Source organism: Callorhinchus milii, unplaced genomic scaffold, assembly GCF_018977255.1.
Source record: "Callorhinchus milii isolate IMCB2004 unplaced genomic scaffold, IMCB_Cmil_1.0 Scaffold4, whole genome shotgun sequence".
Classification (NCBI taxonomy): domain Eukaryota; kingdom Metazoa; phylum Chordata; class Chondrichthyes; order Chimaeriformes; family Callorhinchidae; genus Callorhinchus; species Callorhinchus milii.
Window position 1 is genome coordinate 9,825,678 of NW_024704745.1, and position 71,207 is coordinate 9,896,884.

Here is a 71,207-nt window from a genome sequence, read left to right on the forward strand (position 1 = left end):
TTTTGGGTTTTTGGAGGGATTATTATTAGGCATGTGGAGTAAGGAAACTTGCCCAAGGTTTCTCCCTGCCTGGAATTGAACTCAGGTCTCTCACTTAGATTATAAAGTTATTAAAAGATTACTAATTTTAGGTTCCGGCATTTGTTTTTGGTTAACCAGGTGTCTGACACGTGTGGAAGCCCATCACCATACTTGTGAGTATGCAGATCTGACTGAGAGCTCCATGAATTATCCACGACTGTTTGTGGGACACAAATTGACTGTCGCATTTCGATCACAAAATAACCAGTCAATTTACCTTACAGTATATTCTGTGAAGCGCTTTGAGATGTCTCAAAGACGTGATAAGATGCTATATCCAATGCAAGGATTATTATTATGCCAGCTGCACATGGAAATTTCTCTATGAATGGAATGTGCATTCTCTCTCTGGAGAGACACACTATGGGTAATCCAACCAGTGGCCAGTCCGCCTGCTCCCTATCTCCCCAGCGAACCATCCTCTCATGGCAGCATCAGGAGCTGGGGTATTGAAAGACGCGGTTGGTCACAAAACCAACTTGCTTTCACTGAGGGACTTCCTGACAAACTGCAGCGCATTGAGCTGCGGGGAATGGAAATGATAATATTAATCCTTGCATTTGATGCAGCGCCTTATCACGTCTTCGAGACATCTCAAAGTGCTTTACAGAGTATGCTATAAAGTGAATTGACTGTATATTTTGTGGGCGAAACATGGCAGCCAATTGGACACAGTAGTGTTCCACAAACAGCCATGGATTGAAGTGACCAACTTATTATTATTATTTTTTGAAGGAATTATTACCTCCAGAAAAATGATCCACCAATCGACTAACAACTGGGTTCCTAGTTCTTGCCAGGTAAGCAGAGGTGTGTGGAGTAAGGAAACTTGGTCAACAGCTCTCCCTGACGGGAACCAAACCCAGGTCTCTCGTTTACGAGGCAAGTGGTCTAATCAGTGAGCTTCAGGACTACACATTTGATAGATTATGGATTTCATCTGATAATCGAGTGGTGTTGCAATGTTTTCCATGATTCATGGTCACATGGCAATCAAACAGAGCTGTGATGATTAAGGAAATTTACCCAATTTTCCAATTTGCAATAGGTTCCTCCCTCTGTTATTCCAATTTGCAATAGGTTCCTCCCTCTGTTATTCCAATTTGCAATAGGTTCCTCCCTCTGATTTCACTCCCTCCATGATCCAACTAACAATCAACTAACAACTGGGTTCCTCCTTACTGCTGGCTAAACAGCGGCAGGTAGAGCATTAAAGCTTGCCCAACATGAATATATGACACAATGTAAGTTGTAAAATTGTTCAACTGGGAATTGGATTCCACCAGTTCATGGGCAAATAATTGAAATGCAATTGGCAATCTGTGGCTGGGAAACACCTGTGAAATATAGGACTAAACTGAACACAGCAAAGTGACTCAAGGTACAGAACATAGAAGAGAATCCAGGAGGAAAGTCAGGTATGCTAATGTTTTTTTAAATCGCTAAACCTGTCTTTAATCAGTGTGGGACAGAGTGTATTCGTGTTTCTTTTGATGTGGGAACTCACCATATTTGTATTCTGGCAGAGGAGTGCAATTATTGTGTGCGAATAAGTAACCTGTGTTGTTACCTACGCTCTGGTCTCTGTCTATTATTTAAAATTTCACTTATTTTGATTTTTCTCTCACTCAAAAATACAAATGGCTTTATACCTTTTAAATGAGTTTTCATTCTTAATCATTCAGAAGTAAAGAAGGTAATAATAATAATTATAATACTTTTGATAAAGTACATATCAAAATGTCTCAAAGTACTTCAGAGTTTTATGTAAAATGCAGTGACTGCATATTTTGCAGGCAAACGCAGGAGCTAATTTGCAGACAGCACCAGATTTAGCCAATCTTTTGTTTGATTAATCTGGAATAGAGTTTAATAAATGTAATTGGTTTGGTTTAGGCATTTGTACCTAACATAAGGACAGGGCGAAAGCTTAGGCAAGTTTTCGTACTCCACACGCCTCTGTTTCAACTAGCATTAAGCAGGAACCTGGTTGTTAATGAATTGATGGATTGCTCTATGGGCGTAAGCCCTCCATGGTCTTGCTCCCCCCGACTTCTGCGACCTCCTAACACCCTACCAATCCGCTTGTTCCCTCCGCTCAGCGGACTCCGGCCTGCTTCACATCCCTCGCCTCGCCTGCCCCACCATTGGTGGGCGGGCCTTCAGCCACTCTGCCCCCACCCCTTGGAACTCCATCCCGCAGTCCCTCCGCCTCGCCCCCTCCCTTACCTCCTTCAAGACCCATCTCAAGGCCCTCCTCTTTGACCGTGCCTTTGATCACACTTCTTCTCCCCCTGCTCTCCACCTTCCCCAATCCGGACTCCCAGCTCGGGTTCGAAACATTGATGGTCCAGCGCCTTGGGACGTCCTCCCAACGTGAAAGTTGCTATGCAAATGTAATTTTGTTGTTGTAATAATCCCTCCAAAAATTTTTTTAAAAAATAATAATTTAGTCACGCAATCAATGAATGTTTGTGGGACACTGCTGTGTTCAATTGGCTGCCATGTGTCGCCCACAAAATACACAATCAATTAACTTTTACTGCATATTCTGTAAAGTGCATGGGGAAGGAATAATAATAATAATAATAATATTATTATTAAAGTGCATGGGGAAGGAATATGATTAAAGGCATGGTAACTTTATAGAACTCGATGTTCTGAATCATAACAATCAATATTCTTAATTTTTTATTATTATTATTATAGTGCATGACAGCCTGGCTCAATTGGTACCACTTTCACTTTTGAATCATATATTGAATAATAAAATTGAATCATAATGCAACAATTATTACTGTGTTTTCTTATCAAAAAGGAAAGACCCTTTATTCTGCAAATATTTTCACAACTTTTGTGCTTGCGCTTGTGTGTAAGTTGCGAGTTCCAGATTTGGAGGATGTCCCAAACCACTGAACAATCCTGGCTTGGTATCCGAGCTGGGGGTGGGAGCTGAGGGAGTGGGGAGCAGAGAGATGACTGAAAGGATGTTGAAAGCGGTAATAAGTCTTGAGATGGACCTTCAATGGGGTGAGGAAGGGAGCAATTCAGAGGAACTCCAGGATGGAGTTCGAGAGAATGGATGAAGTAGGCTGAAAGCCCAATTGCCAATGGTGGGGCTGGGAGGCCAGTGCCTACTGCGTGAAGGGAGTAGCGAGCTCGGAACGATTTGAGAAAGTCACAAAGCTAGACCACAGGTGAGAATAAGGATCTTGAATTCGATCCGCCGTGGGATGAGAAGCTATTGGAACCAGATGAGGATGGGAGTGGTTAGCTCCCAGAGCTTGGTTTGGGAAAGAATACTAACTGCAGAGTACTAAATAGTCTGCATCTTGTGTAAGTGCCTCAGGGTTGTAACTCTATTACTTTTAGTGTGAAGGTTACTTGAAAGACAATATTCAGGTTAATATGTTTCTTTATCAAGCTAGAATGGCATAGTATACAACAACAACTTGCACTTATATACCGCCTTTCATGTGGGGAAGCATCCTGGAGCACTTGATAGCGGTGGAGTCTGACCCTGAGCCAGAGGGAGAGGGAGGGGTGAGGTGACCGTAAGCACGATCAAAAAGAAAGGTCTCTAGGTGGAATTTGAAAGTGGGGAGGGAGAGGGCAAGGCAGAGGGATTGAAGGAGACAGTTGCAGTGTTTTGGGGTGTAATGGCTGAAGGCATAGCCGCCAATGGTGGAGCAGAGGGGACGAGGGACGAACAGGAGGCCCGAGCTAGCTGAGCAGAGGCAGCAGGTGGGGGAGTGGGGGTTAGGCAAATTGGATAGGTAAGTAGATGTGAGGCCATGAAGGGATAAAGGCATTGAAAACGAGTGAGAGGATATTGAAATCGATTTGTTCAGTAATTGTGAGCCATTGGAGCCTGGCAAGGACTGGTGTGATGAGGGTATGGAGTTTAACAGTTACAATATGCTTACGACTCTTGTGTGCAGTTCCATATTATCAGATGATCAAGTCTGCATTTGGGAAGAGTCGAAGTGTTGGCTTGCTTGCAGTAATCCTTTAACTGACAGGTCTGCTTGCTTGTAGTCCACTCTTCTCTCTTCTTGACAGAAACTCAATGAAATGTCGGAATCGAACCAGCCTTCTTTGGCAGGTCCGCAGTATTCCAAGGCTGATCCATCAGGATCTTTGATGTACCTGTACCTCACACTGAAAATTGAAAGTTACCATTGTAGTTGTTCAGTTTCAATTAACTTGTGATCTCTCGTCTTGACCACAAACTCATTATATGTTCCAAAACAGTAGACAAACATGTTGTCAATAGAAGAGATCATTAATTTGGGGCAAAAAATTCCACTCGTAATATTGATCACATACCGTATTTTCACTCCATGTTGTGACAAGTACTGAAAACTGCTGAGTGAAGATGATTAGAAAAAATATAAACTTGTCTCAAAATGCACTCCTGCTGCCTAAACAATTAACTTGAAACTCAACACAGATCAGAGGAAAGTTAAGCAAATGTGCCATCTGGTTTTGATAAGGTAGACAAATACTCAATTGTAAACTGTGAACAATGATAAGAGACTTTTAATTGTATGGTTTCTTTGTTTACCAGTGAAGTTATTAATTGCTTTTTTATCTTTTAACAATAGATTTGAGAAGCCGAATGTCCTGAACAGACTGCTTATGGTTTATGATATGGGTGCCCCTTCACCAACCGGTATGGGTGAACGGTTGACAAAAATGTCTTATTCCTTCGCCAAATATCGGATTCTTTTTACACTAGTGGTGACGATAGCAATATTGATCCTGATTATGAACATTCATCATATGCAGGTAGGTGGACTAGAATAATCTGTGCGTACTCTGCAATTCCATCACCTCAACCCTTGTCAGTCTTCAGTGGCTCCCAGTGGATCAGTTTCAAGGTCTTGTCCTCACCTGTACATCTATCCACTCCTTGGCACATCCTTATCGCTTTTATCTTCTCTCGCCTCCTTGGCTCTGGCTTGTTGCGTGCCATCTGATCTATCAGCACCACCAACAGTGGCCAAGACCTCAGCTTCCACACAATAAACAAGGCAACAACAACAACAAATTACATTTGTATAGGACCTTTCACTTTGAGAGGACGTCCCAGGGCGCTGAACAGTTAGCGATTTGGACCTGAGCAGGGGGTGGGATCAGGCGGGTGGAGGGCAGGGAGAGTAGGGGTAGAAGGGTGGCCAAATGCGCCTGTCAAAGAGGAAGGGCTCGAGATGTGCTTTGATGGAGGCAAGAGAGGGAGAAAACAAAGGGACCAAAGACAAAACAGATTCCGGGCTACATTCCTAAATCAGTTGAGTTCAGATCCCCAGATGTTATTCTTAGGCTGTACGGTGCTCTGTTCAAGCCACACCTTGATTATAATGAGCAATGATTGAACAAGTTAAGCCTATTCCGTCTTGAGAGAAGGTGATGCAGAGGAGACGTCATAGTGAGGTATAACATTTTGAATGGTATTGAAAAAGTAAACCCAGAACAATAGGTTTGGAATGTAAAAAAAAAGCCAATTTCAGGACAAATACCAAGAAGTTTTTACACAGAGGATAATCAATGACTGGTTACCAATAAATGGTAGACACATTTAAAAAATACCTTGATGCAGCGATGGGGGAATGGTGGAGTAGGTGTTCTGGAGGGATGAAATTGGGTGGACCAATCTTGTGATCTTGATCTTGTGATATTCCCAGTTCAGATTTAATATTTTATTGATTAATTAATTCATTTGTACTAACAGATCTGACTTTTTTTTCCTGCTTTCGATTCCAAGCACTGCTCTTTTAAGGGACTGTTTGTCAGGAGGCAAGCACCAACTTTATTATCAGGAAAAACCTCTTTCAAAGGGCAGTAAAGCAGTTGACAGGGTTTAATCCTTCATTGACCAATATGAAATGAAGTACTTTGACAACATATAATAGGACGCCTTTCTAGGACGCCTCACTGAGCTTGATCAGCCAAAGGAAAGAAATCTATCAGCAATCCCACACAAGAATATAATAATTTGCTAAGTGAAAGAAGATCAAGGTCCATCCAATTCGTCTTCCACCATCCTGGCAGTCGCATGACATGCCGTGTCCCAAACTGTACACTGTATCCCGAAATATTATTTCCAAACAGAAATTTATCTAATTTGTTCTTGAAAGAAACAACATTTTCTACTTCCATCATCTCCCTAGGGAACCTGTTTCATACGTTTACTACTCGCTCATTGAAGTAGTGTTTCCATAGATTTTTTCCCGAATTTGCCCCCCTTCAATCGTAGCCCATTTCTTCTGGTTCTACTGTTCAGTACAAGTTAGAGCAGCTTATCATGGTCTACATTATCTAGTCCTTTTAGCATCTTAAAGATCGTAATCATATTGCCCCTCAACCTTCACTTCCCAGCATGAAAATGTCCAGTTTACCTAATTGCTCCTCATGATCCAATCCCTCCAACCCCTCAATAAGTTTGGTTGACAAGATCCTTGGTCAGCGTAACCTGAATTGAATGACAATAGACAATTTGCACCAGCATAAAGAGTGTACATAGGGTATAAAGGAACGAAGCCAGATGCAGCTGAGATTTTTAGTAACTGAGAAAGCAGACTGAGCTGCCATTTGATGAAACCAGATAGCTGTAAATTTGTGACAAGATGAATCCCCCCAACTCAGTTTCTTTGTCATGTTGATTGTGTCGCCATGTGGCATAAAGAAGCATAAAGTAGGAAAAATATTTATTGGAAACAAATGTACCCCTTTCCATAGGATACTCATTCTACAACTTTGAAAACAGCACCTTATTCAAAGGATTTCGCATTTCCAAGATCCTATCAATCATTGAAGCAGAAGATACAAATGAAGAAGGTTGTTGCAACTGTCAAACCGATGATCTGTCACTACCAGAATCAGAGCTCTGTACCTGAAGAAAGATCTGAGGAGATGTTCTTATTGAAAATGATTGAATGGCCAATGCCACCTCAAGCTCGCACACCCTTTATGAACAGCACTGACCCAAAACACTCTCACTTTCTTATTTTAAACTCTCAGAATACTTTCCACGTTGGGGATCAGTTACAGGTGATGGTCCACATGTATGATTTTTCAGGAAACCCGAAGCAATACGGAGGTGACTATCTCCAGGCCCGGATCCACACCCCAGAGCTCAAAGCGGGTTCAGTGGGAACAGTTGTCGATTATCTAAATGGATCGTACAAGATCAATTTTACTTTATTCTGGCCGGGGAAAGTTGAGGTGTCCGTTACCTTGGTTCATCCCAGTGAAGGAATTCAAGTCCTTCAAAGGCTGCGTGATGAACGGCCAGATAAGGTGTACTTTAAGAGCTTATTTAGATCAGGGTCTGTCCAAGAGACGACTATGTGCAGTGTTTGCTTGCCTGAGACTGCACCACTCTGTAATTTTACTGATCTCAAGACTGGTGAACGGTGGTTTTGTTACAAACCAAAGAAGCTCCCCTGCACTACTCGTCTCAACCATGCTAAAGGAGGATATAAGAAAGGCCTCTTAAAAGGAGCAGAAGGTCGTTTTCTCACAAGGTAGCTTCTCAACATTCTAGTTCGAACTCTTGTTCACCGCTTGTTTGAGCTGTAAATGTGCGTCACAGAAGCAGATCTGCCATTAATAGAAAGTTAGTTTCAAAACTTACAGCTCAGTATACAAATGTTGTGTGTTGTTGTTGATGCACCCATACAATTCATGGAAGTCCAAGTTTCACTCCACCTTTTGGTCATTTCTGAACTAGCGAAAAGCTAGAAAAGTGTAAAAAGTGATTTTTTTTGATAATCTGCAAGATTGTTAATTAATGCATGGAACGAAAACAATTCACTGACATAGCAGTCTGACTTAATTCCATATCTGGGCCCTTACGTGGATAAGGATTTCTGCAGTTTTCTGGTGTACAGATGGCAGCACCTATTCCAAACCAGAGGGCATATCACTTATTTAGGGATTTATGATGGTTTGCATAAACTGGTTTAATTTAACTAAGGGCCATAGTGATCTCCAAACGTTCAACCTTGACAGAAGTAATTCCACCCTTCAACTTGTAATCTTGTACCATATTGGTTAGAGCACTCGCCTCGTAAGCGAGTGGACCCCTGTTTGAATCCCGGGCAAGGCAAAACCTTAGGCAAGTTTTGTTACTCCACGCACCTCTGTTTACCTAGCAGTAAGTTGGAACCCGGTTGTTAGTTGATTGGCGGATCATTCTAAAAAAANTGTTGTCATTCAATTCATGCCTTTTTTGAGGACACTGCTACGAGCAATTGGCTGCCACTTTTCACCCACAAAATATACAGTCAATTCACTTTACAGTATATTCAGTATATGAAACGTTATTGAGATGTCGCAATGACATGATAAGGCGCTATATCAAATGCCAAGAATTATTGTCGAGAGCTAATTTTCTAGTTGAACTTCAACAAGATCCAGCCTCTCCTGATTGGCTCCCATCAGCGCCTCCACACCTCAGGCAGCATCACCATCTGTGGATGCACACTTCACCTCACCAGTCAGGAACCTAGGCATCTTGTTTGACCTTCAATTGTCCTTTCTCCCCCACATCCATGCCATGACCCACTCTGCCTTATCCCACCTCTGCAACATCACCCAACTCCACTACTGCCTCACCCCTCAGACCGCCAAAACCTTCATTGACGTGTTCATCACATATAGGCTTGACTACACCAACTCCCTGCTTGTCAGCCTTCCCAACTCTTCCCTCCACAAGCTGCAGATCATCCAAACTCTACAGCTTGTGTCCTCTCCTGCACCAAGCTCCCTGACCCCATCACCCTCGCCTGTCTCCAGTGGCTCCACATCTCTCAGAGGATAGAGTTCAAAATCCTCGTCATCACTTTCAAAACCCTCCCCGGCCTTACCTCGTCCTACCGTTGTGCCCTTCTAACCCCATATCAACCTGTCTGCTCCCTCCACTCAGCATGTTCCTGCCTGCTCCACGTCTCACCCCCCCCGGCCCGCCCCGCCTCACCATTGGTGGTCGGACCTCCAGACTCTCTGCCTCCACCCTTTGGTACTCTATCCCACTTCCCTTCGCCTCACTCCCTCCCTTCAAGGCACGTCTCAAGACCCTCCACTTCGACCGTGCCTTCGGCCATCCTGTCCTCCACCCTCCCTTATCCCAACCTAGCCCACCCTCGGTTCAGTTCCAAATCCCTGACTGTCCATGCCTTGAGATGTCCACCTGATGTGAAAGGTGATATACAAATGTTATTTTGTATTGCATTGGTGTGCAGTGATACATTTTAATGTACTTGTCTGTGTTCACAAGCTCAGAGCTCTGCATTAAAACAAAGCCCTCCTCCACTTTGATGACATGGGGATGTGTCATAGAGGGTAAACTTAGAACCTGGTATGAAGGTGCAAATGCTTTAAAATGCTTAGTAGGAATTACTGTAAAATGTAATCACTGTGCATTTTGTAAACAAATGTAGCAGTCAATTTGTGTACAGCAATGTCACAGAAACAGCTTTAGAACACATTCTCTCAATCTCTTCGCCTTGCCCCCCACTCTCCTTTTTTTTCAAGTCCTGGCTGAAAACCTTCCTCTTTGACTGTTCTTATGGCCACCAGCACTGCTGGCAAGGTCCTCCTGATTGGCTCCCATCAGCACCTCTACACCTCAGGCGCGGACAGGATCACCATCCAAGGTTGCACACTCTACCTAACTGAGCCAGTCCGTAACATCTGTGCCATGACCCGCTCTGCCTTCCCCCACCTCCGCAACATTGCCTGACTCCACCACCGTCTCACACTGCAGGCCCCCGAGATCCTCATACACGCATTCATAATAGCCAGGCTAGACTATGCAAACTCCCTGCTTGTCGGCTTCCCCAATTCCTCCCTCCATAGACTGCAGATTATCCAGAATTCTGCAGCCTGTATCTTCTCCTGCACCATGCTCCATGACTCTATCACCCCCATCCTCACCCGACTCCACTGGCTTCCCATCACCCAGAGGATACAGTTCAAGATCCTATCCTCCCTTCAAAGCACTTCATGGCCTTGCTTCCCCCTACCCCTGTGACCTCCTAACACCTTATCAACCTGCCCACTCCCTCCGCTCTGACCTGCTTCATGTTCCCACCTCGCCCATCCCACCATTGGCGGGTGGGCCTTCAGCCATTCTGCCCCCACCCTCTGGAACTCCATCCCACAAAGTCCCTCCGGCTCGCCCCCTCCCTTTCCTCCTTCAAAATCCTTCTCAAGATCCTCCTCTTCGACCATGGCTTTGATCATCCTCCTTCACCCCCTGCCCTCCACCCTCCCTGATCCCAACTCTCAGCTCAGGTCCAAAACATTGATTGTCCAGAACCTTGGGATATCCTTCCGATATGAAAGGGGCTATACAAATGTAATTTTGTTGTTGTTTTCAGTATCATATTGGCTTTCAAACTCAACCACATTGAAAGTCCTCGAGGAGTGGAAATAGTGAGAGTGTAAGTTGTAAACATTTCTACATGAGATGTTCAGAATTGAAATATCCAGTGACATAAATGGCAATAAACAATAGGTAGGAGGAGAGATTGATGAAATTGGCTCTTGTTATTCCAATGTTTCATTGGAGCAGAAAAGATTGGGGGGAACCTGTTAGAGGTTTACAAAATGATAAGGGATTTTGACAGAGAAACTATTTCCACTGGTAGGGAAGTCAGTGACACAGGGGACACATTTTAAGATAGTGACGAGAACAAAAAGAGAGTGTTTTTCTTTCAGAGAGTTGTTGGGATGTGGAATGCCCTGCCAAGAAAAGTAGTAGAGGCAGAGTCCATTGTGGGTTTCAAGAGGCAAGTAGATGGGTATATGAAAGATAGAGGCTTGAAGCGGTATTGGGATAAGGCAAGGCAGTGGCATTGAATGAACACCTTGCTCTGAGAGACTTTATGTGCTAAATGGCCTTCCTCTGTGCTGCAAATTTCTCTGATTCTATGATTCCATAATCTGTGCCATATTTTCAGCAAAGTCAACCTCCAACAACCTGTATTACCCAGTGGACCAGGTTTTGTAAATGTGAAGGCTTCAACTCATGCAGGTACGAAACATAAATATTGTGGGAATATCAAGCAAATCAAATGCATCTCAAATGGATATGAGTAGGGTTATTTGAGTAATCCTTTCATACTGCAGATGCTTGTGTCATCCTTATGTGGATTGCTATGTGACGATGAATCCTGGCAATAGCAACACCATTCGATGATCAGACGAAATCCATAATCCATCACATAGGGAGTCCTATAGCTTAGTGGTTAGAGAACTCGCCTCATAAGCGAGTGACCTGGGTTTGGTTCCCAGCAGGGAGAAATGTTGATCAAGTTTCTTTACTCCACACACCTGTTTACCTAGAAGTAGAAAACTGGTTGTTAGTCGATTGGCGGATCGCTTTTCCGGGGGTAATAATTCCTTCAAAAAATAAATTATAACTTGGTCCATTCAATACATGACTGTTTGTGGGACACTGCTGTGTGCAATTGGCTCCATGTTTCGCCCACAAAATATACAGTCAATTCACTTTACAGTATATTCTGTGAAACACTTTAAAATGCCTAGAAAACGTGATAAGACTCTATATCTAATGCAAAGATTATTAATATTATAACAAATCCATAGCGGTTGATGAAAATACAGATGCTAGTGATGTCAATCACCTATTTTTTGTGCATTATATGTATATGTAAACATATGTGTATCGATATGTGCAGCATATTTTTGTGTGGACCTGTGTAAAAAACTCAATTTCAATATTACTGTGCATTTCAAATTTCATATTTAACCTTTTTTTGATGTTTGTTGAATTAAAAAGCCTTTGGCTCAAATTTTTTGAAGGACTGACACCCCCTCCCCACCTCCCCCCATAACGGGGGCTGTACTCCACTTCATCTCCACAGTTTCCCCTCCCCCGCACCATCTTGTGCGGTGTTCCTCAGGGCTCTGACCTTGGTCCCCTCCTCTTCAATATCTACGTGCTTCCTCTTGGTGACATCATCCGCAGACATGTATGCGGATGACAATGAATTCTATCTCTCTGCCTCCACCCTTGACTCCAGGACCACTGCTGTCCTGACAGAATGTCTGTCAGACATCAAGTCCTGGATGAGAGCTAATTTTCTTCAATTGAACGTCAACAAGACCGAGGCTCTCCTGATTGGTACCCATCAGTGCCTCCACACCTCAGACGCTGACAGCATCACCATCCATGCATGCATACTTTACCTTACTAAGCCAGTCCAGAACCTTGACATCTTGTTTGACCCTCAACTATCCTTTCTACCTCACTCTGCCTTCCCCCACCTCCGCAACATCACCTGGCTCTGCAACTGTCTCACACTGTAGGTTGCTGAAACCATCATACACACATTCATAACAACGAGGCTTGACTATGTAAACTCCTTGCTTGTCGGTCTCCCCAACTCTTCCCTCCATAGGCTGCAGATCATCCAGAACTCTGCAGCCTGTGTACTCTCCCACACCAGGCTCCGTGACTGGCAACCAATTGTGCACAGCAGTGTTCCACAAACATTCGTGGATCGAAGTGATCACTTTATTTTTTTGAAGGAATTATTACCCCTGGAAAAGCGATTCGCCAATCGACTAACAACCGGGTTCCTACTTCTGGGTAAATAGAGGCGTGTGGAGTAAGGAAACTTGTCCAACATTTTGCTCTATTGGGAATCGAACCCAGGTCTCTCACTTACGAGGCGAATTCTCCAACCACTGAACTACAGGATTCCACAATATAAAGGACTTTTGTATGCTATAAAAGTAAATAGTTTGAATGAAATTTTTATTCCACCGAAATCTGTTCTTGGAATTTAGCATTGATATAAAATAGCCTTATGTTCAATATCATAATCTTTATTTTAGAAATATTGAAATACAGTATGAATAATATATGGTTCAGCTTCAGAAACCGGAATAATACCTGTTTTCTGCTATTTTAACCTCTTTTGTATAAACTTTTAGAGATTAAATTTGTTTAGAGTTGAAAATTGTATGAACAGCAATACATTATCAAATTCCACAAATTCCATCCTTATTAAATATTACAAAGTACCGTTAGGGAAATTAATGAATGTTTTTGAGAAAAAAANTTCAGGCCTTTCCTGATACAATATGCTTCTCAGGACCTTAAAAGCAGATTCCAAGCAACATTAACATTGATGCACTATATCCTAAGCATCCTAAAAATATCTTTTTATGTACACTTGATCAATGTCAAAAGAATAGGAGTCTGAGTTTTTCTGTGTAAACTACTCCTCCATTTACTGTACATTTGTTTACAGCCCTGGTTTTCTCTTTATATTCAGGTGCAAATCTCAGACGGTGTGTCCGTGGTAAATCTCTGGCTTCACCGTCAGGTTTCTATTATCAGGATCAATGGATGTCAGCAACCTGTAATATTCACCGCTTCAACACTCCAAACATTACAGCCTGCCTTCGTAAGAAAATAGTGCACCTCTTTGGAGATTCCACTATACGACAGTGGTTTGAATATTTAACTAAATTTCAACCAGGTTAGCTCCAGATATTTATTTTATAGTCAACATTATGGTATTATTGTCCATTCTACTTAATGTGTAAATAATATCCCAATCCAGAATCAGACCCCTACATTCTCTATGAAATGGGTGCATGTGGAGTCCTGTAGCATATTAGTTAGAGCACTTGCCTTGCAAGCGAGAGGACCTGGGTTTGATTCCTGGGCAGGCTAGATATAATGAAAGCCCGAATGAGGGTCTCGGCAGCCCAGGGGGAGATGTTATGGTAGAGGTGGGTAATGTGCAGAGGTATGAGGGAAAGTTGAGTGAGACCCTAGGTGGAGAGCTTGGAAGACAGATGGGGGTCGAACAAGATCAGCTTCTTGAGGTAGAGTGAACGGATCAATGCTGTCAGCGCCTCCTTGCGACTGCCAGGAAAGTGGAAGGCAAACTAGATGGACCTTGGTCTTTTTTGGTCTAGCATTTCTTATGTTATTGGGTGAGAAACCACTTACACCAGGTCCATGCTACGCATCTTCCGGTGTGGGCTTTATCCATTGACTTAGAAGCTGTGGTGGTTGAACAACTGCACCAGCTCTTGTGTTCCTGGCATAAATGGGATGATGTGTGTATACTGCAAAACTATACTCTTCATACCAGTGAGATCAAGTTTGGAAGTGTCACTTTTGAACTCTGTTATTACCTTGGTAAACTGGCACATTTTGGGGGCTCAGATCAGATAATATCACTGCTCAGCGATATCGTACAATATCTCTTTTGTTAACTCTAATTAGAAAATTACTTATACTGATTAATAATGTAACCTCTTTTGTTTTAGGGCTTAAGAGGTTTCCTCTTGGCAATAATGAAAATACCGGTCCACACCTTGCTATCGATATGAAAAACCAGATCATGGTGAAATATCATTGCCACGCTCCTCCAATCCGATTCTACATTGAAACTCCAAACATGCTCTACATTGCAAACGCACTGGATGGTATTAAAGCTGGAAAGAATACAATTATAGCAATCACCTTATGGTCCCACTTTGGCACTTTTCCAGTAGAAATTTACATCCGAAGGATACAGAATATTCGGAGATCTATTCTCCTATTGCTAAACCGAAATCCAGATACACAAATTGTAATGAAGACAGCTAATGTCCAGGCTCTGACACCTGAAGGCAGTCTGTACAACAATAACTGGGACTCATTTCAGCTCGACGTAGTGTTGAGAAAAATGTTCAAGGGTATCAATGTGTCATTTGTGGATGCGTGGGAGATGACTGTAGCACATTACTTGCCACATGAATTACATCCACAGCAAATCATTATAAAAAATGAGATAGATACATTTCTTTCACATGTGTGTCCTTTCACAAAATAATGAAATTTTATTCCAATCAATGTTTTGGCATCTGAAGATTCTGACTGAGAATACTAAAAATGTCAAAACTGCAAGATCTGTTTTAAGTGTTTACTATTTTTAATCTAAACACCGAGTATCGCTAAGGTATTTTTTTTAGTCAAATAAGATACGTTTTGAACAGTTCTCAACTGTTAGGATGTTCATTGGGATGAATCAAGTGCAGTTTTTTTGTGTTGTAAATTAGATCAATCATTTATGACTTCCGTCGTGAAAGGTGCTATATGAAGGCAAGTTGTTCTTGTTGTTGGATTACATCCCAATTCATTCTCAACATGTCTCCCAACATGCCACAGTTCTGAAGAAACGGTCGTGGATCCGAAACGTTGACTCACTTTCCTTTCCCCATAGACGCTGCCTGATCTGCTGAGTGTTCCCAGTCACTTCTGTTGTTTCCAGTTCATTCTATTGTGTGTCAGCCTGGCTCCGCTGGTAGTACTCTCGCCTCTGGGACCACGAACCAATCACCCCCATTCTTTCCTGGCTTCACTGGCTCCCCATCCCTCAGAGAATCAAGTACAAAACCCTGGTTCTCAGGTCTTGCTCTCCCCTACCTCTCCAACTTCCTAACTCCGTATCAACCTGTCCGCTCCCTCTGCTCGGCGGACAGCAACCTGCTTCAGGTTACCTGTACTTCCCGCCCCACCACTGGCAGTCAGGCATTCAGCATCTCTGCCCCCACACTCTGGAACTCTATCCTGCAATCTCTCCGCCTCACCCCCCCCCCCCCCCCCCCCTCTTGTCTCTTTCATGTCCCATCTAAAGGCCTTCTTCTTAGACCATACTTTCAGCCACACTCCCAACCCCCAGTACCCCTGCCCTCCACCCTTCCTGACCCCAACTCCGGGGGGGAGGGGGGGGGTCAAAAAAACCCTGACTGTCCAGCGCACTGGGACGTTTTTTTAGATGTGAAGGGCACTGTACAAGAGTAATTTGTTGTTGGGTCAGAAGGTTGTGAGTTCAAGCCCCACATCAGGCTTTAGGACGTTAGAACTATGTTGACACTCCAATGGGGTGTTGGGGGGACCACCACCCCCACAGGCAGTAAGGATGTTACAAATCTCTTTTGCATGGTGCTTCAGTCTCAGCTATTTCCACCTGTTTGCAAACTGACTCAGTTATTTCCATTTGTAAGAATGTTGCTCTCTTGTCTGTATGGAGTCTCACTGCCAGTTTTAATTATTCCTGTGCTTTTTGTGAGTGGCAGAGCACCAAAGGTATATAAATACTGAGTGTTTGGGGCAGGTAGGCACAGCTTATACCAAGGAGGGACTTCTAATAAGAAGTTAGTCACCAACTGGCTCAAACCATAAGTGCCTTTAATGTATTATATCTCTGAGTTAATTTATGTCTTCAGGGTGTTGTCAATTCCATGCTTGTGACAAATAAATATTTTTAATTTATTCTGATCAGTGCATATTGTATTCATCAATATAAATGGGATACTGGTTTTTAATGTACACTCCACCTCACTGAGCCAGTCCGGAATCTTGGCGACTTGTTGACCCTCAAATATCCTTTCTACTCCACATCCGTGGCATGACACGTTCTGCCTTCGCCCACCTCCGAAACATCGCCCGGCTCGGCCACTGTATCACACTACAGGCCATTGAGCCCCTCATATACGCATTAATTACATCCGGGGTTGACAATGCAAACTCTCTGCTTGTCGGTCTCCCCCACTCCTGCCTCCATAGGCTGTAGATCATCCAGAACTCTGTAGCCCGTGTCCTCTCCTACACCAGGCTCCGCGACCCTATCACCCCCATCCTCGCCCGGCTCCACTGGCTTCCTGTTACAGAGGATACAGTTCAAGATCCTCACCTTCAAAGACCTCACTGGCCCTCTCCTCCGCCCCCCCCCCCTTAGCTCTGCGACCTCCTAACCCTCTACCATCCTGCTCCCTCCCTCCGCTTGGCGGGCTCCGGCCTGCTTTACGTCTCCCGCCTCACCTGCCCACCATTGGTGGACGAGCCTTCCGCCGTTCTGCCCCCCCACCCTCTGGAACTCCATCCCTCAGTCCCACTGCATCGCCCCCTTCCTTGCCTCCTACAAGACCTGTTTCAAGACCTGCCTCTTCGACTGGGCTTGCTCAAAGGCTTAGTAGAGGAAGGGCAGGAGGAGGCTCATGTGGAGCATAAACAACGGCACAGACCAGTTGGCCTAATGACCTGTTTCTGATGGAGGGGCCTCGAAAAACCCAGGTCAACCTAGAGGGAGTTGCGAGCGGGGAGGGAGGAGGAGGAAGGGGAGGAGGGGGGGACGTGCATCGAAGATTTCGATCAACAAAAGGCGGGCACGGGGAGGCCGTGGTTGAGCGCCGGTGGGACAAGAAAGCTTTACAAGTCTGTGCCTGTACGACATGTGCCAGGGCCACGGGGCGGGTGAACGGCAGCCAGGAGAAGTCTCAGCTGCCTTGGGCGCATGGACGCCATTTTCAAAATGTCGTCGACGTGAGCCAACGACCGAATGCCACTGCCGGACGTCACTTCCGGGCGCCAGGTGAAGTGCGGTGCGATGTAATTTTCGTGCGTCAGTTTCAGAGGGTAAGTCAACTCAATTGTCTTTTGGCTATATCTTATCCATGACCCCTCCGTTCCCTTCCCTTCCAGTCTCTGGCACCTAAGCCATAACCACCATCCCACCTCTCCCCCTCCCTCCCAAACCACCACCGCCATCTCCCCCGCCCGTGCTGTCTCCTGTAGCCCGCAGCCGATCCAGCCACCCCGAACTGTCCCGTCGCTCACTCTCTCCGCAGCAACCGCCTCCGAAAGGCAAACACCCCTCCCTCATCCATACCCTCACCAGTACTCCCCGCTCCTCGAACTCCACGGTCATTTCTCCCCCACGACACCAAAATCTTCTCCAAACCACTCTCGTCTCCGTCTCCCCCAGTGACTCTGTCCCCCTAGTTGAAGTCTCCCCTTCTGGGCTACACGTTCTACCACACCCCCCGCCCTAACTAACATGGCCGCGGGGTGGCCCTCATCTCCCAAGCTTTCCTCGGTCTATCCCCTTATTCCTCTGGCTGCTTCTTCTCATTTGAGCACCTCACCCTCTATCATCCCTCCTCTCTCTCACTCAAAATTCTCCTGGTTTACCGAGCTACAAAACCCCCTGGCTCCTTCCTCTCCGAAATCTCCGCTCTTCTCTTCTCCCTGTCCCTCTGCTCAGAATGCATGCTCATAATGGCTTTTAATGGTGTGGGAACAATACCAGAAGATTGGGAGAGGTTTATGATGTCAGTGAGTAGAGGGGCAAGGAGGTGGCGCTTGGAGGTAAGGAGAGGGGTAGGGATGGGGTCGAGGGAGCAGGTGATCTGTAAGATCTATGTGTGAAATTCTATTAGTTTGACACAATGAGAACCAAATAAGCCTCCACTTTCAATCAGTACTGTGGAAAGAACCAATTCTGTCACAAGTGTCAGAGATCAGTCAGACATGACATGAGATCTGGCTGCCTCAATGTAAGTGGTCAGCTTAACCTGGGACTGAATAGAACTGCTATTGAAATGTTGCCCGGATCAACGGTTGAAGGCATGGGGTGGTACTGCCTTTAATTTCTCATTGTGTATCAAATAATAAATCAGCTTTTGTGTGGTTTTCAGGAGGGAAAAACTGCCCTCTTTCAACGTAGAAACAGGTTCCCCCCCATGTCTCCTCCCACCCCACCCTGACCATCCATACCACCTTCTCCATCTACCACTCCCCCCTCATTACATTCTTTTGCCCCCACTTCTCCCTCCTCCCTCTCAACCACAATGTATGGATCGGTTAATAATAGTAATAATAATCCTTTCATTTGATACAGTACTTTTCGCATCTTCCAAATGTCTCAAAACGCTTTACAGAATATACTGTAAAGTCAATTGACTGTATATTTAACTGACACGATTGGTTTACATTCTAATGGGGGCACAAGTATAAAATAGTCGCAAGTGGATCTAAATCAGAGTTTAGGAGTAACTTCTATACGCGGAGGCTGTTGATAATATTGAATTCTCAGACAGAAGCTGTGTTCGAAACCGAAAACATCAACGTATTTATAACCTGTACCCGTTGCAGCTTCGCCTGCAACCAAATGATCCAATATGAAATGTAGATGGACACACAGACAGACATACAGACAGGGTTACAAATAACCTCTTTTCCTCGGACCTCCTCTCCCTCTGGCCCTCCACGTGCAGCAATCCTGATGCAGCCATCAAGCTGCTGAATGACTATCTCTCCACAGCTTCAATTCCCTGTCTCCCCTGAAATTCAGGGCTGTTTCCAAACCCACCTGCTCACCCTGGGCTTGTCCTAGACTTCCTCACCTCAAAAATTGAAAACATCTGCTTGGCTGCATTGTCGTCCCCCCCATGTCTCCTTCCACCCCACAACTGACCATCCGTACCACCTTCTACATCTACCACTCCCCCCTCCCCTTACATTCTTTTGCCCCCACTTCTCTTTCTCAACCACAATCACCCGGATGAAGTTCACCACCTGCTGCCTTGACCCCCTCCCCATCCAGCTGCTGGTCTGAACTCCCCCTCCTCTCCTCACTGTTGACCGATACTGTCAACTAATCTCTCTCCTCAGGCTCTGTTCCATTCCCCCTGAAAACCGCTGTTATCACACCACTCCTCAAGTAACCCACCTTTGATCCCTCTAATCTCTCACACTACCGTCCCATTTCCAATCAACCCTTCCCTGCCAAAGTCCTGGAATGCATTGTTACAGGTCAAGTTTGGTCACACCTCTCCCTCCACGAGCCCCTGCAGTCTGGTTTTCATCCAACCCACAGCACAGAGACAGCACTTGTCAAAGTCACAAACAACATCCTCTCTATCTGCCTCCTTGTTCTCCTGGAACGCTCTGCGGCATTCGACACAGTCGACCACGCCATCCTCCTCCACCACGTCCCCTCCCTCATCCACCTTAGAGGCACCGCACTCGCATGGTTCAAGTCCTACTTAACCAACCGCCTCCATTTCAACTTGGCAACATCTTGGTTTCTCCTCCCACCCCCACCCAGTTACCTGCTGGGTACCCCAGGGCTCCATCCTTGGCCTTCTTCTTTTCCTTATCTATGAACTCCCTCTGGGAAATGTCATCCACAGATGGGGTAAACTTCCATACGTATGTGGATGACACACAAATCTACTTTGCCTCCTCCAGTATCAACTCCAGTATCAACGGAAACTTGATTGGAGTGCTTTGGGATATCCTCCCGACGTGAAAGGCGCTCTATAAATGTAATTTTGTTGTTGTTGTTTTTCGAGAAGGGAGAGGAAGGAGCGAAGCTGAGAAGCAGCAACTCATTCCAGGACCTTGGAGAGGAAAGGGAGGTTGGAGATTGGGTGGTAGTTTGGCAGTAGAGATGGGTCCAAGGAGGGTTTTTTAAGCATAGGAGTGATGACGGCAGTTTTTAATGGTGTGGGAACAGTACCAGAAGATTGGCAGAGGTTTATGATGTCAGTGAGTAGAGGGGCAAGGAGGTGACGCTTGGAGGTAAGGAGAGGGATAGGGATGGGGTCGAGGGAGCAGGTGATCTGTATGATCTATGCGTCAAATTGTATTAGTTCGATACAATGAGCCTCCACTTTCAATCAGTACTGTGGAAAGAACCAATTCTGTCACAAGTGTCAGAGATCAGTCAGACATGACATGAGATCTGGCTGCCTCAATGTAAGTGGTCAGATTAACCTGGGACTGAATAGAACTGCTATTGAAATGTTGCCCGGATCAACGGTTGAAGGCATGGGGTGGTACTGCCTTTAATTTCTCATTGTGTATCAAATAATAAATCAGCTTTTGTGTGGTTTTCAGGAGGGAAAAACTGCCCTCTTTCAATGTAGAGACAGGTTCCCCCCATGTCTCCTCCCACCCCACCCTGACCATCCATACCACCTTCTCCATCTACCACTCCCCCCTCGTTACATTCTTTTACCCCCACTTCTCCCTCCTCCCTCTCAACCACAATGTATGGATCGGTTAATAATAGTAATAATAATCCTTTCATTTGATACAGTACTTTTCGCATCTTCCAAATGTCTCAAAACGCTTTACAGAATATACTGTAAAGTGAATTGACTGTATATTTAACTGACACGATTGGTTTACATTCTAATGGGGGCACAAGTATAAAATAGTCGCAAGTGGATCTAAATCAGAGTTTAGGAGGAACTTCTATACGCGGAGGCTGTTGATAATATTGAATTCTCAGACAGAAGCTGTGTTCGAAACAGAAAGCATCAATGTATTTATAACCTGTACCCGTTGCAGCTTCGCCTGCAACCAAATGATCCAATATGAAATGTAGATGGACACACAGACAGACATACAGACAGGGTTACAAATAACCTCTTTTCCTCGGACCTCCTCTCCCTCTGGCCCTCCACGTGCAGCAATCCTGATGCAGCCATCAAGCTGCTGAATGACTATCTCTCCACAGCTTCAATTCCCTGTCTCCCCTGAAATTCAGGGCTGTTTCCAAACCCACCTGCTCACCCTGGGCTTGTCCTAGACTTCCTCACCTCAAAAATTGAAAACATCTGCTTGGCTGCATTGTCGTCCCCCCCATGTCTCCTTCCACCCCACAACTGACCATCCGTACCACCTTCTACATCTACCACTCCCCCCTCCCCTTACATTCTTTTGCCCCCACTTCTCTTTCTCAACCACAATCACCCGGATGAAGTTCACCACCTGCTGCCTTGACCCCCTCCCCATCCAGCTGCTGGTCTGAACTCCCCCTCCTCTCCTCACTGTTGACCGATACTGTCAACTAATCTCTCTCCTCAGGCTCTGTTCCATTCCCCCTGAAAACCGCTGTTATCACACCACTCCTCAAGTAACCCACCTTTGATCCCTCTAATCTCTCACACTACCGTCCCATTTCCAATCAACCCTTCCCTGCCAAAGTCCTGGAATGCATTGTTACAGGTCAAGTTTGGTCACACCTCTCCCTCCACGAGCCCCTGCAGTCTGGTTTTCATCCAACCCACAGCACAGAGACAGCACTTGTCAAAGTCACAAACAACATCCTCTCTATCTGCCTCCTTGTTCTCCTGGAACGCTCTGCGGCATTCGACACAGTCGACCACGCCATCCTCCTCCACCACGTCCCCTCCCTCATCCACCTTAGAGGCACCGCACTCGCATGGTTCAAGTCCTACTTAACCAACCGCCTCCATTTCAACTTGGCAACATCTTGGTTTCTCCTCCCACCCCCACCCAGTTACCTGCTGGGTACCCCAGGGCTCCATCCTTGGCCTTCTTCTTTTCCTTATCTATGAACTCCCTCTGGGAAATGTCATCCACAGATGGGGTAAACTTCCATACGTATGTGGATGACACACAAATCTACTTTGCCTCCTCCAGTATCAACTCCAGTATCAACGGAAACTTGATTGGAGTGCTTTGGGATATCCTCCCGACGTGAAAGGCGCTCTATAAATGTAATTTTGTTGTTGTTGTTTTTCGAGAAGGGAGAGGAAGGAGCGAAGCTGAGAAGCAGCAACTCATTCCAGGACCTTGGAGAGGAAAGGGAGGTTGGAGATTGGGTGGTAGTTTGGCAGTAGAGATGGGTCCAAGGAGGGTTTTTTAAGCATAGGAGTGATGACGGCAGTTTTTAATGGTGTGGGAACAGTACCAGAAGATTGGCAGAGGTTTATGATGTCAGTGAGTAGAGGGGCAAGGAGGTGACGCTTGGAGGTAAGGAGAGGGATAGGGATGGGGTCGAGGGAGCAGGTGATCTGTATGATCTATGCGTCAAATTGTATTAGTTCGATACAATGAGCCTCCACTTTCAATCAGTACTGTGGAAAGAACCAATTCTGTCACAAGTGTCAGAGATCAGTCAGACATGACATGAGATCTGGCTGCCTCAATGTAAGTGGTCAGATTAACCTGGGACTGAATAGAACTGCTATTGAAATGTTGCCCGGATCAACGGTTGAAGGCATGGGGTGGTACTGCCTTTAATTTCTCATTGTGTATCAAATAATAAATCAGCTTTTGTGTGGTTTTCAGGAGGGAAAAACTGCCCTCTTTCAATGTAGAGACAGGTTCCCCCCCATGTCTCCTCCCACCCCACCCTGACCATCCATACCACCTTCTCCATCTACCACTCCCCCCTCGTTACATTCTTTTACCCCCACTTCTCCCTCCTCCCTCTCAACCACAATGTATGGATCGGTTAATAATAGTAATAATAATCCTTTCATTTGATACAGTACTTTTCGCATCTTCCAAATGTCTCAAAACGCTTTACAGAATATACTGTAAAGTGAATTGACTGTATATTTAACTGACACGATTGGTTTACATTCTAATGGGGGCACAAGTATAAAATAGTCGCAAGTGGATCTAAATCAGAGTTTAGGAGGAACTTCTATACGCGGAGGCTGTTGATAATATTGAATTCTCAGACAGAAGCTGTGTTCGAAACAGAAAGCATCAATGTATTTATAACCTGTACCCGTTGCAGCTTCGCCTGCAACCAAATGATCCAATATGAAATGTAGATGGACACACAGACAGACATACAGACAGGGTTACAAATAACCTCTTTTCCTCGGACCTCCTCTCCCTCTGGCCCTCCACGTGCAGCAATCCTGATGCAGCCATCAAGCTGCTGAATGACTATCTCTCCACAGCTTCAATTCCCTGTCTCCCCTGAAATTCAGGGCTGTTTCCAAACCCACCTGCTCACCCTGGGCTTGTCCTAGACTTCCTCACCTCAAAAATTGAAAACATCTGCTTGGCTGCATTGTCGTCCCCCCCATGTCTCCTTCCACCCCACAACTGACCATCCGTACCACCTTCTACATCTACCACTCCCCCCTCCCCTTACATTCTTTTGCCCCCACCTCTCTCTCAACCACAATCACCCGGATGAAGTTCACCACCTGCTGCCTTGACCCCCTCCCCATCCAGCTGCTGGTCTGAACTCCCCCTCCTCTCCTCACTGTTGACCGATACTGTCAACTAATCTCTCTCCTCAGGCTCTGTTCCATTCCCCCTGAAAACCGCTGTTATCACACCACTCCTCAAGTAACCCACCTTTGATCCCTCTAATCTCTCACACTACCGTCCCATTTCCAATCAACCCTTCCCTGCCAAAGTCCTGGAATGCATTGTTACAGGTCAAGTTTGGTCACACCTCTCCCTCCACGAGCCCCTGCAGTCTGGTTTTCATCCAACCCACAGCACAGAGACAGCACTTGTCAAAGTCACAAACAACATCCTCTCTATCTGCCTCCTTGTTCTCCTGGAACGCTCTGCGGCATTCGACACAGTCGACCACGCCATCCTCCTCCACCACGTCCCCTCCCTCATCCACCTTAGTGGCACCGCACTCGCATGGTTCAAGTCCTACTTAACCAACCACCTCCATTTCATCTTGGCAACATCTTGGTTTCTCCTCCCACCCCCACCCAGTTACCTGCTGGGTACCCCAGGGCTCCATCCTTGGCCTTCTTCTTTTCCTTATCTATATACTCCCTCTGGGAAATGTCATCCACAGATGGGGTAAACTTCTATACGTATGTGGATGACCACAAATCTACTTTGCCTCCTCCAGTATCAACTCCAGTATCAACGGAAACCTGATTGGATTGCTTTGGGATATCCTCCCGACGTGAAAGGCGCTCTATAAATGTAATTTTGTTGTTGTTGTTTTTCGAGAAGGGAGAGGAAGGAGCGAAGCTGAGAAGCAGCAACTCATTCCAGGACCTTGGAGAGGAAAGGAGGTTGGAGATTGGGTGGTAGTTTGGCAGTAGAGATGGGTCCAAGGAGGGTTTTTTAAGCATAGGAGTGTTGACGTGATGACGGCAGTTTTTAACCGTGTCGGAACAGTACCAGATTATTGGGAGAGGTTTATGATGTCAGTGAGTAGAGGGGCAAGGAGGTGGCGCTTGGAGGTAAGGAGAGGGATAGGGATGGGGTCGAGGGAGCAGGTGATCTGTATGATCTATGCGTCAAATTGTATTAGTTCGATACAATGAGCCTCCACTTTCAATCAGTACTGTGGAAAGAACCAATTCTGTCACAAGTGTCAGAGATCAGTCAGACATGACATGAGATCTGGCTGCCTCAATGTAAGTGGTCAGATTAACCTGGGACTGAATAGAACTGCTATTGAAATGTTGCCCGGATCAACGGTTGAAGGCATGGGGTGGTACTGCCTTTAATTTCTCATTGTGTATCAAATAATAAATCAGCTTTTGTGTGGTTTTCAGGAGGGAAAAACTGCCCTCTTTCAATGTAGAGACAGGTTCCCCCCATGTCTCCTCCCACCCCACCCTGACCATCCATACCACCTTCTCCATCTACCACTCCCCCCTCGTTACATTCTTTTACCCCCACTTCTCCCTCCTCCCTCTCAACCACAATGTATGGATCGGTTAATAATAGTAATAATAATCCTTTCATTTGATACAGTGCTTTTTGCATCTTCCAAATGTCTCAAAACGCTTTACAGAATATACTGTAAAGTCAATTGACTGTATATTTAACTGACACGATTGGTTTACATTCTAATGGGGGCACAAGTATAAAATAGTCACAAGTGGATCTAAATCAGAGTTTAGGAGTAACTTCTATACGCGGAGGCTGTTGATAATATTGAATTCTCAGACAGAAGCTGTGTTCGAAACCGAAAACATCAACGTATTTATAACCTGTACCCGTTGCAGCTTCGCCTGCAACCAAATGATCCAATATGAAATGTAGATGGACACACAGACAGACATACAGACAGGGTTACAAATACCCTCTTTTCCTCGGACCTCCTCTCCCTCTGGCCCTCCACGTGCAGCAATCCTGATGCAGCCATCAAGCTGCTGAATGACCATCTCTCCACACCTTCAATTCCCTGGCTCCCCTGAAATTTACACGCATGCCTTTGAGGCTCTGGACAGGACACGTCAGGACATCAGGGAAAACACCCCGACAATGGGAGGGATGATACTTATTTTGTCGGGTGACTTCCGCCAGACCCTACCTGTCATATAATATGGTACCCGTGCTGACAAACTGAATGCCAGTCTTAAGGCTTCCAGGCTGTGGGCATGTGCAGAGAAGATGAACCTCAGGACAAACATGCAAGTCCATCTTCATGGCAGTTCCATAGCTGGGGCATATGGACCTCCTTCTGGAAATTGGGGATGATAAAATTCCAGCGGATCCAACAGATGGCCAAATTCAGATGCCCGTGGAACCATTGTACAAGATACAGCAGAGCTCAAAAACAAAGTTTTCCTGAACCTCAGCCATAACTACACAAATCGTAAGTGTTTGTGTCAATGAGCAATCCTTGCTCCAAGAAATGAGTCTGACAGCAAGATCAATTCCCAACTACTCAATGATGTCCCTGGCCAAGAAACTGTGTACAAGTCGATAGATACTGTTCCTGACATCGAAAATGCTGTCAACTACCCAACTGAGTATTTAAACTCTTTGGAACCATCTGGTATGCCTCCACACAAACACATAATAAAGGTCGAATGCATAATCATACTGCTGAGGAATCTAGATATACCAAAGCTATGCAATGGCACAAGGTTGGCGGTAAAGCTGTTGATGCACATGTTATTGAAGCAACTATTCTGACTGGTCAGTTGAAAGGGGAAGATGTATTCATTCCTCCCAGCATCCCACTGCCCCCAAGTGACTGCCCGTTTGAGTTCAAAGGGCTCCAATTCCCTGGTCAAATGTGCTTTGCCATGTCAGTTAACAAGGCACGGGGCAGAGCTTAAAGGTTGCTGGCATTTTCTTGAATACACTCTGCTTTTCCCATGGACAATTCTATGTTGGATGCTCATGTGTGGGTTCATCTCAAAACCTGCACATCATGGCCGAAGGAGGAAAAACTGCAGATGTCGTCTACACGGGAGCCTTGCAATAACTCGAGGACCTGCAGGATCACACAGCAAACAAGCTCATCGCGCATGTTTAGTAGTTTTGCTTCTGGTGTATGACGTGTTAAATGGTTTGTGAGTGGTATCACTGAAATCCACATTCCATATTGGATCCTTTGGTTGCAAGCGTAGCTGCACCGGGTACAGCTAGTCTGCAACAAAAACACACTTCTTTCAAAGGATTTAATGGTTTTTCTTTGGAGTTTAATTGGCAACATTATTAACCTGATTATACCTACACAGCCGTGCACTGCAGTTAGTTGGCATCTGTGAGATAAATGCACTGTGTGTGGCTGCCTGTGCTACCGCCAGCAGAACAGATGAGTCATGTGCATTATGCTTTTTTATCGCTATTAATTATTGATATTCCTTAGGCACGATGAGCGCTTTGATATTTCAGCCAATGTAGTTTTTACTTTATGCAGGACTTTGGATACATCCACATTGAACTTTATTTGCCAGTCATTAGTCTACGTACAGGAAGTAATTTATTCTTTTCTCAGAACCTTAAGAATGTATTTGCAAACTGTATGACAACATTCATTCTCAACAAATTTATTTGGTTATTTGCTTTTCTCAGGTGTAAGAAAGTAAAGCTGCAGAGCAGGCAGTGGGCTCTTGGGCACTGAGTTCAACATGGTTGAAGAAGGCACCGAAGCATCTCGTCCTTTCTCCATATCCCGGCTTATGTTCACTTTAATCTCACTGCTAGCATTGCTGATTGTGATTATAAACATTTATTGCATCGAGGTAGGTGGAGCAGCTATCTTTCCCCTTCTCCGATGTTGATAGTCACTCACACGACCTGCTTTCTCACTTACTCCCTTTCTTTTGGTATGAGCTCTCTGTTTGATCTCTCTGTTATTCTCTCTGTGCTCACTCTCTCTGTGTTTTCTCTCTCTGCCTCTTTCTCTCTGTTCGATCTCTCTGTTACTAGACATAAAAGATCCCATGGCACTATACAAAAAGTCTTGGCCAGCAATCCCCAGATACAATTTGTAATTCTTTTCCTTGCTGTTTGTGGGATATTGCAATGTCCAATTTGGCTGCTGCACGAGCCGACAAAATATACAGTCAGTATACTTCACGGCCTACAAAACATACAGTCACTGCACACTTGACAGTAAATCCTTTTGAGACATCCTCCAGATGCAAACTTTATTGTTATTATTTCATTAAAACAATTGGAGGAGGGTATCAGTGGGTGTGCAGAGGCAGGAAATAGGAAATAGCTTTTTTTTGGTAAATATGTGTTTCTTTTCACAGCACAATTATTGTTCAAACTCTGGATCAAAGAATTTCTTAGATCCAAAATTGCATCCATCAAAGAATCAGCAGATGATGATAAATAACCTTCCATGGTTGGCCAAACTGATAAACTGTGGCTACCTCGTTGGAAGTTTTACGCCTTCAGAAAGAGCTGAGGGAATGTTCCTGTTGAAAATGATTGAATGGACAAACTCACCTGGAGCTCGCACACCCTTTCTGAAAAGCACTGACCCGTCACATTCTCACTTTCTTATTTTAAACTCTCAAAACACTTTCCACATTGGGGATCAGTTACAGGTGATGGTCCACATGTATGATTTTTCAGGACACTCAAAGCAATACGGAGGTGACTATCTCCAGGCCCGGATCCACACCCCAGAGTTCAAAGCGGGTTCAGTGGGAACAGTTGTCGATTACCAAAATGGATCGTATAAGATCAATTTTACTTTATTCTGGTCGGGGAAAGTTGAGGTGTCCGTTATTTTGGTTCATCCCAGTGAAGCGATTCAATTACTTAAATGGATACGTGATGAGCACAGACATAAGGTGGCCTATCAAAGCACCTTCAGATCCGGGGATATCAGGGAGACAACTAAGTGTTATCTTTGTTTGCCTGATGGTGTCCCTGTCTGTAACTTTACTGATCTCAAGACTGGGGAACCCTGGTTCTGTTATAAACCACAGAAGCTGCCCTGCTCTGCTCGGGTCAACCATGCTAAATCAGGCTACAACACATCTTACTTAATTGGTGATGAACGTCGTTATTTCGCAAGGTAGGACACTTGCCGTTGTTACAGTTCTTTACTTTCTTCAAATCTTCGAATATATATGAGCCATAGAGTCACATTCCTTTTGGTAATGTGATTAAGGAGTCGAAGGACATCATCTCCTACTCTTCTCTCATCTCCATCATGTTCAAAATGAAACCCACAACCTGCTACCTTAATCCTATCCCGAGCCTTCTCCTTGCCTCCCAGTCCAACTCCTTGCCCCTCTATAAAAGACATCATCAACCTCTGGCACCGTTCATACCCTCTTAAAAACAGCCATCACAATCCCCATCCTCAAAAAGCCTTCTCTGGACCCATCCTTGCTCTCCAATTACCGCCTTATCTCCAATTTCCCATTTCTTTCCCAGGTCTGGAATGAGTCGTTGCTTCCAATAACTAACAATAATGCACTGTGTCACATTTTCAGCAAGGTGAATCTCCTGAAGCCAATATTACCTAAAGGTCCAGGTTATATAACTGTAATGAATTCAATTAATGCAGGTAAGAACAATATAATTAGAATAATGAGTAAATGAAAGGTTTGATAATGAGTAAATCAAAGGGATCATAAGTAAGGCTGTTGGGGTAATCCTTTCATAAGTCACTTTTTGAATAAAACGTTATTTAATGCATCTGGAACAATATATTCAACATTTTGGATCAGATTCTTATTTAGAGCAAATAAATAATAAATAAATAATCCTTGCATTTGATATCAGGTCTTATTATGTTGTTGAGGCATCTCAAAGAGCTTCACACGATATACTATAAAGTGACTTTGTATCTTGTGGACAATAAAAGTATCCAGGAATAAAAGCATGCCTTTGTGCTAATTAGCATTTACATATTTGATGCTGTATTTATACTTTGTGCACTATATTTTGATCATTTGATTAGACATCTGACATAATTAATATGCTCTATTTTTGTATGAAAAAATCCTTTATCCATCAGAGGAAACTAATTCTGCTACTGTCGTAAATTTAGTACTGTAGTAAATTCCTAATTTGTGTGGGTCCCTACCACATTTTTATATCACTGTTTGTAACATTTTCTGATTTGGTCTACAAGTAGATTCTACATCTTACAATTGGAGGTTATCATAAGCGTTAATTAACCAATTAGAAAATTGATAATCCATGGAGCATCAAGATTACCATGTATTAGCATGTGTTTCAGTTGATTTCCAGTTTTGGATCTCACTTTATTTTTACGTGTCTTTCTTGGAGGATGTATTTGTGGCAAGTCTCTGACTTGACCTTGTTCTAGTTTACTTTCAGCTCTGCTTCTCTTTCTATTTTCAGGTGCAAATGTCGGAAACTGTGTCCGTGGCAAGTCTCTGACTTCACCGTCAGGTTTTTACTATCAGGACCAGTGGATGTCAACACAATGCAATATTCGCCGCTTCAACACTCCAGCAAACATTACAAACTGTCTTCGGGGAAAAGTGGTTCATCTTTATGGAGACTCCACTATGCGACAGTGGTTTAATTATTTTGCTAGAGGTCTCCCAGGTTAGATTGAACCATTTCATATTCTATTTATATTAATATACAACAACAAAAACAACAACAAAATTACATTTGTATAGCGACTTTCATATCAGGAGGACATCCCAAGACATTGGACAATCCGTGTTTCGGATCTGAGCTTGGGACTGGGGAGAGTGGAGGGCAGGGGTGGAAGCAGGGTGAATGAAAGCATGGTCGAATAGGAGATGTCTTGAGATGGGTCTTGAAGGAGGCAAGGTAGGGGGCAAGGCAGAGGGTCTGCGGAATGGAGTTCCATAGGGTAGAGGCAGAGTGGCAGAAGGCCTGCCAATAGTAGTGCGGGCAAGGCGGGAGACATGAAGCAGGTCGGAGTCCGATGAGCGTAGGGAGGGGGCAGGATACTAGGGGGTTAGGAGGATGCAGAGGTAGGGTGGAGCAAGATCATGGAGGCCTTTGAAGTTGAGGTACTGGGATCTTGAAGTGTATCCTTTGTGTGATGGAAAGCCAGTAGAGTCGGACGAGGAAGGGGTGATACGGTCTCGGGAGAAGACGCAGGCTATAGAGTTCTGGATGATCTTCAGCCTATGGAGGGAGGAGTTAGGGAGGCCGACAAGTAGGGAGTTTGCATAGTCAAGCCTCAATGTTATGAAAACATATATGGGGGTTTCAGCGGCATGCATTGAGAGACAGTGACAGAGTCAGGCGATGTTGCGAGGTGGGAAGGCAGAACGGGTCATGGCACGGATGTGGGATAGAAAGGATAGTTGAGGGTCAAACAAGACCCCAAGGTTCCGGACTGGCTTATCAAGGTGGAGTGTGCAACTATGGATGGTGATGCTGTCAGCGCTTGAGGTGAGGAAGCGCTAACAGGAGCCAATAAGGAGAGCCTCAGTCTTGTTGACGTTCAACTGAAGAAAGTTAGCTCTCATCCAGGATTTGATGTCTGACAGACATTCTGTTAGGACAGCAGTGGTTCCGGAATCAAGGTGGAGGCAGAGAGGTACAGTTGGGTGTCATTCTCATGTATGTGGAAGTTGACCCCATGTCTGCGGATAATGTCACCAAGAGGGAGCATATAGATGTTGAAGATGAAGGGACCAAGGAAAGAGCCCTAAAGAATGCCACACGAGACGGCGTGGGGGTTAGACGAGAAACCATTTGTGGAGATGAAGTGGAGGCAGTGTGAGAGATATGATCTGAACCATTCAAGTACAGAGCCATGAAGGTTGAGGTGAGAGGAGAGGCGGTGGATGAGGATAGAGTGGTTGACGGTGTCAAAAGCAGCAGAGAGGTCAAGGAGGACGAGGAGGCAGAGGGAGTCCTGGTCACAGATGGACAGAATGTCATTTGTCACTTTGACCAGGGCTGTTTCGGTGCTGTCGGCGGCACGGAAACTCGATTGGGGGGGTTTGAAGGGAGTGGTGGGAGAGGAACGAGTGAAGCTGGGAAGCAACAACTCGTTTAGGGCCTTGGAGAGGAAAGGGAGGTTTATGTGTTAAATTAAATTTTCAGTACAATCTTCTACGCTCTATAATAATAATAATCCTTGCATTTGATTTTGACTTTGATCACATCATTGAAATGTCTCAAAGTGCTTCACTATACAGGGGCTGGATTCCCTATTTGACAAAGGTCCGTGGGTCGCATCCAGCGTGGGCCGGCTGGCGGGCCGCAGGCCACATCGGGCCCAAGACCATTTCCAACTTTCCAACTTCCACTCCCTCCCTCCCTCCCTCCCTGGTGAACGCCTTCAGGGCATCAGCAGGAGCCAGCGGTTGGGAGGACGAAGCGCGGAGAGTGGAAATAATACCGGTGATTACTGCAGTCTGTCAGGAAGGCAAGCGAGTCTCTTACCCACCACGTCCTTAGAAACTTAGTCCTGCCAGGCTGCCTGTTGGCCCACACTATTTTAGATCATTGGTTCCCAAACTGGGGGACACGTGATGGTTACAGAGAACCAGGAGACACACTGGGGGTGGCAGGAAACGCAAAGACGACACATGTCTTAAAGGTGAGCCGTTGGCTTGACTGACAAGTCCATCGGCTAATCAGGGGTGAGGACACCCTGACGGGTTTTACTCAGCCACCCACATACCCTGCTCACGTCCTCTCCTGGCACCATCTGTCCCACCTCTTCATATTTGATAACTTGTGCACAAAAATATAATTTAGTTAAGGTATAATTAATTATGTTGTCTCTTTGTTTTTAGATCTTAAATTATTTCAATTTGGCAATACTCCAGAGAATGGTCCTTACACTGCTGTGGATGTGGTGAACAAGATCATGGTGAAATATCGTTGCCATGGCCCACCCATTAGATTCAATGATATTTCAAGCCAACAGCTGCATTATATTGCAAATCAGCTGGATGCAAATAAAGGAGGAAAGAACACAATTATAGCAATCACTATATGGGCCCATATGACCTTTCTTCCAGTCGCATCTTACATCCGAAGGCTGCAGAATATTCGGAAATCAATTGTACAGTTACTGAGCAGGAGTCCAGATACGCTCATTATATTCAAGACAGCCAATGTCCGAGAACTTGATCCAATTTGGTACAGCTTCTTTTACAGTGATTGGTACAGTTTTCACCTAGATAAAATATTGAGAAAAATGTTTGAGGGCATCAACGTGGCATTTGTAGATGCATGGGAAATGACTGCAGCACATTACGTGGCACACAATGTACACCCTCCAGGAGTAATTGTGAGAAATGAAGTAGATGTGTTTCTTTCACACTTGTGTCCTTTCTAACAAGTTGAGCATTGCATTGGGGCTGGTGCAAGAAATACTTTTGTAATCAGAACATGGGAGCGTATAAGATTAAGAAAATACCTTGTGATTCATCCAGCAGATCCCAAAGCAAAACAAGAAAATTATGTACTCTATCTCTCTCAAATTCCTCAATTGATTATTTTGTCAAATATACTTTACATTTATTGTGAAACGTCTAGAAGAACTGAAAAGCACTATATTAATTGCAAGGATTATTATTATTATTAAATATATATCTAGTGTTTCAAAACATTAGATACAAATTGAACCCGCCCCAATCTATTAACTCTGAAATACCCATAATTTCCAGACCTTCCCTTTTCCATTATCCTTCAGATCTTTAGTTCTATTCTTCAGATTCTTGGGATATGTGTAAATGGTTACCTCGATTTCTTATACTGACCTTTTTTTAATTCTGACATTTCTTTTTGTGTTCCTATTCTTCTTTGATTATTTGTATCAGACTCTAAACAAAGACTGTCTTTAATCATGCAAATAGACTGATTAATATTTTATACACTATACATGTGTGCAAGATCTAACTATCTGTTAATAGTTGCCTTTGTACATCTTTCATTTATTACATTTGTTGAAACTTTGAAGTGAGACTGTTGATTTACACCGGTTGAAAAGGGATTGAGAATGCACATGCGGATCTTAACTGACCTTCAACTGCAACAGGGTGATACATAACAGAATATGTAGATTTTGTGTGCCCGAAAGTCTCTGGACAAGGGAGCAGAAGATGGCTTTCTTGACAAATCTCCTGAGAACGTGTGAACGTTCCAAGGAGGTGGACAGACAGAGTTTCAGATCCGAGCTGTCGGTCGGGATCGGGGAGGGTGGAGGTTAGTGGGGGGAAGCAGGGAGATCGAAAGCGCGATGGAAGAGGACAGTCTTGAGATGGATCTTAAAGGTGGCAAGGGAGAGGGTGAGGCGAAGGGACAATGCGATGGAGTTCCAGAGGATAGAAGCAGAGTGTCCAAGGCCTGCCGGCCAATAGTGGGGCGAGCGAGGCAGGGGACGTGAAGCAGGCCGGAGCCCACTGAGCAGAGCGAGCAAACAGGATGGTAGGGGGTTTGGAGGTTGCAGAGGTGGGGGTGGGGGGGGGAATATGGAGGATGCAGAGACTGGAAGACATTAATGGATCATATTATGTCAAAATGAAGCAGTATTCAGTGCCAGAAGTGCCAGAGACGTGGTGTGTGCAAGTAACAATACAGGTATTGCTGGAACAAGGGGTGATACATGAAGGGACACTTACATCTAATTTCCCAATCTGGCCTGTGATGAAACTTGCTGGCTCATGGTGACTAACTATTGACTACCAAAAGTTGAATGAGGTAATTTCCGCCTGCTCATCTGTGGTGATGGAGGCTTCCAACATTGTTATTACAAATTCCAGCAAATTGCAAATAGTTTTCCACCCTGAACATGTCAATTGGATTTTAGAGTATTCCAGTGCGAACAGAAGATCAATGCAGGTTTGCGTTTACTTTTGAGGACCAGCAATGCACCTGGGCTAGTCTGCCACAGGGGTTTCATAATGCACCTACCATATTCCATAAAAGGAGGGCGGCAGTGTTAAAATCTTTCTCAGCCCCTGAATGCTAATCTTGTGGGATACACGAAGGTCACTTTTACCACAATTTGCTGAACGGGGAGACAACTGTATGAGTTGCTGAAGAAGACTATAAGTGATGAGGAGGTGAAAGAAAAGGGGACGAAGGAACATACCAAAGTGATGAAACTATTGAAGAAGGCAATTATTAAAGCCACCTGTCTAGTGTCACCTGACCATGCTAAAATATGCCACCTGGATCTAGCACTAGTTCAGTTATTTTGTATTAGATGAATAGCTGTCTCAGGGTTAGGGTGCCATTGGGCATTGTTTGCCTTTGAAAAGCCACAACTTCCACATCCGGTGTTAGTGAGAAAAGCAAACATCAGTTCTGAGAAATACTGCTGCAAATATTTGGGTTATAGTGGTCCATAACACTGAATATTTCAGGTAAGTGCATGTAACAGTCTATTACCAAAGTGAAGCGTAAATGTTATCAAAAGATAGATTGTAAAACTAGCAAAATACGACAGTAAACTTTAAATGTGTTTGTATAGACCAGGGTGGTGGAACTATGGGTTTGATTTACCTGTATTTGAAATCAACTTTGCAAATGAATGTAACACCGCATTGTGGGAGAATGAGAGGGGATAGAGAAAGTGTGTGTGCGAGAGAGGGGGAGAGAAGGAGATAGTGTCCCCCTCCCCACTCTCTGTAACGCCTCCCACCTCTCTGTATCCCCTAACCCATTCTCTGTCGCTCCCTGCCCCCTCTCTGTTGCCCCCTCGCCCCCCCACCCCATCTTAGTCGCCCCCTCCCCCTTCTTTGGTCAGGTTTCACTCCAGTTCTTGGGCAGTGACTGATTTAATGGGGGAAGTCAGTTTCCTTCACTGACGTTTTGAATTGATATGGTTGCTGAACTGATTTTGCAATATTGCAACAAAGAAATGCACTACACCTGAAAAGACATGGAAAAGATATTGTAAAAGTAAAATTCGGGTAGTGTTAGGGCTAACAACATCCTCAATTGAATTATTTAGCAATTAACTCCATCTTGAATATTCTGGCGCAAACTGATTCCACCGCTTCCAATTCATAGAATCATAGAATTATACAGCACAGAAGGAGGCCATTCGGCCCATTGTGTGTGTGCTGGCTCTTTGAAAGAGCTATCCAAATCAACCCCATTCCCCCGCACTCTCCCCATCGCCCTGTAATCTTGTCTTCCCAAAATAATTAACTGCTCCTCTCTGAAAAGTTGTTATCGAATCGGCTTCCACCACCCTTTCAGGCAATGCATTCCAGCAGTGCATTCCATGCAATTTGACAGGAGGGACTATTTTCTTCTTTCTAAAGGCAACTCTGATAGGGAATGGCCATGCGATTACCATGTATTAGTTGAATTATTTTGTTTTCGACAAGTAGCGAACTAGAATCTCCACCTGTGTACTGCCATTGGGATTTGTTTGCCTTTGAAGAGTCCCAACCCTCCACGTCCTTTGTTAATAACAGAAGGGAACATGAGTTCTAAGAAATACTGCTGCAAATACTTGGGTTATAGTGGTCCATAACACTGACTATTTTGGGTAAGTGCATATAATAGTCTATTACCAAAGTGAAGTATAAATGTCATCAAAAAATAGATTGTAAAACTAGCAAAATGCAACAGTAAACTTTAAATGTGTTTGTGTAGAACAGGGTGGTGGAACTATGGGTTTTGATTTACCTGTATTTTAAATAAACTTTACAAATTATTTAACACCGCATTGTGGGAGAATTGTGTACAATGTTGTGGATATGCTATAGTTCAGCATGGTCCAACAGGCAGCCTGGTGAGAGATTTTATCCCGTCTGAGACCATTTCCACAATTTCAAACTTCCCTCTCTCCCTCCCTCCCTCCCTCCCTCCCTGACTCCCTGGTGAATGTTCTCCCAGGGCAGGAGCCGGCTGTTGGAGGAATGCAGCGCAAGAAAGTAGAAAGAGATAGTGGGAAAAGGGGAGAGTGTGAGAGGGGGAGATAGTTTGAGAGAGATTGTGAGGGGGTGGGGAGTGAATGTGAGGGTGAAGGGGAGAGAAATGGAGAGGGAATAGAGAAAGTGATGGGTTTCCCCTTGTATCAGACACCTGACTTATCAAAAAAAATGTTTTGCTTAACACAATTTTCTTCTGACAGCCTGGCTAAAAGCAAGTAAATAGGTTTCTCCAGGTCTTGTTGTTATACTAACAAGATGGCACCAGCAATTTATTTGTGTAAAGCGAGATCTCCTTGAAGCTGCTGACCCCCTATCAATCTGTCCGCTCCCTAATGCAGTAATTGCACCGGATGTGGCTGCCTGTGGTGCCACCAGCAAAACAGACGAACCGTGTACAGTGAATTATAAAACCGTTCAATGTGTTCTTCTCACACACAGCTGCCAGCTCTCTGTTGATCCGGATTTAGCAATATAAGTCAGAGTTCTGTATGCCGTAATTATTGCTATTCATTGTTGATACCTCGTTGGGCATAATGATTGATGAGTCAATGTATACATTTAAATATTTGATCCAATGGAATACTGTACTTGTGTTTCATCATTTTACAACCTATATGCAGTACAATTTAAATGTCCATATTGAGCTTTGCTTGGCAGCAATCAGTGTACAGTCTATACTCTTATTTAGGATAAAATCACAAAGTACCTGGACAGAAATAAAATTATAAATGATAGCCAATATGGGTTCATGAAGGGGGGTGGGTCTTGCCAATCTAATTTACTGTTTTTCCTTGATGATGTGACAAGGGAGTTTGATAAGGGTAACAACAAAAACAACAAAATTACATTAATAAAGCGCCTTTCACGCATGGGGGAGGGGTGATGTAGGGATGAGGGAAGGCAGAGAGGTGGGAGCGCGAGCGAAGGCACGATTGAAAAGGAGGGTCTTGAGACCGGCCTTGAAGGAGGCAAGAGAGGAAGCGAGGCGAAGGGACTGTGGGATGGAGTTCCAGAGTATGGGGGCAGAGAGGCCGAAAGCTCGGCCACCGATGGTAGGGCGGAAGACATGGAGCAGGCCGGAGCCCGCTGAACGGAGGGAGTGGGCAGGATGGTAGGGAGTCAGCAGGTCAGAGAGGTAGGAGGGAGCAAGGCCATGGATGGCCTCAAAGATGAAGACGGGGATCTTGAATTTGATCCTCTGAGGGATGGGGAGCCAGTGGAGTTGGGCGAGGGTGGGAGTGATGGGGTCATGGAGCCTGGTAAGTTTTGGATGATCTGCAGCTTGTGAAGGGAAGAGTTGGAAGGCCGAGGAGGAGGGAGTTTCCATAATCGAGCCTTGATGTGACGAATGCGTGGGTGAGGGTTTCGGCAGCCTGAGGGGTGAGGCAGTGGCGGAGTCTGGTAATGTTGCGGAGGTGGTGGTAGGCAGTGCTGGTCATGGCGCGGATGTGGGGGAGAATGGACAGTTCAGGGTCAAACAAGACACCCAGGTTCCTGACTGGCTTAGAGAGGTTGAGTGTGTAGCTGTGGAGGCTGATGCTGCCAGCCCGAGATGCGGAGGCGCTGGTGCGAGCCAATCAGGAAGGCCTCGATCTAGCTGATGTTCAGTTGGGGTAAGGGTAAGGCTGAGGATGTTATATATCAGGATTTCAGTAAGGCCTTTGATACAATTGCTCTTGAGAGGCCAGTAATGAAAGCAAAGAAAGCGGGCAGTGAGTAAAGCAAACCAGATGTTAGGATGTATCAAAAGATAATAATAATAATAATAATAATAATCCTTGCATTTGATATAGCGCTTTTCACGTTGGGAGGACGTCCCAAAGCGCTTCACAGAACACACTGTAAAGTGAAATGACTGTATATTTGTGGGCGAACGCGGCAGCCAATTGCGCACAGCAATGTCCCACAAACAGTCGTAGATTGAAAATGACCAATTTATTATTGTTTTTGGTTTTGGAGGGATTATTATTAGGCTCTGTGTGGAGTAAGGAAACTTGCCCAAGGTTTCGCTCTGCCTGGAATTGAACTCAGGTCTCTCGCTTGCAAAGCGAGTGCTCTAAATGAATAGCAAGCCAAAATAGTGGGGTAATTCTTCCACTGTATCAATCGTTGGTGAAACCGTACTTAGTTCTGGTCACTGCAGTACAAAAAGGATATGGGAGAAATCAAGAGGATACAGAGGAGAGCAACCAGAATGATAGAGGGAAAGGAAGATCTGGACTATGAGGAGTGACTAAGTAAATTGGGCATGTTCATGATGGAAAAGAGAAGATTGAGAGGAGATATGATTACTGCATTTAAGATTCTAAACAGGCTAGACACTGTAGATCATAACAGATTGTTTCAATAGTTCAGAATAGCAAAACCAGAGGACACGGCTTATGATTGAAGGGGGTAAATTGAGAACAAATCTACAGAAACACTATTTCAGTGAGTGAATAGTAAACCTGTGGAACAGGCTCCCTACGGAGATGGTTGAAGCAGGAAATGTTGATTCCTTCAACAACAACAACAACAACATTACATTTATAGAGCGCCTTTCACGTCGGGAAGACGTCCCAAAGCGCTGAAGTCAGGTGTCGGGGCCCGAGCATGGGGGAGGGATGGTGTAAGGGTGAGGGAAGGCAGAGAGATGGGAGGGCGACCGAAGGCACGATCGAAGAGAAGGGTCTTCAGACCAGCCTTGAAGGAGGCAAGGGAGGAAACAAGGAGAAGGGACCGTGGGATGGAGTTCTAGAGTGTAGGGGCAGAGAGGCTGAAAGCCCGGCCACTGATGGTAGGGCGGGCCGGGTGGGAGACATGGAGCAGAGCAGAGCCCGCTGAACAGAGGGAGCGGGTAGGTTGGTAGGGAGTGAGCAGGTCAGAGAGGTAGTCAGGGGCAAGGCCACGTATAGTCTTAAAGGTGAGGACGAGGTGAGGACAGGGAGCCAGTGGAGTCGGGCGAGGGTGGGAGTGATGGGGTCACGGAGTCTGGTGCGTGAGAGTACAACACAGATGAGATAGTTTTCATTTAGGAAATAACATTATGGGATATAGTACATGGGTAGTTCGGGATATATGTGCATGTGACCGCCAGGAAGGTTGAAGGCGAACTATATGGCCTTTTTTTCATCTTGCATTTCTTATGTTCTTATGTACGTGCAGCCAGGAGGAAATTCATTCTTTTTACAGACCCGCAAGAATGTAGTTGGAAACTGTATGACTAATTTATTTGGTTATTTGCTTTTTTCAGGTGTAAGAAAGTAAATTTGCTGAGCTGACAGAGAACATTGGAGCACTGAGTTCAACATAGGAACGTAGGAATAGGAGTAGGCCATTCAGCCCGTCGAGACTGTTCCGCCATTTAATTAGATCATGGCTGATCTATATCTTTACTAGAATTCAAATCCAATTTCCCGCTTTCTCCGCGTATCCTTTAATACCCCGAACTACCAAAATTCTGGTAGGTCGGGGTTGAAGAGGAGAGCAACATGGTTGAAGAAGGCACAAAAGCATCTCGTCCCATCTCTGTATCCTGGCGTAATTTCATTTTAATCACAGGGCTGGGAGTATTGCTGATTTTGGTTATGAATATTTATCTCATGGAGGTATGTGGAGCAGCTCTCTCTCTCGCCTTCTCTAATGTTGACAGTCACTCGCACTACACACTTCCTTACTCACTCTGCTCTGTCTCTCGATCACCCTGTTCACTTCCTCACCATCTCTTGCTGTTTCTCCCTCATTCGCGCTCTCCTCCTTACTCGCTCTCCCCCTTGCTCACTCTCTTGCATGCTTTGCTCCCTCTGTGGCTCTTCTCTCTCTGTGTGCTCTTTCTCGCGCTCTGCTCCCTCTCTCTCTTGCTCGCTCCCACTGCCTTACTCGCTCTCACTCGCCCTCTCATGTTCGCTCTTTTTCTCTCACTTGCTCTCTCTCCCTCTGCTTTTGTTCTCTCTTGCTCTCTCTCTCTATCACTCACTCGCTCCCTCTTGCTCGCTCTCTCTCTCCCTCTTCTCAGTTTGTACTCTATGTGACAATTCCTACCCTTTCGGGTGGTTTCTGTTAACATCCCCCAATTTCTTTACAAGAGAAACCTCATGCTTTTAAGGACTAACAACGGGAACGAATCCCATTCACTTTATTACAGTGATGGGCTCCAGTTATGGATTCATCAGTTCCATGATAATTGGTTCATATTAACAGTTCTGTTGCTTATTGCTGTGCACTTAGTTGCACTAATTCACGTACATCATGTGGTCGCAACATTAATCAAATTACAGTGCAACTCTTAACAATCTCTTGCTATCTTATCTTTGCCCACAAAATATACAGTTAATTCACTTTACAATATATTTTGTTAAGCGCTTTGAGTAGACTCGAAGACGTGATAAGGCGCTATATCAAAAACGTAAGGATTACTGTATTACTTACTACTTAATACTATTAGGAGCAGATTGGCAATAGAATTTAGTCAAGAAAAACAACTCCAAATCTGAGAAATCTGACTCCCAGTTCAGTCCCATACCTCACTAGACATTAAAGAGATTTTTCCAGTGTTTTGACCAGCAATCCCTCAGATACAATTTGTCATTCATTTCATTGTTGTTTGTGGGACATTGCAATGCTCTAATTGACTTTTGCACTTACCTACGATATATACAGTCACCAAACTTCAGTAAATCTTGCAAAGTGTTTTGAAACATTCTTCAGATACAAACATTATTGTCATTATTTCATAAAAATCATTAAATGAAGATACAAGTGTGAGTGCAAAGGCAGGAAAAATGATTTTTTTAATCTAAATATGTGTTTCTTTTCACAGCCAAATTATTTTTCAATCTCTGGATCAGCAGCGAAGAGTTTCTCAGATCCACAATTGCATCCATCAAAGAATCAGCAGATGGTGATGAGTAAATTTCCATGGTTGGCCAAACTGATAAACTGTGGCTACCTCGTTGAAAGATTTACACCTGCTGAAAGAGCTGAGGGAAAGTTTCTGTTGAAAATGATTGAATGGACAAACTCACCTGGAGCTCGCACACCCTTTATGAACAGCACTGACCCAAAACACTCTTACTTTCTTATTTTAAACTCTCAAAACACTTTCCACGTTGGGGATCAGTTACAGGTGATGATCCACATGTATGATTTTTCAGGACACCCAAAGCAATACGGAGGTGACTATCTCCAGGCCCGGATCCGCACCCCTGAGCTCAAAGCGGGTTCAGTGGGAACAGTTGTCGATTACCAAAATGGATCGTACACGATCAATTTTGCTTTATTCTGGTCGGGGAAAGTTGAGGTGTCCGTTATTTTGGTTCATCCCAGTGAAGCGATTCAGTTACTTAAATGGATACGTGATGAGCACACACATAAGGCGGCCTATCAAAGCACCTTCAGATCTGGGAATATCAGAGAGACAACTAAGTGCAATCTTTGTTTGCCTGATGGTGTCCCTGTCTGTAACTTTACTGATCTCAAGACTGGGGAACCCTGGTTCTGTTATAAACCACAGAAGCTGCCCTGCTCTGCTCGGGTCAACCATGCTAGATCTGGCTACAACACATCTTACTTAATTGGTGATGAACGTCATTATTTCAGAAGGTAGACACTTGCCGTTCTTACAGTTCTTTACTTTCTTCATATCTTCCAATGGGGATATATGTATGAGCCGCAGCGTCACTTTCCTTTTGGTAATTTGATTGAGGAGTCGGGGGATGCACAGCAGGCCTGGGTTAGTGAACAAACAGCGAGGTGGAGGAGTGGAGTGCGAACAGGTTAGAGAGGTTGGAAAGTGCTAGTGCACACAAATTTGAGGACTGAATTGCCAGTTTCTATGTTGTAACATTCTATGATTCCTGCCATATCCCTTCACTCAGAGAATGGTGACAAAAATGAGGCATTTGTGTACTTGTCTTTTCTTAGATGGGCCCCTCCTCAGCTTAGACGACTTCAACCTCCACTTCACCCCTTCTTTCTCTACCTCCGCTGACTTTTCCTCCCTCCTCTCAGCAACAACTTGCATTTGTATAGCAAACATTGCACTTGCTGTTGCATCCTCTGGTATTGCAGCAACTCCACTTATGGGCGGCAGGACAGCCCGTTCTGCCTTCAAACTGCCACTGAACCTTTCTCATGCAGAGGATCCAATGTGCAATATCAAGAACAGTATAGCTGCAGCCACATTGATCAAGGACTGTAAAACCGTTGTGTGGGATGAATGCCCCACGTTGCACACGCATGCCTTTGAGGCTCTGGACAGGACACGTCAGGACATCAGGGAAAACACCCCGACAATAAGAGGAATGATACTTATTTTGTCGGGTGACTTCCGCCAGACCCTACCTGTCATACGATGTGGTACCCGTGCTGACAAACTGAATGCCAGTCTTAAGGCTTCCAGGCTGTGGGCATGTGCGGGGAAGATGAACCTCAGGACAAACATGCAAGTCCATCTTCAAGGCAGTTCCACAGCTGGGGCATATGGACCTCCTTCTGGAAATTGGGGATGACAAAATTCCAGCGGATCCAACAGATGGCCAAATTCAGATGCCCGTGGGACCATTGTACAAGATACAGCAGAGCTCAAAAACAAAGTTTTCCCGAACCTCAGCTATAACTACACAAATCATAAGTGTTTGTGTCAATGAGCAATCCTTGCTCCAAGAAATGAGTCTGACAGCAAGATCAACTCCCAACTATTCAATGACGTCCCTGGCCAAGAAACTGTGTACAAGTCGATAGATACTGTTCCTGACATCGAAAATGCTGTCAACTACCCAACTGAGTATTTAAACTCTTTGGAACCATCTGGTATGCCTCCACACAAACACATAATAAAGGTCGAATGCATAATCATGCTGCTGAGGAATCTAGATATACCAAAGCTATGCAATGGAACAAGGTTGGCGGTAAAGCAGTTGATGCACATGTTATTGAAGCAACTATTCTGACTGGTCAGTTGAAAGAGGAAGATGTATTCATTCCTCCCAGCATCCCACTGCCCCCAAGTGACTGCCCGTTTGAGTTCAAAGGGCTCCAATTCCCTGGTCAAATGTGCTTTGCCATGTCAGTTAACAAGGCACGGGGCAGAGCTTAAAGGTTGCTGGCATTTTCTTGAATACACTCTGCTTTTCCCATGGACAATTCTATGTTGGATGCTCATGTGTGGGTTCATCTCAAAACCTGCACATCATGGCCGAAGGAGGAAAAACTGCAGATGTCATCTACACGGAAGCCTTGCAATAACTCGAGGACCTGCAGGATCACACAGCAAACTCCTTCGGCGAGCATAGCTTTGATAAGATCTTCTATTGTTCATAAGCTATGACCTAAACAAGCTCATCGCGCATGTTTAGTAGTTTTGCTTATGGTGTATGACGTGTTAAATGGTTTGTGAGTGGTATCACTGAAATCCACATTCCATACTGGATCCTTTGGTTGCAAGCGTAGCTGCACCGGGTACAGCTAGTCTGCAACAAAAACACACTTCTTTCAAAGGATTTAATGGTTTTTCTTTGGAGTTTAATTGGCAACATTATTAACCTGATTACACCTACACAGCCGTGCACTGCAGTTAGTTGGCATCTGTGAGATAAATGCACTGTGTGTGGCTGCCTGTGCTACCGCCAGCAGAACAGATGAGTCATGTGCATTATGCTTTTTTATCGCTATTAATTATTGATATTCCTTAGGCACGATGAACAATGGGTCAACTCGAGCGCTTTGATATTTCAGCCAATGTAGTTTTTACTTTATGCAGGACTTTGGATACATCCACATTGAACTTTATTTGCCAGTCATTAGTCTACGTACAGGAAGTAATTTATTCTTTTCTCAGAACCTTAAGAATGTATTTGCAAACTGTATGACAACATTCATTCTCAACAAATTTATTTGGTTATTTGCTTTTCTCAGGTGTAAGAAAGTAAAGCTGCAGAGCAGGCAGTGGGCTCTTGGGCACTGAGTTCAACATGGTTGAAGAAGGCACCGAAGCATCTCGTCCTTTCTCCATATCCCGGCTTATGTTCACTTTAATCTCACTGCTAGCATTGCTGATTGTGATTATAAACATTTATTGCATCGAGGTAGGTGGAGCAGCTCTCTTTCCCCTTCTCCGATGTTGATAGTCACTCACACGACCCGCTTTCTCACTTGCTCTGCTCTGGCTCTCGCTTGCCTTGTTCACTTTCTCACCCTCTCTTGCTATCTCTCCCTTGCTTACACTCTCTTCCTCATTCGCTCTCTCTCTCTTGCTCACTCTCTCTTGCTTGCTCTTTCTCTTTCTCTCGCTCTGCTCTCTTTTCTGCTGTTTTCACTTGTTCGCTTTTTCCCTTGCTCTGCTCCCACTGCAATAAAAGCAGAGGTCTTGATCGCTCTCTGTCTCATTCTATCTCACTTGCTCTCTCCTGTTTGCTCTCTTTCTATTGCTTGCTTTCTCTAGGAAATACCTTTTTTTTTGGTAAATATGTGTTTCTTTTCACAGCACAATTATTGTTCAAACTCTGGATCAAAGAATTTCTCAGATCCAAAATTGCATCCATCAAAGAATCAGCAGATGGTGATGAGTAAATTTCCATGGTTGGCCAAACTGATAAACTGTGGCTACCTCGTTGAAAGTTTTACACCTGCAGAAAGAGCTGAGGGAATGTTCCTGTTGAAAATGATTGAATGGCCAAACTCACCTGGAGCTCGCACACCCTTTATGAACAGCACTGACCCAAAACACTCTTACTTTCTTATTTTAAACTCTCAAAACACTTTCCACGTTGGGGATCAGTTACAGGTGATCGTCCACATGTATGATTTTTCAGGACACCCAAAGCAATACGGAGGTGACTATCTCCAGGCCCGGATCCGCACCCCAGAGCTCAAAGCGGGATCAGTGGGAACAGTTGTCGATTATCAAAATGGATCGTACACGATCAATTTTACTTTATTCTGGTCGGGGAAAGTTGAGGTGTCCGTTATTTTGGTTCATCCCAGTGAAGCGATTCAGTTACTTAAATGGATACGTGATGAGCACACACATAAGGCGGCCTATCAAAGCACCTTCAGATCTGGGAATATCAGAGAGACAACTAAGTGCAATCTTTGTTTGCCTGATGGTGTCCCTATCTGTAACTTTACTGATCTCAAGACTGGGGAACCCTGGTTCTGCTATAAACCACAGAAGCTGCCCTGTTCTGCTCGGGTCAACCATGCTAGATCTGGCTACAACACATCTTACTTAATTGGTGATGAAGGTCGTTATTTCAGAAGGTAGACACTTGCCGTTCTTACAGTTCTTTATTTTCTTCATATCTTCCAATGGGGATATATGTATGAGCCGCAGCGTCACTTTCCTTTTGGTAATTTGATTGAGGAGTCGGGGGATGCACAGCAGGCCTGGGTTAGTGAACAAACAGCGAGGTGGAGGAGTGGAGTGCGAACAGGTTAGAGAGGTTGGAAAGTGCTAGTGCACACAAATTTGAGGACTGAATGGCCAGTTTCTATGTTGTAACATTCTATGATTCCTGCCATATCCCTTCACTCAGAGAATGGTGATAAAAATGAGGCATTTGTGCACTGTTTTTTCTTAGATGGGCCCCTCCTCAACTTAGATGACTTCAACCTCCACTTCACCACTTCTTGCTCTACCTCTGCTGACTTTTCCTCCCTCCTCTGAGCAACAACTTGCATTTGTATAGCAAGCGTAGCATCCCAGAGTGCCTGACAGTGGCAGAGCACAAGGCTGAGCCGAGGGAAGGTGACTGTAGGCATAGTCGAAGAGGAATGGCTTCAGGCACAACCTGAAGGTGTGGAAGGATGGGGCAAGGCAGAGGAATTGAGGGAGAGTCTTCAAACATTTCAGGGTTCAATGGCTGAAAGAGTGGCCACCCATAATGGAACGGAGGGCCCAACGGAGTAGAATTTACTGATTTGTGAGTGAAATGTAGCAGCCAATTGTGCACAGCAGTGTCCCACAAACAGTATTATCACCCTTTAAAAAATGTAAGAAATTATTACCCCCGGAAAGTGATCTGCCAATTGACTAACAACCGGGATCCTACTTACCGCTGGGTAAACAAAGTAAGAGTGGAGTAAGTACTTGCTCAATGTTTCGCTTTGATAGAAATTGAACCTGGGTCTCTCGCTTACGAAGCAAGTGTTCTAACCACTGAGCTACAAGACTCATAAACAGCTGTAAACTAGCTACAGTTATAAACATCATTCTGCATAAACTGTTAATTAATTCAAACACAATATGGTGACATAACTAACAATAATGAACTGTGTCACATTTTCAGCAAAGTCAACCTCCTGAAGCCCATATTACCCAAAGCTTCGAGTTATATAACTGTAGTGAAATCAATTCATGCAGGTAAGAACTATGTAATTAGAATAATGAATAAATTAAAGGTTTGGTCAATGAAAGGGAACATATGTACGGCTGTTGGGGTAATCCTTTCGTACTGCAGATATGGGTGAGTCAAGTTTTGCATAAAAAGTTGTTTCATGTATCTGGAATTATTTATTTAACATTTGGGTGTAGATTCCTATTTAGAGCAAATACATAATAATAAATAAATAATCCTTGCATTTGATATAGCGGCTTATCACGTTGTCCAGACATCTCAAAGCACTTCACAGGATATACTGTATTTTGTGGGGAAAATAAGCTAAGCATGCCCTTTGTGAAAAAAAATCCTTTATCCATCAGAGGAAATTAATTCTGCTACTCTAGTAAAAATAGAACATTCCTGATTTGTATGGGTCCGTACCATTCCAAACATTTTTCATAATTGTTTGTAACATTTTCTGATTTGTGCCACAAGTAGTTTCTACATCTTAAAATTGAAAGTTGTCATAGATGCTCATCAACCAATTGGAAAATTGATAATCCATCGAGCATCAAGATTACCATGTATTAGCATGTGCTTCTGTTTTGGATCTCACTTTACTTTTAATAAAGATTATGTCCATGGCAAATCTCTGACTTGACCCTGTTCTAATTTATTTTCAGCTCTGCTTCTCTTTTTATTTTCAGGTGCAAATGTCGGAAACTGTGTCCGTGGCAAGTCTCTGACTTCACCGTCAGGTTTTTACTATCAGGACCAATGGATGTCAACACAATGCAATATTCGCCGCTTCAACACTCCAGCAAACATTACAAACTGTCTTCGGGGAAAAGTGGTTCATCTTTATGGAGACTCCACTTTGCGACAGTGGTTTGATTATTTTAATAGGCTTCTCCCAGGTTAGATTAATCCATTTGATATTCTACCTATATTAACATGGTCCCATCAGTTTATGTGTTAAATTTTCAGTACTATCTTCTGCTCTCTATAAAAGTAATAACCCTTTTATTTGATATTGCCCTTTATCACGTCATTAAGATGTCTCAAATTGTTTCACTGTGAAGTGAATTGACTGTATATTTTGTAGGTGAATATACTTCACTCTATGGGATTATGGTTCCTTAAGATGTAAATGTATGTATCTTGGAGGCTTGCTAGTATACGCCAAAGACAGACATTTCCCAAAGCGCATTCTATGCTCCACACCCCTACTTCATAACTAAATAAGTCTAATTTAATTTGGTCAGGTGTCCACACATGTGGAAACCCATGCTCAGGTATAAAAGTATCGAATCCAGACAGAGTTTCACACATGCATCCCACCTACATATGGAAACTTCCGTGTCTAGAATGGAGGATGTAATCTCTCTCCGAAAGGAGTTACCCAATTCTCTATTTCTAGGGTGTATTAGGTGCAGGTTGGCAGACCCCAGAGTATGTGTTAGGATACAACTGGAGACAAATCAGCTGAATCTGCATAGACTGGCATCGCAAGTTGCATCCTGTAGATCATTGGTTCCCAAACAGTGGGCCACGTGATGGTTACAGGAAACCAGGAGACACACTGGGGGTGGCAGGAGATGCAAAGGCAACAACTGTCTTAAAGGTGAGCCGTCGGCTTGACTGACAGGTCCATCGGCTCATCAGGGGTGAGGACAACCTGATGCATTTTTCTCAGCTGCCCACATACAATGCTCAAGTCCTCTCCTGTCCACCATCTGTCCCACCTCTTTAGAATTGATAACTTGTGCATAAATATATAAAATAGTTAAGATAGAGCCACAACAACAACACAATTAAATTTGGATAGTGCCGAAGGCTCTGGACAATCAGTATTTCGGACCTGAACTGGGGTTCGGGTTTGGGGAGGGTGGAGGGTGATTGAAAGCACGGTCGAAGAGGAGGGTCCTGAGATGGGGCTTCACAGAGGCAAGGGAGGGGGCGAGGTGGAGGGACTGCAGGATGGAGTTCCAGAGGGTGGGACAGAGTGGTTTAAGGCCCAGCTGCTAATGGTGGTGCATATAATGAATTATGTTGTCTCTTCGGTTTTAGATCTTACAATGTTTGACTTTGGCAATACTAAACAAAATGGTCCTTACACTGCTGTGGATGTGGTGAACAAGATCATGGTGAAATATCGTTGCCATGGCCCACCGATTGGATTCACTGACGTTTCAAGCCAACATCTGCATTACATTGCAAATCAGCTGGATAACACGAAAGGAGGAAAGAGCACAGTTATAGCAATCACTATATGGGCCCATATGACATTTTTTCCAGTGGAAGCTTATATCCGAAGGCTGCAGAATATTCGGAGATCAATTGTAGAATTACTGAGCAGGAGTCCAGATACACACATTACGATGAAGACAGCCAATGTCCGAGATCTTGCTCGACTTCCGTACAGCCTTTTTCACAGTGATTGGTACAGTTTTCACCAAGATAAAGTATTAAGAAAAATGTTTGAGGGCATCAACGTGGCATTTGTAGATGCATGGGAAATGACTGCAGCACATTACGTGGCACACAATGTACACCCTCCACGAGTAATTGTGAAAAACGAAATAGATGTGTTTCTTTCACACTTGTGTCCTATCTAGTAAATTGAACATTGCATTGGGGCTGGTGCAAGAAATATTTTGGTAATCAGAACATGGAAATGTATAAGATTAAGAAAATACCTTGTGATTCATCCAGCAGATCCCAAAGCGAAACTAATCCACAGATCTTTGAAGGTGGCAGGACAGGCTAATAGTGTTGTTAAAAAAGCATATGGGATCCTTGGGTTTATAAATAGCGGCATAGTGTACAAAAACAACGAAGTTCTGCTAAGTTCTGCTGCTTCGGCCTTAGCTGGAGTATTGTGGTCGATTCTGGGCAGCACACTTTAGGAAGGATATCAAGGCCTTGGAGAGAGTGCAGAGAAGATGTACCAGAATGGTACTAAGGATGAGGAACTTTAGTTATGTGGAGTGACTAGAGAAGCTGGGATTGTTCTCCTTCGAGCAGAGAAGGTGAAGGGCGATGAATAGAGGTGTTCAAAATTATGAGGTGTTTTGATAGAGTAGATAGGGAAAAACTGCTTCCACTGGCAGGTAGGTCAGTAACCAGGGGACATAGATTCAAGATAATTGGTAAAAGAACCAGAAGGGAGATGAGGAAATGTTTTTTCACAAAGAGAGTTGTTATGGTCTGGAATGCACTGCCAGAAAGGGTGATGGAAACAGATTCAACAACAACTTTCAAAAGGGAATTGAATAGGTATTTGAAAAATAAAAAATTGCAAGGATATGGGGAAAGAGCAAGGGAGTGGTATTTATTGGGTAGCTCTTTCAAAGAACCAGCACAGGCATGACGGGCCGAATGGCCTCCTTCTGTGCTGTAATATTCTATGATTCTATGATATGTGGTTATTTTGTAACAATAAAAATAATATACTCGATCTCTCAAATTCCTTAATTAATTATGTTGTCAAATATATATTGAATGTTTAAACAAGAACAACAAATTACATTTGTACATGGAGGATGTCTCAAGGAGGATGACCCAAGGCGTTGGATCGTCAGGGATTTGGACCGAGCAGTGGTTTGGGATCAGGGAGGGGTGGAGGGCATCTAGGGTAGAGGTAAATGGGTGGCTGAATGCGCGGTCAAAGAGGAGAGCCTTGAGACTTGCTTTGAAGGTGTCAAGGGAGGGAGCAAGAGAAAGGACTGTGGGATGGAGTTCCAGTTTTCAGTTATCTCTGAAATGCCTGTCATTTCCAGACATTCCTTGTTACTATTATCCTTCAGATCTTTACTTTTATTCTTCAGATTCCAATAATTTGCTGAACACTGATCAAATTGAATGGCTTTGTGGTCCCACCTTCGCTCGGTCTCCCCCATTGCTTGTTAATGTCACGAACTATGCAGTTAGAGTCCACATCACATGTTAGACTTTGATTGCCACTGAAAATTTCTTGGGAAAATGTTCAGCTCTCCAGGAACGTTAGTAAACACCTGAAAACTAAAACTGACATGAATTCTTTCAATATTTCGCTACCAGAATTTCAGACTTTTCATGTCTTAACAACTCCTTGTGTGTGTGTGTGCAAAAATATTCCTAACCTCTCCCTTTACCCTTTTGGTAATTAGCTTCAATTGATGTCCTCTGGTTACCACTGACGAGTTCAAATCATTTATCCTTGTATGCACTAGCAAAGTGGAGTCCTGTAGCTCAGTGGTTAGAGCAGTCGTCTCGCAAATGAGAGAGCTGGGTTCGATTCCTGGCAGGACGAAATGTTGGCCGAATTTGCTTACTCCACACACCTTCATTTATCTAGCAGTAAGTAGGAACCCGATTGTTAGTCGATTGGCGGATCGCTTTGTCAGGGGTAATACTTACTTAAAAAAATAATAAATTGGTCACTTCAATCCATTGTGTGTGGGACATTGCTGTACGCAATTGGCTACCGTGTTTCACCCACAAAATATACAGTCAATTCACTTCACAGTATATTCTGTGAGATGCTTTCAGACATCTTGAAGATGTGATAAGCCACAATAACAAAATGGAAGAGTTATAATACACCTCAAAATTAAACAAAACTCTGTTAGAGCTCTTAAAATTTCTGTTCCATTGAAACTAGCCTCAATTCATCCAAGTAAAATCTCTCATCCCCGAAATATCATCCCAGTGAGTCTCATATGAGCTCCCACATTTACCGCAAGATAACTCAGCCTTTACCTCCCAGCTGCACTCCTCTTTTTGTCGGTCTCCGTGGTGGAGGGGAAGGTGACGAGAAGAGAGGAGGAGCAGGACGTATTGTAAGATCCAAAATCTTTCAGGACGATTGAAGGTAACAAGGTCAACCTTTCATGAACAAAATCAGTCCCAAGGAATCCACATTGGACTGATAGTCAAGGCTGACGAGATCAGTCCCAAGAATTCCTCATTGATTCGGGGAAACTGAGGTTGATGAGATCAGATGGTGTGCTTGACCAATAGAGGTATTTAAGGGATGCCAACGTGCCCAACGATAGAAGAGTAACAAGTCAGAAGAGCAACAGATTCGCTAACTGCAAGCAAAAGATACAGCTGTCAACAGGAAAGGACGCAAAAGTGGCGTCTTGCATTAATTGTCAGTTTTCGCAGGTCAATTTGACATTTTCATCCATTATATGAGCATTTCTTATCATTAACGCCTTAAACCACACAGTCTTTTCCTGCCTTGAGTTCAGTTTATTTTTCCTGTCTTAATTCTGTAAATATTTGACAAATATTTTCCTCTCTCTCCACACCTTCCCCCCCTCACTCCCCCTCCCTCTCTTCCTCCTGTCTCCCCCTTCCCATATCACTCTCACCCCTACCATATCTCTGTCCCCTCCCCTCCCTCTCCTCTTCTCGCTCCCCCGTCCCCCCTCTTTCCCCTCTTCCCGCACTCTCTCTCCCTCCTTTCTCTCTCCGCTCCATCTCTCCTCTCTCCCCCCACCCATTAATCTCCCCCCTCTTTCACTCCCCCCCTCTCCCACTCTCTTTTCCAAGCGCCAGGTCAGTATCTGCAGTGGCAGGAGCCGGTGGTTAATTGCTAAGGACGTGGTTGGTAAGAGACGCGTTCGCCTTCCTGACCGACTATAGTCAAGGCGCTGCGCGCTGCGTCCTCCCAAACCGATGGCTCCTGCCGCTACCCAGGGAAGATGTTCCCCAGGCATCGGAGGCGAGAGGGATGGAGGGGCGGAGGAAGGGAGGGAGAGAGTGGATGTCGGAATGGTGCAAATGCCACGGGCCGCTTGAAATCACTCGCCAGGCCCACTAGCGGCCCACGTGCCGCTTGTTGTACTACGCTGCTCTTGACCACTGAGCTGCGCTGTCTGCCGCCCTTTGTTTACGAAATGCTGTATTGGATGCCTTGATTTGTAACAGAACCAGGGTTCCTCAGCTCTGATGTCAGTATAATCAGAAATTGGTGCTGTTCTAGGCAAACAAACACTGCATACGGTGCTCCCCACAAGAGTTCCTGATCTGAACCTGCTAAGAAAGTGCACCTTATCTGGGCGTTCATCACGTATCCTTTTGAGCACTTGAATCCCTTCACTGGGATGAACCAAGCTAACGGACACCTCAACTTTCCCCGACCAGAATAAAGTAAAATTGATCTTGTACGATCCATTTTGGTAATCAACAACTGTTCCCACTGAACCCACTTTGAGCTCTGGGGTGTGGATCCGGGCCTGGAGATAGTCACCTCCGTATTGCTTCGGGTGTCCTGAAAAATTATACATGTGGACCATCACCTGTAATTGATCTCCAACATGGAACGTGTTCTGAGAGTTTAAAATAAGAAAGTGAGAGTGTTTTGTGTCATTGCTGTACAGTGTGGTGTGCGAGCTCCAGGTGAGTTTGACAATTAAATCAGTTTAAACAAGAACATCTCTTCAGATCGATCTTCAGGTATGGAGTTCTGATTCTGATTAAGCTACAGTCATACAGTGAGAGACAAAGTCGTACTGTGAGAGACAAGGTCACACAGTGAGAGACACAATCACACATTGAGAGACACAGTCACACAGTGAGAAAGCCACAGTCACACAGTGAGAGTCGCAGTCACACAGTGAGAGTCACAGTCACACAGTGAGAGACACAGTCACACAGTGAGAGTCACAGTCACACAGTGAGAAAGCCACAGTCACATAGTGAGAGAGACACAGTCACACGGTAAGAGAGACACAGTCACACAGTGAGTGACACAGTCATACAGTGAGAGACACAGTCACAAAGTGCGAGATACAGTCACACAGTGAGAGACACAATCACACATTGAGAGACACAGTCACACAGTGAGAAAGTCACAGTCACACAGTGAGAGACACAGTCACACAGTGAGAATCACAGTCACGCAGTGAGAAAGCCACAGTCACATAGTGAGAGAGACACAGTCACACAGTAAGAGGGACACAGTCACACAGTGAGTGACACAGTCATACAGTGAGAGACAGTCACTAAGTGAGAGATACAGTCACACAGTGAGAGACAAGGTCACACAGTGAGAGTCACAGTCACGCAGTGAGAAAGCCACAGTCACATAGTGAGAGAGACACAGTCACACAGTAAGAGAGACACAGTCACACAGTGAGTGACACAGTCATACAGTGAGAGACACAGTCACTAAGTGAGAGGTACAGTCACACAGTGAGAGACACAGTCACACAATGAGAGACACAGCCACTCAGTGAGAAAGCCACAGTCATGATCTAATGGAATGGTGGAACAGGCTGGAGGGGTTGAATGGCCTACTCCTGTTCCTATGTTCCTATATGCCAGCCTTGTGAGAACAGTTTGAACATATGTGCACACAGCCCAGCCGCTTCCTGTGCTCACAGATAAGTTTTTTTTATTGCGTCCCTCCAGGAATGTTGGCATGTCTGCAATGACGGGTCAATGTTTCGGACCAAATACTGTACTGATTCCCTTAAAACTGGACAGTTGCAAACTTATCTGTAACCCTGACACATGCTCTAGAGTCTTTGATCCCTTGAGAATTGTTGGATTGAGGGGTGGGAGTGATAGGGGTGGGGGTTGAATCCATTTATGTTGTGGGATTGAATGGGATCAGCTGATATTTGCAGTGCAGTGTAAGCTGGTGTGTTTGCTGGATGAGCGCTCCAAGACACCGTCCAGCGTGAGAGACGCTGTATAAATGCAAGTTGTTTTTGCCAGGTGCGCTTTGTGCTCACCCGTAGTGTATCCTGACAAAAAGGAAGAGTGCAGCTGAAAGCTCCTCTGCTCATCTCCTAAACATGAGAAGCTACAGATAACTGGGTGAAATCCAGCCCATTCACCTCCAAAACATCCTCACGACAGTCTACAAAGCTGTGATGGTGCAGGAATATTCCCTCCCTGTTTTGTGTACTTGAATAGAAAACAGGAGCTTTTTCAAGCGGTATGTCTGCTCTCGTCAAACACCGCACAAAGTCCAATATGAATTCTTTCCTCTCCATAGATGATGCAGTGGCTCTGGAGAAGCAGGTTGTCAGAGCAAGTTGTCTTTGAGGTCCAGATCCACCGAGAAAGGAAAAAATAAAAATTGATCTTCATGATGCATTTGTCATTAGAAATGTTCTGTCTATTTGTTCTTGTTTGCTGTGCTTGTTTTACATGCTTTTAAAATTCAATCAAAAAGGAGGGAGATTAACTTTTGCAATCATACAAATTAAGATTTTCTTTCAAAATTAAAGTGAAAGCAAATAATGATACATTTTCATTTAATGTTATACATATCAAAGTATTTTACCTTCATTTTATTTCTTGATTGCCATTGCCTTGAGTTCACAATGTTTCTCATCAATGGTGTATTTGCGAACACGGTCAATTGTGTGATAGCAAACTTGGCAAAACAACTGCCCTCTTCTTCATAAAGCTCACCTGGATAGATTACAATTCCAACTGAGGGACAAACGGAAAATGAGACGTGCTGCACCTCGGCTTCCTCACGGGATTTACAAAAACGTTTGGAGATTATTGAATTGTACAACCTAAAAAGTAAAACAACCCTGAGATATTTTTAATTGAATTCAGTTGAATCAAGTTGTCTTGGTCAGGTTTCACTCCTTTTCTTGGGCAGAGGCTGAATTAATGGGGGAATTCAGGCTCATTCATTGACATTTTGAAGTGATATAGTCACTCAACAGTTTTTTTGGAATATTGGAACAAATAAATGTACTACACCTGAACATAACATAACATGTAAGAGCAGGAGTAGGCCATTCGGCCCTTCGAGCCTGCCCCGCCATTCAATCATGGCTGATCTTCTAATCTACTCCAGGTAATAACCTAACCCTGCCTTATCCCCATATCCCTTAATACCTTTTGCAATAAGAAATCTATCATCTATCATACATTCACCACCCTTTGAGTGAAGAAGTTCTTCCTCAACTCAGTGCGAAAGGGCTGGCCTCTGATTTTAAGGTTGTGACCCCTAGTTTTAGTTTCTCCAAACAGGGAAACAATCTCCTACTATCTACTCTATCATGCCCTTTGATGATCTTATAGATTTCTATAAGATCCCCTCTAATTCTTTGATATTCTAGAGAATATAGGCCCAACTTGGTCAGCCTATCCAGGTGTGGTCTCACCAGGACCCTATACAGTTGTAGCAAGACTTCCCTACTCTTATACGCTAATCCTTTCATAATGAATGCTAACATACAGTTCGCCTTCCTTATTGCTTGCTGCACCTGCAGACTAACTTTCTGTGATTGGTGTACAAGGACACCCAAGTACCTCTGGACGCTAACATATTCCAATCTTTCCGCTTCCAAAAAATAACCCGCTCTACTGTTTTTGTCACCTAAGTAGATGACTTTGCACTTCCCTACATTTTACTTCATCTGCCACGTACCTGCCCAATCACCTAACCTATTTTTCACGTCAGAAGGACGTCCCAAAGCGCTTCACAGAACACACTGTAAAGAGAATTGACTGTAAATTTGTGGGCGAATGTGGCAGCCAATTGCGCACAGCAATGTCCCACAAACAGTCGTAGATTGAAAATGCCAATTTTATTATTGTTTTTGGTTTTGGAGGGATTATTATTAGGCGTGTGGAGTAAGGAAACTTGCCCAAGGTTTCGCCCTGCCTGGAATTGAACTCGGGTCTCTCGTTTGCAAAGTGAGTGCTCTAACCACTGAGCTACAGGACTCCACTTCCTCCTGGTTTTGTGTCATGCACTTCCTCCTAGTTTTTTATAATAATCTTTTCCATGAAAAGACATGGAAAAGATTATTATAAAGGTAAAATTCTAACCAACATCCTCAAATGAATTATTTTGCAATTAGATCTATCTTGAATATTCTGGCACAATCTGTTTCCACCGCTTCCAATTACAAGAGTCAATTTCACAGTTTTACAACTTTTTTCATAGGAGGGACTATATCAGTTTCTCCTTACGATGTGGCAGGTCATTCGTGAATAATCTCATCATCTAAAGAGAACTCTGGTAGGGAAGGGTCACGAGATTACCATGCACTAGTTCAGTTTTTATGAGACGAGTAGCTATCGCAGATTTTTATCTTTGCACTGCCTTTGAAAAGCCACACACTCCACAACCTGTGTTAGTGAGAAAACCGAACATCAGTTCTGAGAAATACTGCTGCAAATACTTGGGGTATAGTGGTCCATAACACTGAATATTTCGGGTAAGCGCATGTAACAGTTTATTACCAAAGTGAAGCGTAAATGTTATCAAAAGATAGATTGTCAAATGAATGTAACACCGCATTGTGGGAGAATGAGAGGGGATAGGGAAAGTGTGTGTGCGAGAGAAGGGGAGAGAAGGAGATAGTGTCCCCCTCCCCACTCTCTGTAACCCCTCTCCCCCTCTGCACACACTCCCCCACCTCCGCTCTGTGTTTTGTTTAACACAATTTTCTGATAGCCTGGCTAAAAGCAACTAAACAGGTTTCTCCAGCTCTTCTTCTTGTAGTTAGCCAGTCTGAAACCCTGGGACCTTGTTTGATCCTCAATTATCCTTTCTAACCCACATCTGTGTCATGACCCGCTCTGCCTTCCCCCACCTCCGCAACGTCACCCGGCTCCAACTCTGTCTCACACCACAGGCCGCCGAAACCCTGATACACCCCTTCATTACATCCAGGCTCGATTTTGCAAACTCACTGCTTGTTGGCCTCCCCAACTCCTCGCTCCACAGGCTGCAGATCATCCAGAACTCTGCAGCCCATGTCCTCTCCCGCACCAGGCTCTACAACCTTATCTGCCCCATCCTTGCCCAATTCCACTGGCTTTCCATCACACAGAGGATACAGTTCAGGATCCTGGTCCTCACATTCAAAGCCCTCCATGGTCTTGCTCCCCACTACCCCTCCGATCTCCTGACCCCCTACCACCCTGTTCACTCGCTCCGCTCAGTGGGCTCCGGCCTGTTTCACGTCCTCCGCCTTGTTCGCCCTACTATCGGCGGGCGAGCCTTCCGCCACTCTGCACCCACCCTCTAGAACTCCATTCCAAAGTCCCTCCGTCTCGTCCACTCCCTCACCACCTTCAAGACCCACCTCAAGACCCTACTTTTGACCGTACTTTCGATCTTCCTGCTTCACCCCCTGCACTCCCCATTCTCCTACCTCGGCCCTCTACTCGGATCTGTAACTCTGTCTGTCCAGTGCCTTGGGACGTCCTCCGGAACTGAAAGGCGCTATACAAATGTAATGTTGTTGTTGTTGTAGTAACAAGATGACACCTGCAATTTATTTGTGTTAAGCGAGATCTCCTTTGAGCTGAACTGGCTCCAAGGTGACATGCCTGGCAATGGAATACTGGAATCGAGCAGCACTCTGTGGTAGTTTTGGTTAACCAGTTCCTGAGCCAGGCGGCCAGCAGTACTCCAGGGAACTGCTGATGACACCACAGCCAGCCTGGCTCATCGGCATGACCTGGAAGGGCAGAACAGTCATTGGGGGCAGGGAGTCATCCCACTCACTTCCTGTTTACCTTGCAAGCTGAAGCTCTAACAGGTAGGGTGATCCCACAGGTAGTGGAGCGGTAATGTGTTTGTGAAGAACAGGGTGGTGGAACTATGTGTTTTGATTTACCTGTATTTTAAAAAATTATCAACTGGGCTGTGTCTTTGACATCACAAATCTCATACAAAACATACAAAATTGCTTACTTTATTTTGTAACTGCACACTGTTTTTATTTTCTTTATTTTATTTTTTAATTTATTTTTGTTTTTTTTATTTTATTTGTTTTATTTTCCACCTACATTGGTTAAAAAAAATATTTAGAAGTCCGATCTTTGTTGAGTATTCGGCCTTCAGCTTCCTCTTTCCGCTTCTTTGATAAATTCATTTCAAATTAACGTCCTCTTCAGTGAAAAGTATTGCCGTGGTTGCTGTTGAAAAGTATTGCCGCGTGCGTGTTTGAAAATTTCCTGATCCATACATTTGGCGTAAGCCTGATTCAACACTTAAGGGAGCGTGCGCATAACTAAGAAGTGTGATTGGGTGATGTTTCCGGTCAGATTCAAGTGCAAAATTTGTGCGACTTTCTGGGACTGAACAAACTATAATTTTTTCTGTTGCTGGACACAATGACGGGCTGGATAGAATCATTTGGCAGGTTGGATATGGCCCGCAGGCCGTCTTTTACCCACCCCTGCTGTAGATCATAACAGGTTTTTCAACTAGCTCAGAATAGCAAAACCAGATGACACGGCTTATGATTGAAAGGGGGGTAAATTGAGAACAAATCTACAGAAATGCTATTTCAGTGAGTGAATAGTAAACCTGTGGAATAGGTTCCCGAGGGAGATGGTTGAAGCAGGAAATGTTGATTCCTTCAAACACAGATGAGATAGTTTTCATTTAGGAAATAACATTATGGGATATAGCACATGGGTAGTTCGGAATATATGTGCATACGACTGTCAGGAAGGTTGAAGGTGAACTATATGGACCTTGGTCTTTTTTTCATCTTGAATTTCTTAAGTTCTTATGTAGTCCTGTAGCTCAGTGGTTAGATCACTCGCTTTGCAAGTGAGAGACCTGAGTTCAATTCCAGGCAGAGGGCGAAACCTCGGGCAAGTTTCCTTACTCCACACACCTAATAATAATCCCTCCAAAACCCAAAACAATAATAAATTGGTCATTTTCAATCCATATGACTGTTTGTGGGACATTGCTGCGCGCAATTGGCTGCCGCGTTCGCCCATAAATATACAGTCAATTCACTTTACAGTGTGTTCTGTGAAGCGCTTTGGGATGTCCTCCCGACGTGAAAAGCACTATATCAAATGCAAGGATTATTATTATTATTATTATTATTATTATTATTATTATTATTATTATTATTATCTTAGCTGCACAAGGAGAGAGAGGTCATCATTGGTTACTTTCACAAGGGTTGTCTCAGTGCTGTGGGTGGAGCAGATGTTGGACTGGAAAGGCTAAGAGTGGAAAGAAAAGTGGGTGCAAATTTGAGTCATAACAGTGGATTTGGATACGAAGGGAAGCAGGAGATGGACCAGTAATTGGAGAGTTTGGAGGGAGTGACGGTAGGATTTTTGATGAAGGGAATGATGATTTTTACTGAGGCAAGGAGGACAATGTTGGAAGAGAGTGAGAGGTAGGTTCAGGACCAAATTAATGCATTATCCGGGTAAGCCATAGCTTAGGGCCCCAAGATCTGAGACCCCAAGTGATGAGAGAAGAGGCAAAGCGGGGGGTTGTGACTCAAACCTCTGACCCTGCCTCCCTTCCCTTCACTCTTCAGTAAAGGAGTTGACAATATCCAGGACCTCGTCTCCGTGCCTTGTCCAACCTCATGAGAAGCAATGCAGTGAATGACCGAAAGAGAAATGCAACCAGGAGGTAAACCACTATGATTTCTGAGAAATATTTAATTGAACTAAGTTGAATCAAGTTGCCTAAGTCAGGTTTCACTCCACTTCTTGCGCAGTGACTGAATTAATGGGGGAAGTCAGTTTCCTTCACTGACGTTTTGAATTGATATGGTTGCTGAACTGATTTTGCAGTATTGCAACAAAGAACTGCACTACACCTGAAAAGATGTGGAAAAGATTATTGTAAAAGTAAAATTCCTGTAGGGTTAGGGTTAACAACATCCTCAATTGAACTATTTAGCAATTAAGTCCATCTTGAATATTCTGGCACCACCCTTTCAGGAAATGCATTCCAGCAGTGCATTCCATGCAATTTGACAGGAGGGACTATTTTCTTCTTTCTTCTGATAGGGAAGGGCCATGAGATTACCATGTACAAGTTGAATTGTTTTGTTTTCGACAAGTAGCGAACTAAAATCTCCACCTGTGAACTGTCATTGGGATTTGTTTGCCTTTGAAGAGTCCCAACCCTCCACGTCTGTTGTTAGTAACAGAAGGGAACATCAGTTCTGAGAAATACTGCTGCAAATACTTGGTCGGTAACACTAAATATTTTGGGTAAGTGCATGTAATAGTCTATTAACAAAGTGAAGTAAAATGTCATCAAAAAATAGATTGTAAAACTAGCAAAATGCAACAGTAAACTTTAAATGTGTTTGTGTAGAACAGGGTGGTGGAACTTTGGGTTTTGATTTACCTGTATTTTAAAAAATTATCAACTGGGCTGTGTCTTTGACATCACAAATCTCATACAAAACATACAAAATTGCTTACTTTATTTTGTAACTGCACACTGTTTTTATTTTCTTTATTTTATTTTTTAATTTATTTTTGTTTTTTTTATTTTATTTGTTTTATTTTCCACCTACATTGGTTAAAAAAAATATTTAGAAGTCCGATCTTTGTTGAGTATTCGGCCTTCAGCTTCCTCTTTCCGCTTCTTTGATAAATTCATTTCAAATTAACGTCCTCTTCAGTGAAAAGTATTGCCGTGGTTGCTGTTGAAAAGTATTGCCGCGTGTGTGTTTGAAAATTTCCTGATCCATACATTTGGCATAAGCCTGATTCAACACTTAAGGGAGCGTGCGCATAACTAAGAAGTGTGATTGGGTGATGTTTCCGGTCAGATTCAAATGCAAAATTTGTGCGACTTTCTGGGACTGAACAAACTATAATTTTTTCTGTTGCTGGACACAATGAAGGGCTGGATAGAATCATTTGGCAGGTTGGATATGGCCCGCAGGCCGTCTTTTACCCACCCCTGCTGTAGATCATGACAGGTTTTTCAACTAGCTCAGAATAGCAAAACCAGATGACACGGCTTATGATTGAAAGGGGGGTAAATTGAGAACAAATCTACAGAAATGCTATTTCAGTGAGTGAATAGTAAACCTGTGGAATAGGTTCCCGAGGGAGATGGTTGAAGCAGGAAATGTTGATTCCTTCAAACACAGATGAGATAGTTTTCATTTAGGAAATAACATTATGGGATATAGCACATGGGTAGTTCGGAATATATGTGCATACGACTGTCAGGAAGGTTGAAGGTGAACTGTATAGACCTTGGTCTTTTTTTCATCTTGAATTTCTTAAGTTCTTATGTAGTCCTGTAGCTCAGTGGTTAGATCACTCGCTTTGCAAGTGAGAGACCTGAGTTCAATTCCAGGCAGAGGGCGAAACCTCGGGCAAGTTTCCTTACTCCATACGCCCAATAATAATCCCTCCAAAAAAACAAAACAATAATAAATTGGTCATTTTGAATCCATGACTGTTTGTGGGACATAGCTGTGCGCAATTGGCTGCCGCATTCGCCCACAAATATACAGTCAATTCACTTCACAGTGGGTTCTGTGAAGCGGTTTGGGACGTCCTCCCGACGTGAAAAGCGCTATATCAAATGCAAGGATTATTATTATTATTATTAGTCCTGTAGCTCAGTGGTTAGATCACTCGCTTTGCAAGTGAGAGACCTGAGTTCAATTCCAGGCAGGGCGACACCTTGGGCAAGTTTCCTTACTCCACACACCTAATAATAATCCCTCCAAAACCAAAAACAATAATAAATTGGTCATTTTCAATCCATGACTGTTTGTGGGACATTGCTGTGCTGCCGTATTCGCCCACAAATATACAGTCAATTCACTTTACAGTATATTCTGTGAAGCGCTTTGGGACGTCTAGAAGACATGAAAAGCGCTATATCAAATGCAAGGATTATTATTATTATTGTTATTATGTACGTGCAGCTCGGAGGAAATTTATTCTTTTTACAGATTCTCAAGAATGTAGTTGCAAACTGTATGATAACACTGATTATCAACTAATTTATTTGGTTATTTGCTTTTCTCAGGTGTAAGAAAGTAAATTTGCTGAGCTGACAGTGGGCACTGGGGCACTGAGCTCAACATGGTTGAAGAAGGCACAAAAGCATCTCATCCCATCTCTGTATCCTGGCGTAATTTCATTTTAATCACAGGGCTGGGAGTATTGCTGATTTTGGTTATGAATATTTATCTCATGGAGGTATGTGGAGCAGCTCTCTCTCTCGCCTTCTCTGATGTTGACAGTCACTCGCACTACTCACTTCCTCTCACCATCTCTTGCTGTTTCTCCCTCACTCGCGCTCTCCTCCTTACTCGCTCTCCCACTTGCTCACTCTCTTGCATGCTTTGCTCCCTCTGTTGCTCTCCTCTCTCTCTGTGCTCTTTCTCGCGCTCTGCTCCCTCCCTCTCTTGCTCGCTCCCACTGTCTTCCTCACTCTCACAAGTTTGGCTCTTTTTCTCTCACTTTCTCTCTCTCGGTCTGCATTCTTGCTCTCTCTCTCTCTTTCACTCATTCTTTCATTCACTCTTTCACAAGAGGGAGTGCCCTCTTGCTCTCTCTCTCTCCCTCTTCTCAGTTTGTACTCTATGTGATAATTCCTACCCTTTTGGGTGGTTTCTTCTAACATTCCCCCGTTTCTTTATAAGAGAAACCTCATGCATTTTAAGGACTAATAACGGGATCTAATCCCATTCCATTTATTACAGTGATTGGCTTCAGATATGGATTGATCAGTTCCATGATAATTGGCTCATATTAACAGTTCTGTTGCTTATATGCTAACCCTTTATTAAAAGAAACTCGAGTCGTACTTAACTGAAGTCAAAAAAATTTTATTATGCACTTAATTGCACTAATTCACGTACACCATGTTGTTGCAACATTAATCAAATTAAAGTGCAACTCTTAATTCTCTATGGGTATCTTACTTATGCCCACAAAATATACAGTCAATTCACTTTACAATATTTTTTGAAGCGCTTTGAGGTGTCTCCAAGGTGTGATAAGGCGCTATATCAAAAATGTAAGGATTATTGTATTACTTACCACTTAATACTATTAGGAGCAGATTGACAATACAATTTAGTCACAGAAATCAACTCCAAATCTGAGAAATCTAACTCCCAGTTCAGCCCCGTACCTCACTAAACATTAAAGATCCCATGGCACTATTCGAAAAGACACAGGAGTTTTTTCCCAGTATTTTAACCAGCAATCCCTCAGATACAATTTGATTCATTTCATTGCTGTTTGTGGGACATTGCAATGCTCAAATTGACTGTTGGACTTGCCTATAATATATACAGTCACTGCACTTCAGTAAATCCTGTGAAATGTTTTGAGACGTTCTCCAGATACAAACATTATTGTCATTATTTCATAAGAATCATTAAAGGAAGATACAAGTGGGTGTATTTAATAAAGTTGTGTGTATTTTTTCACAGTCAAATTATTTTTCAATCTCTGGATCAGCACCAAAGAGATTCTCAGATCCGCAATTGTTTCGATCAAAGAATGAAAGGACGGGGGTGAGTAAATTTCCATGGTTGGCCAAACTGTTAAACTGTGGCTACCTCGTTGAAAGATTTACACCTGCTGAAAGAGCTGAGGGAATGTTCCTGTTGAAAATGATCGAATGGACAAACTCACCTGGAGCTCGCACACCCTTTATGAACAGCACTGACCCAAAACATTCTCACTTTCTTATTTTAAACTCTCAGAACACTTTCCACATTGGGGATCAGTTACAGGTGATGGTCCACATGTATGATTTTTCAGGACACCCAAAGCAATACGGAGGTGACTATCTCCAGGCCCGGATCCACACCCCAGAGCTCAAAGCGGGTTCAGTGGGAACAGTTGTCGATTACCAAAATGGATCGTACAAGATCAATTTTACTTTATTTTGGTCGGGGAAAGTTGAAGTGTCTGTTATCTTGGTTCATCCCAGTGAAGCGATTCAAGTACTCAAATGGATGCGGGATGAACACAAATATAAGATTGCCTATCAAAGCAACTTCAGATCCGGCAATATCAAAGAGACAACTAAGTGTTATCTTTGTTTGCCTGATGGTGTCCCTGTCTGTAACTTTACTGATCTCAAGACTGGGGAACCCTGGTTCTGTTATAAACCACAGAAGCTGCACTGCTCTGCTCGGATCAGCCATGCTAAATTAAGCTATAACACATCTTTCTTCATTGGTGGTGAAGAACGTTATTTCACAAGGTAGGACACTTGCCGTTCTTACAGTTCTTTACTTTCTTCATATCTTCCAATGGGGATATATGTATGAGCCGCAGCGTCACTTTCCTTTTGGTAATGTGATTGAGGAGTCGGGGGACGCACAGCAGGCCTGGGTTAGTTAGCGAAGGGCGAGGGCAGAAGAGTGTGGTGCGAGCCGATCGGAGAAGTAGGAAGATGCTGGTGTGCACTGATTTGAGGTCTGAATGGCCCATTTCTGTGTTGTAACATTCCAGTGTTCTCGCCATATTCCTTCACTCAGAGACACGGTGACAAAAATGAGGCATTTGTGTACTTGTCTTTTCTTAGATGGGCCCCTCCTCAGCTTAGACGACTTCAACCTCCACTTCACCCCTTCTTGCTCTACCTCCTCTGACTTTTTCTCCCTCCTCTCAACAACAACTTGCATTTGTATAGCAAGGCTAGTGTCCCAGAGGGCTTGACAGTGGCAGAGCACGACGCTGAACCGGGGGGAGGTGACCATAGGCAGAGTCGAAGAGCAACGTCTTCAGGTGCAACCTTAAGATGGGGAAGGATGGGGCAAGGCAGAGGGATTGAGGGAGAGTCTTCCAAAGTTTCGGGGCTTAATGGCTGTAAAGGTGGCCACCTATAATGGAACGAAGGGCACAATGGACAAGCAGAAGGTTGGAGCCAGTTGAATAGAGCAACGGGTAGTGGGTTGGGGAATCAGCTGGTTGAAGGGGAGGTGCGAGGGCATGAAGGTGAGGTTGAGGATCTTGACATCGATCTGTTTGGTGTTAAGGAGCCAGTGGAGCAAGGCTAGAATTCGTGTGAGGGGGGTATGGAGTTTATAGCGGGTGACTATGCAGGCGGCGTAGCTTTGTACTAATTGGATTTTGAGGATATATAAACTGTTAATTAATTGAAAAAATATAATGTCATAACTAACAATAATGAACCTTGTCATATTTCCAGCAAAGTCAACCTTGTGCAGTCCATATTACCCAAAGGTCCGGGCTATATAACTGTAGTGAAATCAATTCATGCAGGTAAGAGCTATATCATTTGAATAGTGAGTAAATGAAAGGTTTGGTCAATGAAAGGGAACATAAGTACAGCTGTTGGAGTAATCCTTTCAGACTGCAGATATGGGTGAGTCTTTTTTGAATAAAAAGTTATTTAATACATCTGGAGTTATTTTGAGAAAATAAATAATAATAAATAAATAATTGTTGCATTTGATATCGAGTCTTATTACGCTGTTGAGACATCTCAAAGAGTTTCACAGGATATACTGTAAAGTAACTCTGTATGTTGTGGGGAATAAAAGATATCCAGGAATAAAAGCATTCCCTTCATGCTATAATAATAATAATAATAATAATAATAATCCTTGCATTTGATATAGCGCTTTCACGTCGGGAGGACTTCCCAAAGCGCTTCACAGAACACACTGTAAAGTGAATTGACAGTATATTTGTGGGCAAACGCGGCAGCCAATTGCGCACAGCAATGTCCCACAAACAGTCATCGATTGAAAATAACCAATTTATTATTGTTTTTGGTTTTTTTGGAGGGATTATTATTAGACATGTGGAGTAAGGAAACTTACCCAAGGTTTTGCCCTGCCTGGAATTGAACCCAGGTCTCTCACTTGCAAAGCGAGTGCTCTAACCACTGAGCTACAGGACTCCACACTAATTAGCTAATTAGCATTTAGATAGTTGATGATGTATTTATACTTTGTGCGCCGCTATATTTTGATCATTTGATTACATGGAGTTGTGTGGGTGGTAACTTTGGTCTGAGATAATTAATATGCTCTATATTTGCATGAAAAAATCCTTTATCCATCAGAGGAAACTCATTCTGCTACAGATGTTAATTCAGGACATTCCTGATTTGTATGGCTCCGTACCACTCCAAACATTTTTACATCAATGTTTGTAACATTTTCTGGTTTAATCTACAAGTAGATTCTACATCCCACAATTGAAGGTTGTCATGGATGCTAATCAACCAATTGGAAAATTGATAATCCATGGAGAATCAAGATTACCATGTATTAGCATGTGTTTCAGCTGATTTCCAGTTTTGGATCTCACTTTATTTTTACTTGTCTTTCTTGGAGAATGTGTCCATGGCAAGTCTCTGACTTGACCTTGTTCTTGTTTATTTTCAGCTCTGCTTCTCTTTTTATTTTCAGGTGCAAATGTCGGAAACTGTGTCCGTGGCAAGTCTCTGACTTCACCGTCAGGTTTTTACTTTCAGAACCAGTGGATGTCAACACAATGCAATATTCGCCGCTTCGACACTTCTACAAAGGTTACAAACTGTCTACGTGGAAAACTGGTTCACCTTTATGGAGACTCCACTATGAGACAGTGGTTTGATTATTTAGATAGAGTTCTCCCAGGTTAGATTAAGCCATTTCATATTCTACTTATATTAATATAGTCCAGTCAGTTTATGTGTTAAATTTTCAGTGCAGTCTTCTACACTCTATAATAATAATAATGCTTGCATTTTATATTGACCTTCATCACGTTGTTGAGATGTCTCAAAGCGCTTCACAGAATACACTGTAAAGTGAATTGACTGTATATTTTGTCAGCAAATATAACAACAACAAATTACATTTGTATCACGCCTATCTTGTTAGCAGGACGTCCCAATGTACTGGACAGTCAGGGATCCGCAACTGAGGTGGGTGGTTGGGATCAGGAGGGGTGGAGGGCGGGGAGGGAAGGGGCAGGAGGGTGATCGAAGGAAAGGTCGAGGAGGAGGGTCTAGAGCTGTGTTTTGAAAGAGGCAAGAGAGGGGGTGAAGCAGAGGGACTGTGGGATGGAGTTCCAGAGGTTGGGGGCAGAGAGGTTGAAGGCCCGACCACCAATGGGGGGACAGGGAAGGCGGGGGAGTGAGCAGTTTTTTTTGAGGATGGGCCTCTGTTTTTAGAGGCATGCGAACAGTGCCAGTGGTTAAGGAGAGGTTGATGATGTCAGTTAAGAGATGGGCGAGGAGGTGGAGCTGGGCGGTAAGGAGAGCAGCAGGACTAAGTTGCTACGGACGTGGTTGGTAAGAGACACGTTTGCCTTCCTGACAGTCTGTGGCAATGGCCGGTATTATTCCCACTCTCCGCACTGCGTCCTCCCAACTGCCGTCTCCTGCCACTGCCCTGGGAGGGCGTTTGCAAGAGAGTGGAAGTTGGAATGTTGAAAATGATCTCAAGCCGAATAAAATCTCCCACCGGGATGCTTGTGTCCCACACTGCTGTAGGTCATTGGTTCCCAAACTGGGGGCCACGTGATGGTTACAGGGAACCAGGAGACACACTGGGGGTGGCAGGAAACGCAAAGGCAACACCTGTCTTAAAGGTGAGCCGTTGGCTTGACTGACAGGTCCATTGGCCAATCAGGGGCAAGGACACATACCCTGCTCACGTCCTCTTCTGTCCACCATCTGTCCCACCTCTTCATATTTGATAATCTGTGCACAAATAATATAATTTAGTTGAAATAATATAATTAATTATGTTGTCTCTTGTTTTTAGGTCTTAGATTGTTTCAATTTGGCATTGTTCCAGCAAATGGTCCTTCCATTGGTGTGGATGCGGCAAACAGGATCATGGTGAAATATCGTTGCCATGGCCCACCAATTGGATACACTGATGTTTCAAGCCGGCAACTGCATTACATTGCAAATCAGCTGGATAACACTAAAGGAGGAAGGAGCACAGTTATAGCAATCACTATATGGGCCCATATGACATTTCTTCCAGTGGAAGCTTATATCCGAAGGCTGCAGAATATTCGGAGATCAATTGTAGAATTACTGAGCAGGAGTCCAGACACACACATTATATTCAAGACAGCCAATGTCCGAGATCTTAATCCAGTTCGGTACAGCCTTTTTTACAGTGATTGGTACAGTTTTCACCTAGATAAAGTGTTAAGAAAAATGTTTGAGGGCATCAACGTGGCATTTGTTGATGCATGGGAAATTAGTGCAGCACATTACGTGGCACACAATGTACACCCTCCGCCAATAATTGTGAAAAATGAAATAGACATGTTTCTTTCATACCTGTGTCCTTTATAACAAGTTGAACATTGTATTAGGGCTGGTGCAAGAAGTATTTTCGTAATCAGATCATGGGAATGTATAAGATTAAGAAAATACCTTGAGTTTCATCCAGCAAATCCCAAAGCAAAACAACAAAATCGTATACTTTATCTCTCTCAAATTCCTCAATTGATTATTTTTTCAAATATATTTCTTATGTTTCAAAACACTGATACAAATTGACCCTTCCCACTCCATTACCTCTGAAATACCTGTAATTTCCAGACCTTCCCAGTTACCACTATCATGTGGAGTCCTGTAGCTCAGTGGTTAGAGCACTCACTTTGCAAACGAGAGACCTGAGTTCAATTCCAGGCAGGGCGAAACCTTGGGCAAGTTTCCTTACTCCACACGCCTAATAATAATCCCTCCAAAAAAACCAAAACAATAATAAATTGGTCATTTTCAATCTACGACTGTTTGTCGGACATTGCTGTGCGCAATTGGCTGCCGCGTTCGCCCACAAATATACGGTCAATTCACTTTACAGTGTGTTCTGTGAAGCGCTTTGGGACGTCCTCCCGATGTGAAAAGCGCTATATCAAATGCAAGGATTATTATTGTTTATTATTATCCTTCAGATCTTTACTTTTATTCTTCAGACTCTTGGGGTATGTGTAAATGGTTAGGGAATCCTTTACTCCATTCCTTGATGGAATTTTTTGGTATAATTTTCATTCATTATATTTGTTGAAACTTTAAAGATGATTATTGTGGTCCAAAGTTTAATAAAGATAAATTGACCCTGAGATCTGTACGTAAGTATTTCAAACCATCATGTATTGTTTGGGGCGATTTTGTGGATATTGACAAGCTGGTATATTCTTGTGACACAATACGCAGGGTAAAGGACACACAGACAGTGGCTTTTGAAAGTAACCGATTAATGGCCAGATTCCAACAATTTGCTTAACAAATAATAATTTGGTCACTCAATCCAAACTTAGTGACCAAATTATTATTTGTTAAGCAAATGGACTGTTTGTGGGACATTGCTAATGCGTTTCGCCCAACAAAATATACAGTCAATTCACTTTACGGTATATTCTGTGAAGTGCTTTGAGACGTCTCGAAGACTTGAGAAGGTGCGACATCAACTGCAATTATTATTATATATTATTATAAACACTGGTCAGAGTGAGTGGCTTTGTGGTCCAGCCTTGGGTAGGGTTAATGTCACGAACTAGGCAGTTAGAGTTCATATCATATGCCAGACTGTGACTGCCTCTGCACATTTAAAAAATGATAATAATAATTACATTTAAAAAACGTGTTATCATGTTGTCGAAACTTCTTAAAATTCTTCACAGAATTTACTGTGAAGTGTGATGACTGTGTACAAGAAATTCCTGATGAACTCCTGACGCCACTCCATGGGAAAAGGACTCATGGACGACTTATTCAGCGTTAGGCATATGTACAGTGCGATCAAAAAGTCGTGATAACTACCCTATTATCTAGAAATATCATTATTTCTTTAAGAGTTATTAGGCATTGAAATGATATCACGATTTTTTGGTCAAGGTGTATAAACACATACATAAATAAATCAATTAATTAATTGATAAATAAATTGTGTGTGTGTGTATGTGACATGGAGTCCTGTAGCTCAGTGGTTAGAGCACTCGCTTTGCAAGTGAGAGACCTGAGTTCAATTCCAGGCAGAGGGCGAAACCTTGGGCAAGTTTCCTTACTCCACACAGAGCCTAATAATAATCCCTCCAAAACCAAAACCAATAATAAATTGGTCATTTTCAATCTACGACTGTTTGTGGGACATTGCTGTGCGCAATTGGCTGCCACGTTCGCCCACAAATATACAGTCAATTCACTTTACAGTGTGTTCTGTGAAGCGCTTTGGGACGTCCTCCCGACGTGAAAGACGCTATATCAAATGCAAGGATTATTATTATTATTATTATTATGTCAGGATATTGAATGCACGATGACTTAAGGAGAAGTGACAAGTTAAAGCCAGTGTCGAGTAATCAGGAGTTTAATGTATTCACTAGCCAAATGTAGCAGCCGATTTGTGCAGCTTTTTGTTTTTGAAAATATACGCTTATTTATAAATATATTTTGTACAACAGAAATCCCAAACAAACACA

At 43.8% G+C, this 71,207-nt stretch overlaps 4 protein-coding genes across 6 annotated transcripts; all 4 read left to right on the forward strand.

The window, feature by feature from the left end:
* Positions 1-1,489: 1,489 nt before the first annotated feature.
* LOC103180193 (NXPE family member 3-like) lies at positions 1,490-19,094 on the forward strand. The gene is made up of 8 exons (XM_007895892.2): positions 1,490-1,499; positions 4,689-4,872; positions 6,823-7,610; positions 11,052-11,125; positions 13,398-13,604; positions 14,407-14,565; positions 18,168-18,238; positions 18,999-19,094. Exons 2-8 carry the CDS (start codon positions 4,723-4,725, stop codon positions 19,092-19,094), a joined length of 1,545 nt encoding a protein of 514 aa, XP_007894083.2. The 5' UTR covers positions 1,490-1,499; positions 4,689-4,722.
* An 8,264-nt stretch (positions 19,095-27,358) lies between these two features.
* Positions 27,359-33,737, forward strand: LOC103171767 (NXPE family member 3-like). The gene is made up of 6 exons (XM_042334166.1): positions 27,359-27,384; positions 27,482-27,651; positions 28,168-28,943; positions 29,368-29,441; positions 30,245-30,454; positions 32,641-33,737. Exons 2-6 carry the CDS (start codon positions 27,538-27,540, stop codon positions 33,186-33,188), a joined length of 1,722 nt encoding a protein of 573 aa, XP_042190100.1. The 5' UTR covers positions 27,359-27,384; positions 27,482-27,537; the 3' UTR covers positions 33,189-33,737.
* A 10,777-nt stretch (positions 33,738-44,514) lies between these two features.
* On the forward strand, positions 44,515-50,137 carry LOC121848880 (NXPE family member 3-like). Its single transcript, XM_042334167.1, has 6 exons — positions 44,515-44,540; positions 44,638-44,807; positions 45,206-45,981; positions 47,010-47,083; positions 47,750-47,959; positions 49,113-50,137. The coding sequence occupies exons 2-6, from the start codon at positions 44,694-44,696 to the stop codon at positions 49,658-49,660; spliced, it is 1,722 nt and encodes a 573-aa protein (XP_042190101.1). The 5' UTR covers positions 44,515-44,540; positions 44,638-44,693; the 3' UTR covers positions 49,661-50,137.
* An 8,404-nt stretch (positions 50,138-58,541) lies between these two features.
* Positions 58,542-69,391, forward strand: LOC103180121 (NXPE family member 3). Of its 3 annotated transcripts, XM_042334168.1 has the most exons (8): positions 58,542-58,564; positions 60,323-60,420; positions 60,804-61,010; positions 62,803-62,975; positions 64,220-65,001; positions 65,953-66,026; positions 67,184-67,393; positions 68,528-69,391. In XM_042334168.1, the coding sequence occupies exons 4-8, from the start codon at positions 62,859-62,861 to the stop codon at positions 69,073-69,075; spliced, it is 1,731 nt and encodes a 576-aa protein (XP_042190102.1). In that variant the 5' UTR covers positions 58,542-58,564; positions 60,323-60,420; positions 60,804-61,010; positions 62,803-62,858; the 3' UTR covers positions 69,076-69,391. The 3 variants fall into 3 exon arrangements, with proteins under 3 accessions (XP_042190102.1, XP_042190103.1, XP_042190104.1); XM_042334169.1 differs by lacking the exon at positions 58,542-58,564 and having other exon boundaries at positions 59,913-60,420; positions 60,913-61,010; XM_042334170.1 differs by lacking the exons at positions 58,542-58,564; positions 60,804-61,010 and having other exon boundaries at positions 59,913-60,420.
* Positions 69,392-71,207: the final 1,816 nt, after the last annotated feature.

Bases quoted from the DNA above. Each gene is read 5' to 3' on its own strand.
- LOC103180193 (XM_007895892.2), top strand. From the start codon at position 4,723: ATGGTTTATGATATGGGTGCCCCTTCACCAACCGGTATGGGTGAACGG. The intron at 4,873-6,822 runs GTAGGTGGACTA...CCCTTTCCATAG, and splicing joins TGAACATTCATCATATGCAG to GATACTCATTCTACAACTTT. The intron at 13,605-14,406 runs GTTAGCTCCAGA...CTTTTGTTTTAG, and splicing joins TTTAACTAAATTTCAACCAG to GGCTTAAGAGGTTTCCTCTT.
- LOC103171767 (XM_042334166.1), top strand. From the start codon at position 27,538: ATGGTTGAAGAAGGCACCGAAGCATCTCGTCCTTTCTCCATATCCCGG. The intron at 29,442-30,244 runs GTAAGAACAATA...TTCTATTTTCAG, and splicing joins AATGAATTCAATTAATGCAG to GTGCAAATGTCGGAAACTGT. The intron at 30,455-32,640 runs GTTAGATTGAAC...CTTTGTTTTTAG, and splicing joins TTTTGCTAGAGGTCTCCCAG to ATCTTAAATTATTTCAATTT.
- LOC121848880 (XM_042334167.1), top strand. From the start codon at position 44,694: ATGGTTGAAGAAGGCACCGAAGCATCTCGTCCTTTCTCCATATCCCGG. The intron at 44,808-45,205 runs GTAGGTGGAGCA...TTCTTTTCACAG, and splicing joins TAAACATTTATTGCATCGAG to CACAATTATTGTTCAAACTC. The intron at 47,960-49,112 runs GTTAGATTAATC...CTTCGGTTTTAG, and splicing joins TTTTAATAGGCTTCTCCCAG to ATCTTACAATGTTTGACTTT.
- LOC103180121 (XM_042334168.1), top strand. From the start codon at position 62,859: ATGGTTGAAGAAGGCACAAAAGCATCTCATCCCATCTCTGTATCCTGG. The intron at 62,976-64,219 runs GTATGTGGAGCA...ATTTTTTCACAG, and splicing joins TGAATATTTATCTCATGGAG to TCAAATTATTTTTCAATCTC. The intron at 66,027-67,183 runs GTAAGAGCTATA...TTTTATTTTCAG, and splicing joins AGTGAAATCAATTCATGCAG to GTGCAAATGTCGGAAACTGT.